General features: G+C 49.3%; 2 protein-coding genes, 2 non-coding genes and 1 pseudogene across 29 annotated transcripts; 4 read left to right on the forward strand and 1 right to left on the reverse strand.

Moving 5' to 3' along the window:
• The first annotated feature begins 745 nt into the window (after positions 1 to 745).
• On the forward strand, positions 746 to 25,504 carry GINS4 (GINS complex subunit 4). 6 transcript variants are annotated; one of them, XM_017963801.4, is made up of 9 exons: positions 746 to 935; positions 1,147 to 1,198; positions 1,680 to 1,794; positions 14,452 to 14,538; positions 20,383 to 20,496; positions 22,570 to 22,667; positions 22,776 to 22,864; positions 24,674 to 24,764; positions 24,855 to 25,504. In XM_017963801.4, the coding sequence occupies exons 3-9, from the start codon at positions 1,699 to 1,701 to the stop codon at positions 24,949 to 24,951; spliced, it is 672 nt and encodes a 223-aa protein (XP_017819290.1). In that variant the 5' UTR covers positions 746 to 935; positions 1,147 to 1,198; positions 1,680 to 1,698; the 3' UTR covers positions 24,952 to 25,504. The 6 variants fall into 6 exon arrangements, with proteins under 6 accessions (XP_017819290.1, XP_017819291.1, XP_054099867.1 ...); XM_017963802.4 differs by having other exon boundaries at positions 746 to 926; XM_054243892.2 differs by lacking the exon at positions 1,147 to 1,198 and having other exon boundaries at positions 746 to 948.
• On the forward strand, positions 2,495 to 2,635 carry LOC118146958 (U4 spliceosomal RNA). Its single transcript, XR_004733144.3, has one exon. It is a non-coding gene; the product is annotated as a U4 spliceosomal RNA (small nuclear RNA).
• A 3,545-nt stretch (positions 25,505 to 29,049) lies between the features above and the next one.
• LOC100385633 (transcription factor 7-like 1) lies at positions 29,050 to 32,931 on the reverse strand (annotated as a pseudogene).
• A 1,852-nt stretch (positions 32,932 to 34,783) lies between these two features.
• On the forward strand, positions 34,784 to 34,924 carry LOC118147122 (U4 spliceosomal RNA). The gene has a single exon (XR_004733274.1). It is a non-coding gene; the product is annotated as a U4 spliceosomal RNA (small nuclear RNA).
• Positions 34,925 to 47,747: 12,823 nt separating this feature from the next.
• On the forward strand, positions 47,748 to 55,829 carry LOC100385992 (glycerol-3-phosphate acyltransferase 4). 21 transcript variants are annotated; one of them, XR_013525633.1, is made up of 10 exons: positions 47,748 to 47,811; positions 50,508 to 50,807; positions 52,141 to 52,255; positions 52,336 to 52,505; positions 52,707 to 52,796; positions 52,937 to 53,030; positions 53,721 to 53,939; positions 54,247 to 54,456; positions 54,853 to 54,944; positions 55,428 to 55,829. XR_013525633.1 is itself a non-coding variant. In XM_078347549.1 (6 exons), the coding sequence occupies exons 2-5, from the start codon at positions 50,638 to 50,640 to the stop codon at positions 54,409 to 54,411; spliced, it is 519 nt and encodes a 172-aa protein (XP_078203675.1). In that variant the 5' UTR covers positions 47,748 to 47,811; positions 50,508 to 50,637; the 3' UTR covers positions 54,412 to 54,456; positions 55,428 to 55,829. The 21 variants fall into 21 exon arrangements, 1 of the variants encoding a protein (XP_078203675.1); XR_013525634.1 differs by having other exon boundaries at positions 53,721 to 53,899; XR_013525636.1 differs by having other exon boundaries at positions 53,746 to 53,939.
• The last annotated feature ends 14,216 nt before the right edge of the window (positions 55,830 to 70,045 follow it).

A 70,045-nucleotide genomic window follows, 5' to 3' on the forward strand; every position in this document is an offset into this window, starting at 1 on the left:
GAGGACCGATTGAGTCCTGGAGTTCGCAACAAGCCTGGCCAACCTAGGGAAAACCCTTCCCCCTCTCCCCGCCCACGGCTCTATTTAAAAAAAAAAAAAAAAAAAAATTAAAACAGCTGGGCGTGGTGGTGCTGGCCTGTGGTCCCAGGTACTCCAGAGGCGGAGGTGGGAGGGTTGCTTAGAGCCCGAAACGCGGACGTTGCAGTGAGCTTTGATCATACCACTGCACTCCAGCCTGGGCACCAGAGAGAGACCCTATCTCGAGAAAGAAAAAAAGAGATTCCTAAGGCAATGACCATAGTGACCTCAGCTGAAACCCTGCAAAGACGAAGAACCCAAAGAGCCACGGGAATTGTGGGTGGAGACGACCCAGGAGGTTGCAGCGGCCTGCTTCCAACAGCGCACTTCTGGGTGGGACCCGCCAGCGCCCCAGGAATTCAGTACCCGGGCGCTGGCACCCTGCTGGCCCTGGGATGGACACCGCTGCTCCTCTCAGCCGCAGTGGCGGGGCGCCCCCTCCTGACGGTCGTGGGTAGTGCAGCCAGAACCACACACCCGAGCGGCCGGCCCAGTTGGGCGGGACCAGCCTCCCACCGCCTCCTTTCCGGGGGTTTCTGGGACCGCGGGCCGCCGCGAAGACAGTCCCCGCCCGTCGAGTGGGCGGGGTCAATGAGACAGCCGGTTCTTTTCGCCGCGCCGTGATTGGTCAGCGTCGCCCTTGCGCGGTGACGTATGCCTGGGCGGAGAGTTTCCGAGGGCAGCGCGGGAGCTGAGAAGTCCAGTTGGTCCCGGGAAGGCCTCGAGCAGTTTGCTCCGCTGTCTTCCAGCTTCCAAGTGCCCCGACTGCGTCCCCACGAACTCCACGTCCTTACCGCCTGCTGCTCTGGAGTGCCTCGCTGTCTCCCAGGTCCCCGCGTGAGCGTCGAGTGAGACCTGTGTGTGGCGAGGGTGGGCCTGTGTGGGTGGCACGGAGAGGGAGGAGGGGAGGGGCATGCTCGCAGTTTCCCTGCGACCCCGGGGAGTTTCCTCGTCCCTACCACCCACCTCCTTAGGCCTTTGGGGTCACCGACTGGTCTGTGTTGCCGGGCCCTGTGGCTCTGGGAAATTAGCATTGATTAATCCACCTAACAATTTTTATTTTTATAGAGACAGGAACTCCCTATGTTGCCCAAGCTGGTCTCGAACTCCTGGGCTCAAGGTAACTTCCCGCCTCGGCCTCCCAAAGTGTTGGGATTACAGGCGTGAGCCGGCCAGCCCCCAACGATGTTAAGTGCTTGATAGGGGTCAAAACACTGTGCTGAGAGCTGGGGCTCCCCCCCAGGTCATTGCGTCCCCAGTGCTCAGTGCCAGGCACTAAAACGAACCCCGACCCTAAGAAACAAGACCTTTACCAGGAAGTCAAAGAAATGAATAGTGATTGTATAGTGTGATAGGTGCTCAGTTCCTGGTGGGTAGTCTTAAAGGGGAGGCCCGTTTGAGAAACCGATACCTGACCTAAGCCTTGGAGGAAGAGGCAGACACCGGAACACTAGAGTCCCTGCGTTCTCTTGTCACTTGCTAATGGGGCCTCCACAACCCCAGGAAACCACAATAAACCTTTCCCTTCTCCAGGTAGATGTCTATTCTTGCAAATAAATGGAAAACGCATTGCAGAGTATTGGTTCTTTCCTTCCCGTTAGGTTCCTGGTCTCAGAGAAGATGACAGAAGAACCAGATTTCCTGGGACAGGACTCTGATGGGGGTAGTGAAGAGGTGGTGCTAACTCCTGCAGAGCTCATTGAAAGGCTGGAGCAGGTAAGCATCCCAGATCGAATCCCTTTGCTCCAGTCAGCCTTTTATTTAGTCCACCTGTGAGTATCAGGGATCATAAAATGAGGAAATGGAATTCGGGGCTTATTTCAGGAGAACAGGGACTGGATCTTACCGTCTACACGGAAACAGGAGGCCGGAAGGACATTCGCTGTTAGAAACTTCATCGTATCAAACACAGCATCCCCAAGTGGGGTCAGTAAGGGACAGCTTTGGGCACATTCAGTGAACCGTTCGCAGAGCGAGGGTCTGCTTGTTATTTTCAGGGACTGTAGAGAGGTATGATGGGACTTCTAACTCTGTACCTTAGTCCCTTCAACATCTGCTGTTTCCCTGGAGAATGCCTGTTTAGAATAAAATGCTGAAATGCCATTAAGGGAAACTGGTCATATTCTTCCTTTTTCTCCCATGTTTTTTCTTCAATCATCTGTTTGCCATATGTCCACTGCTTATCTAAAATCCTTTCTGAATTATTTCTCCTTTTAGTTACAATAGCTGTGACTTATTACGTATTTCGCATGTTCCAGTAATTGTGTTCTTTACATGCATATCTCAGGAAGCTCTGGTAACAGGAGTTCACACTATCTGGATTTAAATCTGTCTGTGTCACTCCTCTGTGACGTGATCTTAAGCAAGTTAGGGAGTTTGTCTCAAGCGGTTGCTTGACTTTAAAATGGAGACAATAAGCTTTGCGCAGTGGCAGTATTGTAGCCAGTGAAGTTTATCGAAGGTGCGATTATCGCTAACTGAAAACTTTTCCCAATACCCCGCCATGACAACTTGAAATATAGTCGGCATTGGCAATTTTTGACAGTGTCTATGGAGACTGAATAAAATAAAAATAAATTAATTAATTAGTATGAAGACAATAGGGCCACGAGCAGTGGCTCACGCCTGTAATCCCAGCACTTTGGGAGGCCAAGGCGGGCGGACCACCTGAGGTCTAGGAGTTCAACACCAGCCTAACCAACGTGGCAAAATCCCGTCTCTACTAAAAATACAAAAATTAGCCAGGTGTGGTGGTGGGCCTCTGTAATCCCAGCTAATCGGGAAGCTGAGGCAGGAGAATTGCTTGAATCCAGGAGCCGGAGGTCGCAGTGAGCCAAGATCCTGCCATTGCACTCCTGCCTGGGTGACAAGAGTGAAACTCCGTCTCAAAAAAAATAATATGGTGGAGGCAGTACAAGTGTTTACTTCCTGGAGTTTTTGGTTGATTAAATGAGGTAGTGTGTGTAAAGTGCTCAACATGCTGTCTGATGTGATAAGTACTCACTAAATAGGAGCTGTTCGTGGTAATTATCCTTACCCTCTTGCTCTAACTGCCCCTTTCCAGAACTCTCTCATGTTTGCCTCTTTACTATTCTTCATTCTTTCCTGCCGTGCGTGGTATCATGAGTGAAAAAACCAAACTAAAATCATTTTTAAATTATATGATAATCCCAACTATTTCTTTTATTGCATTTTAGGTTTTAGGGTACATGTGAAGAACATGCAAGATAGTTGCATAGGTACACACATGGCAGAGTGATGTGCTGCCTTCTTCCCCATCACCTGTATCTAGCATTTCTCCCCAAATCCCCACCCCCTGCTGTCCCTCCCGTTTCCCCCCACTACAGACCCCAGTGTGTGATGCTCCCCTCCCTGTGTCTGCGTGGTCTCATTGTTCAACACCCACCTGTGAGTGAGAACATACAGTGTTTGATTTTCTGTTCTTGTGTCAGTTTGCTGAGAATGATGGTTTCCAGGTTCATCCATGTCCCTACAAAGGACACGAACTCATCGTTGTTGATGGCTGCATAGTGTTCCATGGTGTATATGTGCCACATGTTCCCTGTCCAGTCTATCATCGATGGGCATTTTGGTTGGTTCCAGGTCTTTGCTATTGTAAACAGTGCTGCAATGAACGTTTGTGTACATGTGTCCTTATAGTAGAACGATTTATAATCCTTTGGATATATACCTAGTAATGGGATTGGTGGGTCAAATGGAATTTCTATTTCTAGGTCCTTGAGGAATCGCCACACTGTCTTCCACAATGGTTTAACTAATTTACACTCCCACCAACAGTGTAAAAGTGTTCCTATTTCTCCACATCCTCTCTGGCATCTGTTGTCTTGAGATTTTTTAATGATCACCATTCTAACTGGCGTGAGGTGGTATCTCAATGTAGTTTTGATTTGCATTTCTCTAATGACCAGTGATGATGAGCATTTCTTCATAGGTTTGTTGGCCTCATATATGTCTTGTTTTGTAAAGTGTTCATGTCCTTTGCCCATTTTTGAATGGGCTTTTTTTTCTTATAAATCTGTTATAGTTCTTTGTAGATTCTGGATATCAGCCCTTTGTCAGATGGGTAGATTGCAAAAATTTTTTACCATTCTGTTGGTTGCCAATTCACTCTAATGACTGTTTCTTTTGCTGTGCAGAAGCAACAGTCTGTGGAGTTTGATTAGGTCCCATTTGTCTATTTTGGCTTTTGTTGCCAATGCTTTTGGTGTTTTGGTCATGAAGTCCTTGCCTACGCCTATGTCCTGAATGGTTTTGCCTATGTTTTCTTCTAGGGTTTTTATGATGTTAGGTCTTATGTTTAAGTCTTTAATCCATCTAGAGCTAATTTTAGTGTAAGGTGTCAGGAAGGGGTCCAGTTTCTGCTTTCTGCACATGTCTAGCCAGTTTTCCCAACACCACTTATTAAACAGGGACTCCTTTCCCCATTGCTTGTTTTTGTCAGGTTTGTCAAAGATTGGATGGTTGTAGATGTGTGGTGTTGCCTCTGAGGCCTCCGTTCTGTTCCATTGGTCTATATCTCTGTTTTGGTACCAGTACCATGCTGTTTTGATTACTGTAGCCTTGTAGTATAGTTTGAAGTCTGGTAGTGTGATGCCTCCTGCTTTGTTTTTTTTTTTTTTTGCTTAGAATTGACTTGGCTATTCAGGCTCTCTTTTGGTTCCATAAGAAGTTTAAGGTGTTTTTTTCCAGTTCTGTGAAGAAGGTCATTGGTAGCTTGATGGGGATAGTGTTGAATCTGTAAATTACTTTGGGCAGTATGGCCGTTTTCACGATATTGATTCTTCCTAACCATGAACATGGAATGTTTCTCCATCTGTTTGTGTCCTCTTATTTCATTGAATAGTGGTTTGTAGTTCTCCTGGAAGAGGTCCTTTACATCCTTTGTTAGTTGTATTCCCAGGTATTTTATTCTCTTTGTAGCAGTTGTGAATGACAGTTCATTCTTGATTTGGCTCTCTTTAAGTCTGTTATTGGCGTATAGGAATGCTTGTGATTTTTGCACATTGATTTTGTATCCTGAGACTTTGCTGACATTGCTTATCAGCTTCAGGAGATTTTGGGCTGAGACGATGGGGTCTTCTAGATGATATACAATCATGTCATCCGCAAATAGAGACAATTTGACTTCCTCCTTTCCTATTTGAATACCCTTTATTTCTTTTTCTTGCCTGATTGCTCTGGCTAGAACTTCCAATACTATATTGAATAGGAGTGGTGAGAGAGGGCATCCTTGTCTAGTCCCAGATTTCAAAGGGAATGCTTCCAGTTCTTGCCCATTCAGTATGATATTGGCTGTTGGTTTGTCATAAATAGCTTTTATTATTTGAGATACGTTCTGTCAATACCTAGTTTATTGAGGGGTTTTAGCATAAAGGGCTGTTGAATTTTGTTACAGGCCTTCTCTGCATCAATTGAGATAATCATGTGGTTTTTGTCTTTGGTTCTGTTTACGTGGTGAATTAGGTTTATAGACTTGCGTATGTTGAACGAGCCTTGCATCCCTGGGATGAATCCTACTTGATCATGGTGGATAAGCTTTTTGATGTGCTGTTGCAATCAGTTTGCCAGTATTTTATTGAAGATTTTTGTATCTATGTTCATCATGGATATTGGCCTAAAGTTTTTTTTTTTCTTGTTGAGTCTCTTCTGGGTATTGGTATCAGGATGATGTTGGTCTCATAAAATGATTTGGGAAGGATTCCCTCTTTTTGGATTGTTTGGAATAGTTTCAGAAGGAATGGTACCACCTTCTCTTTGTATGTCTGATAGAATTCGGCTGTGAATGTGTCTGGACCTGGGTTTTTTTGGGGGGGTAGGCTCTTAATTGCTGCCTCAACTTCAGACCTTGTTATTGGCCTATTCAGGGTTTCGGCTTCTTCCTGGTTTAGGCTTGGGAGGATGCAAGTGTCCAGGACTTTATCCATTTTTTCTAGGTTTACTAGTTTATGTGCATAGAGATGTTTGTAATAATCTCTGCTGATGGTTTGTATTTCTGTGAAATCTGTGGTGATATCCCTTTTATCGTTTTTTATTGCATCTATTTGGTTATTCTCTCTTTTCTTTTTAATTAATCTGGCTAGTCGTCTGTCTATTTTGTTGATCTTTTCGAAAAACCAGCTCCTGGATTTATTGATTTTTTTTGAAGGGTTTTTTTGTGTGTCTATCTCCTTCAATTCTGCTCTGATCTTAGTTATTTCTTGTCTTCTGCTAGGTTTTGAGTTTTTTTTTTTATCTTGCTCCTCTAGCTCTTTCAATTTTGATGATAGGGTGTTATTTTAGATCTTTCCTTGCTTCTCATGTGGGCATTTATTGCTATATATTTTCCTCTAGACACTGCTTTAAATGTGTCCCAGAGATTCTGGTATGTTGTGTCTTCGTTCTCATTGGTTTCGAAGAATATCTTTATTTCTGCCTTCATTTCATTGTTTATCCAGTCAACATTCAAGAGCCAGTCGTTCAGTTACCATGAAGCTGTGTGGTTCTGAGTTAGTTTCTCAATTCTGAGTTTTAACTTGATTGTACTGTGGTATGAGAGACTGTTTGTTATGATTTCCATTCTTTTGCATTTGCTAAAGAGTGATTTACTTCCAATTATGTGGTCAATTTTAGAGTAGGTGTGATGTGGTGCTGAGAAGAATGTATATTCTGTGGATTTGGGGTGGAGAGTTCTATAAATGTCTATTAGGTTTGCTTGCTCCAGGTCTGAGTTCAAGTCCTGGATATTCCTGTTAATTTTCTGTCTTATTGCTCTGTTATTGATAATGGGGTGTTAAAGTCTCCCACTATTATTGTGTGGGAGTCTAAGTCTCTTTGTAAGTCATTGAGAACTTGCTTTATTTATTTGGGTGCTCCTGTATTGGGTGCGTATATATTTAGGATCATTAGCTCTTCTTGTTGCATTGATCCTTTTACCGTTATGTAATGTTCTTCTTTGTCTCTTTTGGTCTTTGTTGGTTTAAAGTCTATTTTATCTGAGATGAGAATTGCAACTCCTGCTTTTTTTTTTGCTCTCAATTTTCTCAGTAAATCTTCCTCCATCCCTTTATTTTGAGCCTTTGTGTATCCTCGAATGTGAGATGTGTTTCGTGGATACAGCACACTGATGGCTTTTGGCTTTTTATCCAATTTGCCAGTCTGTGTCTTTTGATTATGGCATTTAGCCCATTTACATTTAGGGTTGATATTGTTGCATGTGAATTTGATCCTGCCATTTTGATGCTAGCTGGCTGTTTTGCCCGTTAGTTGATGCAGTTTCTTCATTGTGTTGATGCTCTTTACCGTTTGGTATGTTTTTGGAATGGCTGGTACTGGTTGTTCCTTTCTATGTTTAGTGCCTCTTTCAGGAGCTCTTGTAAAGCAGGCCTGGTGGTGATGAAATCTCTGAGTACTTGCTCATTCGTAAAGGATTTTATTTTTCCTTCACATATGAAGCTTAATTTGGCTGGATATGAAAATCCGGGTTGAAAGTTCTTTTCTTTAAGGATGTTGACGATTGGCCCCCACTCTCTTCTGGCTTGTAGGGTTTCTGCTGAGAGATCTGCTGTGAGTCTGATGGGCTTCCCTTTGCAGGTAACCCGACCTTTCTCTCTGGCTGCCCTTAGCATTTTCTCCTTCACTTCAACCCTGGTGAATCTGACGATTATGTGCCTTGGAGTTGCTCTTCTTGAGGAATATCTTTGTGGTGGTCTCTGTATTTCCTGGACTTGAATATTGGCCTGCTTTGCTAGGTTGGGGAAGTTTTTCTGGATAATATCCTGAAGAGTATTTTTCAGGTTGGATTTATTCTCTTCGTCATATTCAGGTACACCTATCAAACGTAGATTAGCTCTTTTCACATAGTCCCATATTTCTTGGGAGACTTTGTTCATTCCTTTTTACCCTTTTTTTCTCTAATCTTGCCTTCTCATTTTATTTCATTGAGTTAATCTTCGACCTCTGATATCCTTTCTTCTGCTTGATCAGTTCAGCTGTTGAAACTTGTGTATGCTTCGCGAAGTTCCCGTGTTGTATTCTTCAGCTCCATCAATTCACTTATATTCCTCTCTGAGTTGTTTATTCTTGTTAGAATATTTTTCATTTTCGTCAAATGAATAATATTTTCATTCATTTCATCAAATCTTTTTTCAAGGTTCTTAGTTTCTTTGCATTGGGTTAGAACATGTTCTTTTGGCTTACAGAAGTTTCTTATTACCCACCTTCTGAAGCCTGATTCTGTCAATTCATCACACTCATTCTCCATCCAGCCTTTTTCCCTTGCTGGTGAGGAGTTGTGATCCCTTGTAGGAGGAGAAGTGTTCTGATTTCAGGTGTTTTCATCCTTTTTGTGCTGGTTTCTTCCCATCTTTGTGTATTTATCCACCTGTCATCTTTGTAGTTGTTGACTTTCAGATTGGATCTCTGAGTGGACCTCCAGTTTGTTGATGATGAAGTTATTTCTTTCTGTTTCTTAGTTTTCCTTCTACCAGTCAGGCCCCTTTGCTATAGGACTACTGAGGTCCACTCCAGGCCCTGCTTGCCTGGGGATCGCCTGCAGCAGCTGCAGAACAGTAAGGGTTCCTGCCAGTTTCTATTGCTATCTTTGTTTCTGAAGGATACCCACCTGATGTCAGTCTGAGCTCTCCTTTATGAGGTGACTCTTTGGATATACAGGGGTCAGGGAGCTGATTGAGGAGACAGTCTATCCTTTATAGGAGCTCAAGTGCTGAGCTGTGAGCTCCGTTGTTCATTCAGAGTTGCTGGGCAGGTACGTTTAAGTGTGCTGCAGCAGAACTCATAAACCCCCTTTTTTTTCCCATGTGCTCTGTCCTGGGGAGTTAGGGCTTTATTTATGAGTTTCTGTTGTGCTGCTGCCTTTTTTCAGGGCTGCCCTGCCCAGCAAGGAGGCAGCCTAGTCACTGTCTGCCTGCAGAGGCTTTGCTGAGCTGCTGTGGGCTCTGCCCAGCTGCCATGTGAACTTCCCTGCAGTCCTGTTTATACGGGTGTAGTTAGAACTGCCTCGGCAACAGCGGGCTGCCTTAGCAATGGCAAACTACCTCCGTAGTGGTGGAGTGCCTTGGTAATCGCAGATGCCCCTCCCCCACAGAGCTGGACCATCCCGGGTTCAGCTGTGTTTGCTGTGAAACTCTCAATCCAGAGCGTTTCAAGATTGCTGTTTTTTTGTGGGGGTGGGACCAGCCGAGCCTGATCACCTGGCTCCCTGCCTCAGAGCCTTTTTTTTTTTGTCTCCCAAGTGTTCCAGTCACCTGTTGAAAAGGCCCCAGGATCTGTGTGATTTCCTGTGCAGCAACCCACTGCACCAACTGAAACAGCCGCACTGAGATTCATGGTGCTTTTTTGCCTAGGAATTACCTGGCTTGGCTCCCTGTTTCAGTCCCCTTTCTATCAGTTGAATGGGCGACTCTGTCTTCCCCAAGCTCCAATCACCAGCTAAAATGGTTCCCAGACCTGTGTATTTTGTATGGAGAACTGCCATGCCAGGGCACCGGCCGAAACAGCCGTGCTGGTGACCCATGGGGCTCCTCCACCTGGGAATCTCCTGATCTGTGGGCAATAAAAATCTGTCTGAAAATGCGGTCACCCTCCACGCTTTTGCTGGGAGCTGCAATCCTGAGCTGCTCCTAATTGGCCATCTTGGATCGATCTCCCCAATCCTTACTATTTAATAGTGATTCTTAATCTGTTTTTGTATCACAGATCTTTATGAGAAACTGTTGAAAACTGGTGTTTCTTCCCAGAGGGTTCATGAAACAAAAATCAAAAGGCACAAAGCATAAATGAAAATTTTAATGGAATGGATACATTCCATTCCATTAAAATTAAGAACTTATGTTTGTACTTTTTCTTTCTTTTTTTGAGATAGCATCGTGCTCTGTCACCTAGGTTGGAGTGCATTGGCATGATCTTGGCTCACTGCAACCCCGCCTCCCAGGTTCAAGTGATTCTCCTGAGTAGCTGGGACTACAGGTGTGTGCCACTATACCCAGCTAATTTTTGTATTTTTAATAGAGCTGGGGTTTTGCTGTGTAGGCCAGGCTGGTCTCAAACTAAACTGCTGACCTTGTGATCTGCCTGCTTTGGCCTCCCAAAGTGCTGAGATTACAGGTGCAAGCCACCATGCCCCACCTGTTTGTACTTCTGTATGCGAGTAAGACAGGCCACCAGGCTGGGAGAAGATATTTGCAAAATATTAGTATGTAGCTGACATAAGATGGTTATCCACAGTACATAAACAGCTCTTTCAGACTGCCCAATACAGACTGATACCTCGAAGAAGAAAACAAGATGGCCAATAAGCTTACCTTTTGAGTAATCAGGAAAATGAAAATTAAACTCACGAGATATCATTTCGTATCTATTTCATATCTATCAGATTGAGAGAACTGAAAAACATGAGCAATATAAAGTACGGCAAGAATGTAGAGCAGCTGAGCTCAGTGGCTCATGCCTGTACTTCTAGCTGCTTGGGAGGTCCGTTTGAGCCCAGGAGTTGAGACAAACCTAAGGAACATAGCAAGATCTTATCTCAAAAAAATAAAATAAAATTTATGAATGTAGAGCAGGCTGGGCATGGTGACTCATACCTGTAATCTCAGCACTTTGGCAGATCACCTGAGGTCAGGAGTTCGAGACCAGCCTGGCCAACATGGTGAAACCCCATCTGTATTAAAAGAAACAAAAATTAGCTGGGCATGGTGGTATGCCTGTCATCCCAGCTACTTAGGAGGTTGAGGCAGGAGAATGGCTTGAGGTAGAGGTTGCAGTGAGCTGAGATCATGCCACTGCACTCCAGCCGGGGCAACAGAGCAAGGCTCCATCTTAAAAAAAAAAAAAAGTAGGGCAATTCACACATTTATATACTGCCATGGGATGTAAATAGGTATAATCACTTTGGAAAATAATTTGTTACTGTCTAGTAAAGATAAAGGTGCACATAACTGCGGCCCTGTAGTTCCGCCCCCAGGTACATACCTAGTGAAAACTTGCACATGTACTCTAGGAGACATGTACAATATGTTCACAGCATTGCTGGCAATAATTAACAATGAGAGCCACCAGATATCCATCAACAAATAGCATGGATTTGAGAAAATATGCCAGATACAGTGGGAATAAAACCACATTGAAAATGAGTAAAATGACTCCTGAAACAGCATGAGTAACAGGAACGTAATGTAGAACAATAACAACCATAAAATATGAGCTACCAAGGAAACACTTTATGTAAAGTTCAAACTTGCAAAATTATTGTGCAAGGCAGAGCATTGCCACCTTGGGTGATGTGGCACACTGCTATGCCACAGATGCCTCAGTGTGGACCCCTGCACCTTCCAGGACAGCCGGAGCCCCAGGCTGGTTGCTTTCTCAAGTGAGCATCATCAGGGGTCCTGGAAAGGCAGCTAGATGATGGGGCGGGGGGAGTCTGACAGCACAGCTCCAGCTTGACAGTGGGTAAGCTGGAGTAACATCTCATGCTTGATGCTCCAGTGCATTGCCCTGAGTACAGCCAAGGAAGTGACCCACCACCCACATGGCTGCCATAGCCAGATCCAGCCTCTTATGCTGTGTGGCACAGCCAAAGGTACACCCTGACAAGGCCACTGATGAGCGCAGCTCCAGGAGAATATATACGATACCCTTCAATGCCTGTAAAACGTGATTTAAAAGTTATTACCTGTAGTGCAGAGTTGCTCGTTTTTGTGATTGTTTAGTTTGCTAGAGCTGCGGAGCAAAATCCCGAAAACTGTGTGGCATAAATCGAACATTATTTTCTTAATTCTAGAAGCTGAGGTCAAAGTGCCAGCATAGTTAGCTTCCTCTGAGGCCTCTGCCTTGGGCTTGTAGGTGACCATATTCTCCCTGTGTCCTCACATGGTCTTCCCTCTCGTGTGTCTGTGTTGAAATTACCTCCTATTAGGACACCAGTCTTACTGGATTAGGGGCCATCCTAATGACCTCATTTTAACTTAATCACCTCTTTAAAGACCCCCATCTCCAAATATAGTCACAGTCTGAGGTCCTGGAAATTGGGGGACACAATCTAGCCCATAACAATAATGAACAGATTGGCATTTAGAATTTTGATCAGGAGCCAGGCACAGTGGATCGAGCCTGTAATCCCAACACTTTTGGAGGCTGAGGCAGGAGGATGTCTTGAGGCCAGGAGTTTGAGACCAGCCTGGGCAATGTGGAAAAACCCCATTTTTATAAAACAAATCTGAAAATTAGCCAGGCTTTATGGTATGCACCTGTCCCAGCTACTTTGGAGGTTGAGGCAGGAGAATCACAAGCCTTGGAGGTGATTCTGATGCAGTGAGCCATTATCATGCCACTGTGTGATCAGGGAACCAGATGTAGCCATATCAAGCATAAAACCTGATTTAAAAAAAAAAGATTGGATTTAGATACAAGTTTCTCTGTACAAATTTTGGAAAGATTTATGTGAAAATTTTATATTAATATAAACTTCCACCTAATGTTTTATGCTTTATTATCATAATTTCATAATGTAGCTGTTCCCAATGCTACTCCAGTGTACAGACAAGCATTATCATTTTCTTTTTTTTTTTTGAGACTGAGTTTCGCTCTTGTTACCCAGGCTGGAGTGCAATGGCGCAATCTCGGCTCACCGCAACCTCCGCCTCCTGGGTTCAGGCAATTCTCCTGCCTCAGCCTCCTGAGTAGCTGGGATTACAGGCACGCGCCACCATGCCCGGCTAATTTTTTGTATTTTTAGTAGAGACGGGGTTTCACCATGTTGACCAGGATGGTCTCAATCTCTTGACCTCGTGATCTACCCGACTCAGCCTCCCGAAGTGCTGGGATTACAGGCTTGAGCCACCGCGTCCGGCCTATCATTTTCTTTTAACATCCTGTCATGAACAAGTTGGGAGGTATTCTATAGAGAACAAATGTAGTGAGACCATAAAGGAAATTAAAAAGGAAATTCAAGCTAATGATTACCTCTCAGGAAAGAAGGACACACAGAGACTTTTAAAATAATGATAATATTCTCTAATGAAGTACGTACACAAGTGTTTATATCGTGAGCCAGGCGCAGTGGCTCACGCCTGTAACTCCAGCACTTTGGGTGGCTGATGCAGGTGGATCACGAGATCAGGAGTTCGAGACTAGCCTGGCCAACATGGTGAAACCCTGTCTCTAATAAAAATATGAAAATTAGCCTATAATTCCAGCTGCTCAGAAGGCTGAGGCAGGAGAATCATTTGAACCTGAGAGGTGCAGTTTGCAGTGAGCTGGTATTGTGCCTCTGCCTTCCCACCTGGGCAGAAGAGCTAGATTGTATCTCAAAAATAAATAAATAAAAATTCAATATTTAATAAAAGTCAATTAAAAAGAAATACTGCTCTTAATAAGCCCTCCAGAAAATAGGATGCTTTCTTATGCATTATGCAGGGGTTTTTTTTGTTTGTTTCTGTGTTTCAGTCTGCAGGACTGTTACAGATGCTCAGGCTCTTCACAAACGCCTATGACAGTAGCGATACCCGGCATTTAGTAATATGTCTTGATGGTGATCACGGGGAGAAGCAGACACTCAAGCACATCAGAAAAAAATAAGTTGAGCCTGGTCAGCATGTAATTCTGAGCTTTGCTAAAACTACATTTCCTGTAATTGAAAGATAAGTATAGCTTTCCTCAGTCACTTAGAGATATTTCAGTTCTCTAAGCCTTGGGAATCTCTAAAATGAACCAAACAGCTGGGCCTGAGTCATAAATTAGAGTTTTAACCTCTGGCTCCAAAACTCCATAATAGATGAGCATCTATTTCTATTGCAATCCTGTGTACTTTGGGGCCATTAGCACATTACTCGATCTGCATTTTTTCAATAAGATGAGGATAACTATATCCACTTTCCCTGAGACATGATGATGATGAATGAAAAATATTTGTGAGGTGCTCTGAGCTTTAGGAATGAAGAACTGTGTGGATTGCAGGGTGTTGCTTCCTCTCTGAATAGACATGGTGCGGCGCTCCCTGCGAAGAAGGAGCTGGTGGAGTAGCAGTGTGCCTGGGCTGCCTGGCAAAGGCATTGTTTGAACAGCAGGTGGTACCATTTTCAGCACCAGGCATCATACTAACTGAAGTAGGCAAGGGTTTATATGAGTGTCAGTTGAATAGACGATTGTGAACACAGCCTCCCTAGTAAAACAAGACACAAGAAAGCAATTACCAAACGTAGTTTGTCTTCAGAACACCTCTAGTGTTTCCAGCTGGTGGGCAGACAGTTTTCTCTGCCTGTGCCATCCCTGGTTTTGGTGGGTTATGTGCTGACTCACAGGGTTGTTTAGCTCAGTGGTGGGTGATGCTTACTTTTTCTGGCATTTGTCTTTTAGGCCTGGATGAATGAGAAGTTTGCCCCTGAACTGCTGGAGAGCAAGCCTGAGATTGTAGAATGTGTCATGGAACAGCTGGAGCACATGGTAAGAGCCGCTTGTCTTGCGCCGACCAAGGAGGAGGAAGGTAAAAGCATTTGGTCAACACACAGAGATTGCGGTCTGATAGCAAATCTCTTTTGTTTGGCTCAACCTGCAGTCCAGTTCTTTAAAAAAAATCGTTGAATTACTTGTCTACATTCATCAAGCTTCACAGTTCTTGTAAATATCTGGCTTCTCATGAAAAATCTAAAATCCTGCATTGCTGCATGAGAACAGGTGACAAGAGCAGAATGAGAGCTGCCCATCCATGTACTCCCTGCTCCCACAGCGCCTGACAACCCACCCTCAGAGCAGCATGAGAGCTGCCCATTCATGTACTCCCTACTCCCACAGCTCCTGACTACCCACCCTTTCATCCATGCACTCCCTGCTCCTATAGCCCCTGAGTCCCCACCCTCCCATCCATGCACTCCCTGCTCCCACAGCCCATGACTACCCACCTTCCCATCCCTGCACTCCCTGCTCCCACAGCCCCTGAACACCCACCCTCACATCCATCCACTCCCTGCTCCCACAGCCACTGACTACCCACCCTCCCATCCATGCACTCCCTGTTTCTACAGCCCCTGACTACCCACCCTCAGAGCAATATGAGAGCTTCCCATCTATGCACTCCCTGCTCCGACAGCCCCTGACTACCCACCCTCCCATCCATGCACTCCCTGCTCCCACAGCCCCTGACCACCCACCCTCACATCCATCCACTCCCTGCTCCCGCAGCCGCTGACTACCCACCCTCCCATCCATGCACTCCCTGTTTCCGCAGCCCCTGACTACCCACTCTCAGAGCAATATGAGAGCTTCCCATCTATGCACTCCCTGCTCCGACAGCCCCTGACTACCTACCCACCCTCACATCCATCCACTCCCTACTCCCACAGCCCCTGACTACCCACCTTCCCATCCATTCATTCCCTGTGCCTCACAGATCCTGACTACCACCCTCAGAGCAGCACGAGAGCCCTCTATCCATGCGCTCCCTGCTCCCACAGCCCCTCACTACCCACCCTGTCAATCATGCACTCCCTGCTCCCACAGCCCCTGACTACCCATTCTCGCATCCATACACACCCTGCGCCCACAGGCCCTAACTACCCACCCTTCGATCCATACACTCCCTTCTCCCACAGCCCCTGACTACCCATGCTCACATCCATGTACTCCCTGCTTCCATAGCCCCTGACTACCCACCCTCACATCCATACATTCCCTGGTCCCTCTGCCCCTGACTACCCACCCTCCCATCCATGCATTCCCTGCATTTATAGCCCCTGACTACCCACCCTCACACCCATGCACTCCCTGCTTCCATAGCCCCTGACTACCCATTCTCCCATTATGCACTTCCTGCTTTCACAACCCCTGACTACCCACCTTTCGATCCATACACTCCCTGCTCCCACAGCTTCTGACTATCCACTCTCACATCCATGCACTTTCTTCTCTGACAGCCCCTGACTACCCACTCTCACATCCCTGCAATCCCTGCTTCCACAGCCCCTGACTACACACCCTCCCATCCCTGGACTTTCTGCTCCCACAGCCCGTGACTACCAATTCTTCCATCCATGCATTCCCTGCTCTTACAGCCCCTGACTACCCATTCCTTCATCCATGCACTTTCTGCTTTCACAGCCCCTGAATACCCACCCTTAGAGCAGCATGCGAGCTGCCCATCCATGCACTCCCTGCTCCCATAGCCCGACTACCCACCCTCCTATCCATGCACTCCGTGCTCCCACAGCCCAACTACCCACCCTCACGTCCATGCACTCCCTGCTCCCACAGCCCCTAACCACCCACCCTTAGAGCAGCAGGAGAGCTGTCCATCCATGCACTCCCTACTCCTACAGCCCCTGAGTACCCATCCTTTAATCCATGCACTCCCTGCTCCCACAGCCCGTTAATACCCACCCTTTCATCCATGCACTCTTTGCTCCCACAATCCTTGACTACCCACACTCCCATCCATGCACTTTGTGCTCCCACAGCTTTTGAGGACCCACCCTCACATCCATGCACTCCCTCTCCCATAGCCCCTCACTACCCATTCTCCTATCTATGCACTCCCTGCTCCCACAGCACCTGACTACCCACCTTTTGATCCATGCACTCCCTGCTCCCACAGCCCCTGACTACCCACCCTCAGAGCAGCATGAGAACTGCCCATTTATGCAGTCCCTCCTCCCATTTTTCCTGACTACATACCTTATCCATGCATTCCCTGTCTCACAGCCCCTGGCTACCACCCTCAGAGCAGCATGAGAACCCTCCATCCACAGGCTCCCTGTGCCCCACAACCCCTGACTACCCATTCTTTCATTCATGCACTTGCTGCTCCCATATCCTGACTACCCACCCTTCCATCTATGCACTCCCTGCCCCCACATGCCTGACTACCCACCCTCATATCCATGCACTCCCTGCTCCCAACAAGCCCTGACTACCCACCCGCCCGTCAATGCATTCCCTGATCCCACAGCCTGTGACTGCCCACAGTTTCTTTTTTATTTATTTTTTATCATTCACAAACTATTCATACTCTGTGGTTTATTTCAGGACTTTCTATACTGTAGTCTCTTAAAGCAAATAGTGTATATAGTTTCAGAACCTAACAGTTGTTCCTTCAGAAGGGTTAGAAGTGGGTAGAACATATCTGTGGCCTTCAAGTAATTTAGCCAGTCATAAAAATTCCTTATGTACAGGCACTATACCTTTTTATATATAGGTCACTAGCATGTAAATGAAACTGGCACAACAAGGTAAATGTGTATAAAATAAATTACAGAAGAGATAGATTTCTGATGCGCTACTCGGTGATGCAATAGATAGCAAATGATGATTTGGGAGTATTTTAGAGCCCTAATGTAGAATTTTCAATTTCCCCAGTTTATCCTCCAGAAATGATCACTGTGGTATACCTGTGATTGTTGAATGCCTATCATACAGCTGTAAATGGGCATGCCATTCCTGGTACCTTCTTTTTTTTTTAATACTTGTTGCAAGGTTCTGTATAGCTTTTTTTTAGAAAAAAAGGAGAGAAAGAGAGGAAGAAAGAGGAAGAAAAAGAGGGAGAGAGAACAGGAATATTGCTTCATTCTAAAAATGGGTATTAATAATGGCTGATCAATATTTTGTGTATTTAAAATGGACAATGTATATTTTGTGTATTTAAAATGCCCACAGTTTAATCTGTGCGCTTCCTGCTTCCACAGCCCCTGACTACCCACCCTCCCATCCATGCACTTTCTGCTTCTACTGCCCCTGAATACCCACCCTCCCATACACTCCCTGCTCCCACAGCCCCTTATTATCCACCCTCCGAGCAGCATTAGAGCTGTCCAATCATGCACTCCCTGCTGCCACAGCCCCTAACTAACCACCTTCCCATTTATGCATTCCCTGTGCCTCATAGCCCCTGACTACCAACCCTCAGAGCAGCATGAGAGCCCTCCATCCATGAGCTTTCTGTGCCCCACAGCCCCTGACTACCCATCCTCCCATCCATGCACTTCCTGCTCTCACATTCCCTGACTACCCACCCTCCCATCCATGCACTCACTGCTCCCATAGCCCCTGACTACCCACCCTCAAACCCATGCACTCCTGCTCCCACAGTCCCTGAGTATTTACCCGCGCATTTATGCACACCCTGCTCTCACAGCCCCTGACTACCCAATATCACATCTATGCACTTCCTGCTCCCACAGCCTCTGACTACCCACCCTTCCATCCATGTACTTTCTTTTACCACAGCCGCTAACTACCCACCCTGCCATCCATGCACTCCCTGCTCCCACACCCCCTGACTGCCCACCCTCACATCTATGCACTCCCTGCTCCCACAGCCCAACTACCTACCCTCCCATCCATGCACTCCCTGTTCCCACAGCCCCTGACTACCCACCCACAGATCCATACACTCCCTGGTCCCTCAGCCCCTGTCTACCCACCCTCACATCCATGCACTCTCTGCTCCCACAGCCCCTGACTACCCACCCTCAGAGCAGCATGAGAGCTGCCCATCCATGCATTCCCTGTGCCTCACAGCTTCTGACCACCGCCCTCAGAGTACCACAAGAGCCATCCATCCATGCGCTCCCTGTGCCCCACAGTCCCTGACTACCCATCCTCCCATCCATGCACTTCCTGTTCTTATAGCCCCTGACTTCCCACCTCACACTCATGGACTTAGTGCTTCCCCAGCCCCTGATTACCCACCCTCCCATGCATGCATTCCCTGCTTCTGCAACCCCTTACTACCCACCCTCTTATCCTTGCAATCCCTGCTTCTACAGCCCCTGACTACCCACCCTCACATCCATGCACTCCCTGCTCCCACAGCCCCTGAATACCCACCCTCCCATTCATGCATTCTGTGCCTCCACAGCCCCTGACTACCCACCCTCCCATTTATGCTTCTGTGCTCCCACAGCCCCTGACTACCCACCCTCCCATTTATGCTTCTGTGCTCCCACAGCCCCTGACTAGCCACCCTCCCATCCAGGCACTTTGTGCTCCCACAGCTTCTGAGGACCCACCTTCACATCCATGCACTCCCTGCTCCCACAGCCCCTGACTACCCACCCTCACATCCATGCACTCTCTCCTTCCACAGCCCCTGACTACCCACCCTCCCATCCATGCACTTTCTGCTCCTCCAGCCCCTGAATATCCACCCTCACATCCATGCACTCTCTCCTTCCACAGCCCCTGACTACCCACCCTCCTGTCCATGCACTTTCTGCTCCTCCAGCCCCTGAATACCCACCCTCACATCCATGCACTCTCTCCTTCCACAACCCCTGACTACCCACCCTCCTGTCCATGCACTTTCTGCTCCTACAGCCCCTGACTACCCACCCTCACATCTATGCACTCCCTGTTTTCACAGCCCCTGACTACCCAACCTCCCATCCATGCACTCGGTGTTCCCACAGCCCCTGACTACCCACCTTCCCATCCATGCACTTTCTGCTCCCTTCCAGCCCCTGACTACCCACCCTCACATCCATGCACTCCCTGCTTTCACAGCCCCTGACTACCCACCTTCCCATCCGTGCACTTTCTGCTCCCCTGCAGCCCCTGACTACCCACCCTCACTTCCATGCACTCCCTTCTTTCACAGCCCCTGACTACCCACCCTCCCATTTATGCACTCCTTGCTTTCACAGCCCCTCACTAGCAACCCTCACATCCATGTACTTTCTGTTCCCAGAGCCCCTGACTACCCACCCTCAGAGCAGCATCGGAGCTGCCCATCCATGCCCTCCCTGCTCCCACACCTCCTGATTACCCACCCTCCCATCCATGCACTCCCTGCTCCCACAGCCCCTGACTACCCACCCTCACATCCATGCACTCCCTGTTCCCACAGCCCCTGCCTATCCACCCTCCCATTCATGTGTTTCCTGCTCCTACAACCCCTGACTACCCACCCTGCTCTTGTAGTCTCCTTACCTGGCCCTTGCAGACATTTCAATTTGTCGTCCCTAGCCTAGATGATCTGAGTGTAAATCATTGTGACCTTCAGAGAAGCTCTAAAATGTGGGTATTTCACAGTTCTAACACTGCTTTTCTTCGTGTGCTGAATTATCTCCTTTACAATGGGATTGGAGTTCTTCTGGAACTCTCTGGCTGAATAGATTCTATTCAAATGGTCATTTTCTAAAAGTAAATGACTATTACTGACACTTTATATAATGATAAAGAAAATGAAAACTCACATGATGATTTTTTTTTTCCTTGGACCAAAACATAGTGGGTCCTCAATGTTGCCAGTGATGATGGTCGAACATGTTTTTTTAACTTTAGTTTCTCGTTTAATAGGAAGAAAATGTCAGGAGAGCCAAAAGGGAGGACCTGAAGGTCAGCATCCACCAAATGGAGATGGAGAGGATCCGCTACGTCCTCAGCAGCTACCTGCGGTGTCGCCTCATGAAGGTTTGGCGTGGAGATGCCTGGAGGGATGGAGGCAGTGCAGTCTGGAATGCAGACTGAATGTCCTGGGGAGGAGTTGGGCTGGCCCAGAAGGGTCCAGGAGCTGAAGACGGTGCTCGGAGCCCAGTGTCAGTGTAGTTAAAGTGTAAGGAGGGCAAGAGATTGCTCCAGGGAAGCACAGAGGAGCATGTCTTGCCCACCGCGGGGACACCGCACACATTGTTAGTTTGTTCACCTGCCGTGTGAATGCGGCCCCTGGCGTTACAGCGTGGTGTTGCTGAAGTGAGAGTTCCTGGCATTTGTGAATAGGGAATGCTGACTAGAGGAGAACTCGTTCCAAAACTGTTTTGTCTGTCAAATGGCCAATGTCAACTTCTAAAGAACCAGGATGACTTGCATTCACCTACAGCTTTGGCCCTCTAACTTGCAAAACTGAAATGTGAAACATCCTATTTTATAACCCTGGGAAAGTCTTACTTCCTTGACATTTTTCATTTGGCTCTATGTGTCTCGTTAGTTATTACAAATAAAATGCATTCTCTCTTCTACATGAGAATGTTCAGCTACCTGAAAATTGCCCACAGTCTCTCTGAAGTCTTCTCCTAGGCACACACATCCAACCATTTCCTCTCCTGTACTCTTCTCTAAGAAAAAGTTCTGGTTTGTCTCTATCCTTCTTAAATTACACTACCTAAAACTAAACACAGTATCCCAGTTGTAGTTTGACCAAGTTTCTGGAGAACAGAATGATCATTTCTCTTACTCTGGATATGAAGCTGGTAAATGTCAGCCACATCACACGAGCGTATTTATCACATTAGCATATTGACCAGTACGATGCCCAAGCTCATTCTTCACTCACATGGACACTAACCCCTTTTCAGATGATAATTTCCCCATCCAGTCACTGTCCTCTATTTGTATGGCTTAGGTTTTGGCTCCTTAAGTGTGGGGCTTGATACTTACCCTCTTAAACTTTATCTTATCAAACTGGGCCATTTCCCTTGTCTCTGGATCCTGATCTCGTCCCCTCATATATTAGCTGTCTCTTAATACTTTATGTCATCAACCCCTTTGTTTTGTTTTTATTTGGTCGTTGTTTTTGTTGTTGTTGGAGATGGAGTCTCACTCTGTCACCCAGACTGGAGTGCAGTGGCAGGATCTCAGCTCACTGCAACCTCTGCCTCCCGAATTCAAGCAATTCTATATTGTCTCAGCCTTTGGAGTAACTGGGATTACATGCCTCTGCCACCATGCCCAACTAATTTTTGTATTTTTAGAAGAGACAGCGTTTCACTATGTTGGCCAGGCTGATCTCAAACTCCTGACCTCAGGTGATCCACACCCACCTTGGCCTTCCAAAGTGCTGGTATTACAGGCGTAAGCCACTCTACCCGGCCCACATAAGGTTTTTGATGACATGCTTACCAAAGCTGGTGATGACCAGCCAGTGTAGTGACTCAAGCCTGTAATTCCAGCACTTTGGGAGGCTAAGGCAAGTGGATCACCTGAGGTCAGAAATTCAAGATCAGCCTGGCCAACATGGCAAAACCCCGTCTTTTCTAAAAATACAAAAATCAGCTGGATGTGGTGGTGAATGCCTGTAATCCTAGCTATTTGGGAGGCTGAGGCAGGAAAATTGCTTGAACCTGAGAGTTGGAGGTTGCAGGGAGGCGAGATCGTGCCACTGCACTCCACCCTGGGTGACACAGTGAGACTCCTTCTCCAAAAAAAAAAAAAAAAAACTTTATGTGATTCATTAACTGGACTGTGGCAAGGGTCTTAAACCAAAGACTTCCCTACAGTTTGACATCTACCCGGTGAGTCAGCTTTGCTCAGCCACTTAGGAGTCTCCCAATTCCAGCCGTCCCCTAGCCCGAGGTCCACAGCTTGCCTGCAAGGGTGTCGCAGAGACGTTGTCACATGTTTTATGGTATGCCTGTCCACCTACCCCACCCCACCTCCAGGCCACATGTCCTTCCTCGGGAGGGTTGTGTAAACCCTCTTCATGTTAACCACATTCTTCTCTTTGACTTTGGCTGATGTTTCCATGAAGGTTTTGCTTTGTCCTCACAGATAGAGAAGTTTTTCCCTCATGTCCTTGAGAAGGAGAAAACCCGCCGGGACGGGGAGCCTTCCAGCCTTTCCCCGGAAGAGTTGGCCTTTACCAGAGAGTGAGTGAGTTGTCGGCATGTGGCATCTGGCTGTTTCAGCATGATGCCTGTCCTGGAGGCCTGTGCACTGCTGCCATTGCCACAGCAATTTGAATTTGTGTCTTTCAGGTTCATGGCAAACACAGAGACTTATCTGAAAAATGTTGCCTTGAAGCACATGCCCCCTAACTTACAGAAGGTGGACCTTTTCCGGGCAGGTAAACAGGACATCCCCCTGCAGGTGGCCCAGCCATCCCCAGGTGCCCCAGGGTGGGATCCTGTCTTCACTGTTTTTACCCAAATATGGAAAGATCATTATGTAGATAAAAAAGAGGAAGGATTCTGGCTAAAAACCAGAAAACTCATGGAAAGCAGATGGAATGGTAGGCGTTTGAGCATTGCTTCTATGTTCCCTGAGGTGGACTGAGCCCCATGGCTGCACTGGTGGTGGTAGATGCAGGTGTGGAGCCACATTCACCTTCAGCAGCCATCCGCTGAGCCTCTGTCAGGTGCCAACCATCCCAAACGCCAGTACTGCAGAGGCCACGCCAGCATTGCCCCTGCTCTAAGGGGCTGGCCATCTCTTCCTCACAGGTCCCAGAACATGCAGGGCCTGTCCAGCTGGAGGGGAGGGCTGAAACAGGAGGCTAGGGAGACCTCCAGTGATTCCCTGTGGCCTCAGAAGTGGAGCAGGGTGGAGGGTGAGGGGAGAGGAGGAAGGCGAGCCAGGGAAGGGGAGCTTGGGCAGAGCCCCTCCTCCTGCCTCTTGGTGCCAGCCTCTGAGGGCTACTGAGTGAGGAAAGGGAAGTATGGACAGAGCCCTTAACCTCGGATCAACCCACTGGGGTGGCTTACAAGATAAAGCACATATTCCTCAATGTTTCACAATGCCCCAGATCCAAGCATGACCTCCTTAGGCAAAATTGCCACACCAGAACAAACGCCCACCAGGGGACTGGAGCCTGCCTTGTCTACAAGCTGAGCTTAGTGTGCCGAGGCCACGAGCTCCAGTACACCTGAGCCCTGGAAGTTCATCTCTGCCCAGCCTGGGCTGGGGCTGAGGGCCACACACCCACCTCTGTGGCGATGGACCAAGGTCTTAGTCCCTTCGGCTGCTCCGAGTTCTGGAGGCCAGGAAAGCCAGGATCCAGGCCCCCACAGATCCAGTGCCTGCCAAGGGCCCGTTCCTCATAGATGGCACCTTCCATATATCCTCACAGAGAAGGAAAGGGGCAAGGGGCAAGCAGATTCTCAGGCTACTTTTGTAAGGTCACTAATCGCAGTCTCTGTGTGTCCTAGTCTCCTCCATCCCGCTGCCTTTTTCTTCTGAGATAAGGTCTTGCTGCATTGCCCAGGCTGGAGTGCATTGGCACTGTCACAGCACACTGCAGCCTCGAGCTCCTGGCTCCAGAGATCCTCCCACCTCAGCCTCCCAAGTAGCTGGAACTATAGGCGTTTGTCACCATGCCTGGCTATTATTTTTAGATTCTTTTTATTAGAGACAGAGTCCTGCTATGTTGCCTAGGCTGGTCTCAAACTCCTGGCCTCAACTGATCCTCTAGCCTCAGCCTCTCAAAATGCTGGGATCACATGCCTGGCCTACTCTCATAAGACATCAGTCAGATTGGATTAGGACCCACCCTGCTGGCCTCATTTTTACTTAATTGCCTCTTTAAAAGCCATGTCTCCAAATACAGCCCCACTCTGAAGTACTGGGAGTTAGGGCTTCAACTTACGAATTTTGGGGAACACAGTTTAGCCCATAGCACCAGGAGCAAGTCAGACCCATGGCAGACTTGTGGAACCCTGAGTTGGTCATTTTACTGAGCCTGCGTGAGAAAAACAAAAGGCCCCATCCATGTCCAGTTCCCTCCCTGGTCAGCCACTCTGTCTGCATGTTAGAAGAACTGGAATGGGCTGGGCTCCTATCTGAATCCTGATTGTGCCATAGCATTCATCCCAGCAAGTTTTCCTCTATTGACTTTGTCAGCCAAGCATTTCCTGATCGCATTATGTTTTCCTGGCAGTTCCCAAACCAGATCTAGATTCTTACGTGTTTTTGAGAGTGAGAGAACGACAAGAAAACATACTGGTAGAACCAGACACAGATGAGCAGGGGTGAGTGACGTGCGTCTTTCGCGGTGGGCACATTCCTCCCGACGGAAGACAGCGGAGCTCTGCAGGCAGATGTGTTTCCTTCTTTTTCAGGGACTACGTGATTGACCTGGAGAAGGGCTCGCAGCACTTGATCCGATACAAAACCATTGCACCTCTGGTTGCATCTGGAGCCGTCCAGCTGATTTAAAACTAGACATAAACAAGGATGAAGACCTGGAACCCTAGAGAAAATACTAGAAAGCCCTCATTTCACCTCGTGCCTGAGGACAATAATAAAGTTCACTAGGCATCAGACATTCCTCAGTAGTGCTGCAGGTGGCGGGCGTGAGGAGGAACTCCACGTGTCCTGTCTGCTGTTTCAGCCCGTGTCAGCAAGTAGGGCCATTGCTCTGTTTATTCTGCACACTTGGCAGAGCCGCAGAGGCTCTTGGTGCCTTTTCCCTTTGTAGTAGTTTCTGAGCTAAGGAAAGTCAGGCAGAGGTAGTTCCTAAGAGGGCATCCCTGCCTGTGATTGGGGCTGCATTTAGCCCTGACCTGACAGTGGTAGGAGAGTTCATTTAGCCTTTCTGCTGGGAAGATTGTAAATAGATTAAAGAAAATAGCTGCAGCCTTCTCCCATCATACATCATTAGACTGTGTGAACTAACATTGTAGAGCCTCTGATATTGGACTTAAAACCAATTTCCGTCATGCTTAACTGAAAATCACAACTAAACCAATAAATCATTATTAAATTTCCATTCTGCGGCAGAAGGCACCTCTGGACTGCTCCGGCTTGTAGTCTAATGAAGTCTGTGCTCCCTGCTGTTAACCCACAGCCCTCCCCGACTCTTCAGCGGCTTTGCCAAGCCAGCCTCCAGGCCATCCAGCTGTCCTTGGCCAAGGCATTGTTAACAGAGCAATGTTAACCATCCTGTATTGTGACCTCTGGCTTCTTTTCTGGTTGAAGTAATTCATTTTTCAAGAGGAATGGATGAAATGAACCTAATGTGCATGCAGTCTCAGAGTGATACTGAAAGGAAGGATGTACAGGCAGTGAATGAACGGTCATTCCGTGAAACACGGTAAAAAGCAACCTGCGCTCCATTCTTCTTCCTTGATGCAGTTGGCAGATTTTCATTTGCAGGATATGGGCTACAGGAGCAATTAGGGTAACATAGCTGTCATTTCTAGGATGAATCAGTAGGGGAAAGTAAGGGAGGGTTTTTTGTTTGTTTGTTTTTTGAGATGGGGTTTTGCTCATTTCCCAGGCTAGAGTGCAGTGGGATCTCAGCTCACTTCAACCTCTGCCTCCCGAGTAGCCGGGATTATAGGCCCCCGCCACCATGCCTGGCTAATTTTTTGTGTTTTTAGTGTAGACAGGTTTTCCATGTTGGCCAGGCTGGTCTGGAGCTCCTAACTGCAGGTGATGCACCTGCTTCCTGGGCCTCCCAAAGTGCTGGGATTAAAGGCACGAGCCATCTTGCATGGCCTAGGGAGGTTTTATTTCTTGACTGAAGTATTTGATACTCATGCATTGTCTTTACTGCCTTCAGCTACTTGTTAAACAGATGTGCACAGAGCACACAGTGTGCCAGGCATAGTTCAAGGCACCAGCGCTACAATCAAGAGTAAGACATTCAGTCCCTGCTTGGATAGAGTGAGAATTAGAACTGGGTGACTTTGCAGGGCCACTGGACTGGGTGGTCTGGGAGGGTCTCACTGGAGAGAGAACATTTAGGCTGAGATCTGATGAACAGGAAGGAGCTGCAGTGCAGAAGTCAAAAGGAAGGGCATTCCAGGCAGAGAAGGCAGCCCACGCAAAGGTCCTGAGGCAGAGACAAGCCTGCCGGAGGCAGGCGTGGGCCTGGCTAGAAAGCCCAACTCAAAATAGAAAGTGGTGCTGGATAAAGAGGCAGGGTGGGCTCAGATCTTATAGGACCTTGTTAATAAAGAGATCCCACAGTCCTGAGACGTGGACAGGTCTGTGGGAATCAGGAATTTAGTGTTAAGCTTGAGATTAGAACCCAAGTCTCCATTTCCTCGTCACGTTCTCCCTGTGGTGCTAAGCCCAGAGACCCGAGCTGTTACCTAGACCAGTGCTTCCTCAGCCTTAATGTGTGTCTCATCACCTGGGGCTCGCCTTGAGATGTAGGTTCTGAAACAGTGGGGTCCAGGATCCTGCCTTTCTAAGGAGCTCCCACATCGTGCAGTTGCTGGCCTGGGGACCACATTGAGTGATGGCTCTGTGTCCTTGTGCCTCCAGCTGTTGCCCTGTACATGCCCAGCTGCACAGAGTAGTTTACACCCTCTAAAGCCACAGTAAATTACTCCATTTCCTAAGTTACCTCTTTAAGGGAAGACTGGTTTTGATATGTCATTTTTAAATAAAGAAGTTGAATTTCAAAACCAAGTGGAACAGGAAATGGTGTGGCTTGGTTGACATTGATTTTAACTTTGTTTCATGGTGAGTGTTTCACTTTATTAACTGGAGGTTGCACTTCCAGTTAGCAACTCACCACAGGAAGCGTGACAGAACATTTTATCAAGTGATGGCATCATTCTTTACCATACGCTTGCCCCTAGCAAGTCCACTCTCCCTGAGATGTGCTTACTGGCCCCTGTGTGGGTTTCCCCACCGCAGTCATCGTCCGTCAGCTGTGACCTTGCTGTGTGTAAACACTCCATGCTGATGCCCCAGTAGGCCGCCTGGCTTTGCATCACCCTCAGAGACATCAAACCTCCCCCTGTGATGTACAAGTGTTAGCCAGGAAGCTTACAGAGTGCTTCATTTTTGTTTCTGTGTTTTTGAGATGTCGCCCAGGCTGGAGTGCCATGGTGCAATCTCCACTCACCGCAACCTCCCGCTCCTGGGTTCAAGTGATTCTCCTGCTTCAGCCTCCCTAGTAGTTGGGATTACAGATGCATGCCACAACACCCAGCTAATTTTTGTATTTTTAGTAGAGACAGGGTTTCACCATGTCAGCCAGGCTGGTTTTGATCCGACCTCAAGTGATCCGCCTGCTTCAGCCTCCCAAAGTGCTGGGATTACAAGGCATGAGCCACCACACCTGGCCGCGGAGTGCATTTTTAAGCAAACACATCATATGTTAATTCTTCATATAGTGTTCTTTAGGTTATTTGTCTTGGGAAGCCAAATATCCCATTTAGAATTCTTTAAGAACTGAATTTTCAAATGCATCTAGTCAACTAGGTATGAAAGCCCTCTCATTATATTGTCAAAAAAACCTTTGTTTTTTTAAAAATGCAAAATCAGTATTCTGTACTTAACAGATTTGGTTTCAAATACCATAGCTATTTCCAAAAAATTGGGTATTTATTCAGTGGCTGAAAAACAACTATTGGGGGTATTCAAAGAGATGTACTGGCCCATGCTTGGGACTCACACCTGCAATCCCAGCAGCTTTGGGAGTCCACGGCAGGAGGATCGCTTGAGCACAGGAGTTCCAGACCAGCCTGGGCAACATAGTGAGACTCTGTCTCTACAAAGAATAAAGCAGTTAACCTGGCATGCTTGTGTATGTCTGTAGTCCCAGCTATTTGAGAGGCTGAGGTAGGAGGATTGCTTGAGCCCAAGAGGTTAGGTTGCAGTGAGCTGTGATTTCACCACTGCAATCCAGTCTGAGTGACAGAGCAAGACCTTGTCTCAAATGTATATTGGAGAGTCTGCAGGCAATTAGAATATTTAATTTACCAAGTTTATGCATTAAGCTGTTTTTAAAGTAGATTAACTTGTAAATCTCCACAACAAACCTATGCAAGGCAAACTCTGAGGTTTTGGAATAAGCAAAAGATTGCTGGCTGTCCTTTCCATGTAATGCTTGATCCCTGTGGGCTGTGTGCTGTGTCTTTAAATAGATTATTTTACAACTCTAGAGGGATACAAGTTGATTCATAGAAAACTGATAATGATATATTTCTGGCCAGGCGCGGTGGCTCACGCCTGTAATCCCAACACTTTGGGAGGCCGAGGCGGGTGGATCACAAGGTCAAGAGATCGAGACCGTCCTGGTCAACATGGTGAAACCCCATCTCTACTAAAAATACAAAAATTAGCTGGGCATGGTAGTGCGTGCCTGTAGTCCCAGCTACTCGGGAGGCTGAGGCAGGAGAATTGCTTGAACCCAGGAGGCAGAGGTTGTGGTAAGCCGAGATCGCGCCATTGCACTCCAGCCTGGGTAACAAGAGCGAAACTCCGTCTCAAAAAAAAAAAAAAGATGTATTTCTTGTCTTGCTATGCAAATGATTCCTGCCCGTGGCAATACAAATGAATTTTGTCCTGTTGAGAATAAAGTCAATCCCTCATTTGATTTAATTGGGGGGGGGGCAGGGGCGGGACATAGTCTTGCTCTGTTGCCCAGGCTGGAATGCAGTGGCACAATCTTGGCTCACTGCAACCTCTGCTTCCCAGGTTCAAATGATCCTCCTGCCTCAACCTCCCGAATAGCTGGGACTACAGGCATGTGCCACCACACCTGCTAATTTTGGTATTTTTAGTGGCGACGGGGTTTTGCCATGTTAGCCAGGCTGGTCTTGAACTCCTGGCCTCAAGTGATCCACTTTCCTCCGCTTCCCAAAGTGCTGGGATTACGGGCGTGAGCCATGGCATCCAGGGAGATCCTCCTTTTAGAGTCGAGATAGCAGACTCCTTTGCTGAAGGCCACATTGCTTCTAAGTAGAGGAGATGTGATCAAACCCCAGTGAGGCCAGGGCACCTGAGTCCATCCTTTTCATCTTACCGTAATCTTTCTTTCCCCTCAGCGTAATCTTTATTTCCACAAAAGAAAAGATCCAAAAATGTTTTAAGCAGCGATAGCTTCACTGGAACAACTTCTCATATTCCAAAAAGACTCATTTGAGGGAATAATCACCACTACCATTCATATTGCTTTAGAGGAGGTGGCATTTTTCTCAACGTAGTTTTCTGATTTAAGCAGGTCCTAGTCTACCTAACACACAATGCTGACATTCTGCCTAGCTTTTTAAGACAAGGAAAACCACTGGGAATGAAGTCAGCCACAGTTAGTTACCTAAGTCTTGCTTCTTGTCCAGTTCTGTTAGGTTCTATGGAAATAAGAATAAAAGTAAATGACTATTTTTGCATCTAAGGAATTTACAATTAATCCTAAGACGATGTCTTTTTTTTTTTTTTGAAGGTTTTGCAACGCAATTTTATTTTCTTTTGTGAAAATAAACAACTGGGAGTTTAAATTGCTCCAAAAACCATATAAACAAAAAGAAATACAGAAGAAGCATGTGAGGTGATGGGGAAGGGAACAGGGTCTCTTGAACTTTGGCAGATTGTGCTGGCATGGACCCAGGTGACAGGAGCCAGACCATGGGGCCAGTCCTGCCTGCCACTGTGGGGCCGTGAGGGGATGATCGCCACTGGCAAGGAGGGGGAGAACACAGACTTCTTCGCTGAGGAAATGGCAGGCACCTTGAGTCCCTTTAAATGTAGGGGTGGGGGAAAACCATTTCAAAGGACCACTTTCTCCACTGCAAGCTGGGGCTAGCGGGTTTGGGCCCACTGAGGGAGGGGACGGTGGTGGCAGCAAATCAGGGCAAGATGTCTCACACTGGGCAGAGGACAGAGGACGAAAAAGAACCCATGGTATTGGGCAGAAGATGAAAATTTGGGTTGGGTCACAGGAAATACCGCAATGGCGGAGATGCAGATGGAGTCTGGGAAGCTGGGGCACCCTCTGCCCAGGTCTATCTACCACAGCACCTAAGGGATGAACAACATGCTACTTTTCAGTTCTCTTTCTTATAAAGATTTTTTTTGTTGTTTTGTTTTTTAAGGAAAGCCTTAAGATCAGCTACTGGTTACATCTACAAACTATAAAGTGCTGTTGTTACCAGCCACTTTACAGAACAGTCCAGAGTGGTCAGATACTGACCAATAAAGTCTCCTTTTTCTTTTTCTTCTGAATTATTACTACTCGATGAGTCACGTGACAGCCTGCAGGGGCTAGGGGGCAGCTTAGTGGGCAGACTTGGTGACCAGGGAAAGAGGCTGGGCCTGTAGCACTAGGAGGGCCTGGTGGGCATGGAGCGTGGCGGGGAAGGATGGGGGAAGAGGCCAGTAGAGTTGTGGGCATGGACCCAAGGGGGAGGGGCCAGGACAGGAGGGGAGGCTGGCTGCCCATCTGCCCAGAGGAGGAGGCTGCAGCCTTAGCGGACATGAAGGCAGCAGAATGGAGAGCCAGATGGGCCTGGGTTTCTGGCTTGGTGGTGAGGGAGAGGGGCTGGGCTTGCTCCGAATGGGTGGCGGCAGGGGCGGCAGGTGAGGCCAAAGCTGCGGAGGGGGTGGCGGGAGAGTCCAGCATGCTGCCGTGGGAGGAGGCAAGGCTGTCACAGGGCTTCTGGGCGGGGGGCGGGTACTGAACACATGGCTGCTTGCTCTTGGAGGCCAGAGCCCCCTCTGCCTCTTGGACTTGCTGCTGTGACTGTGTGTGGGACAGCTGCTTTTCTCTCTTCCTCTTCTTTCTCTTACCGTAGTTGTCCCGGTCTGACCAGGTCGGGTAGAGCTGCGAGTAAAGCTGCCGCTCCTTCCGAGCCAGCTCATAGTACTTGGCCTGTTCTTCTCGAGACAGGTTGTGCCGCTTACTTCCCAGGATCTGGTTAATGGTTGCACTTTCCTTCAGGGTGCACACAGCCACCACCTTAGCCCTCATCTCATTCATATACAACATGAAGGCATTTGGAGGCTACTTTACATGGGACTTCTTTTCCTCCTTTTTCTTCTTTTTTCTTTTCTTTTCTTTTTTTTTTTTTTTTTTGAGACAGAGTTTCGCTCTTGTTACCCAGGCTGGAGTGCAATGGCGCGATCTCGGCTCACCGCAACCTCCGCCTCCTGGGTTCAGGCAATTCTGCCTCAGCCTCCTGAGTAGCTGGGATTACAGGCACGCGCGATCATGCCCAGCTCATTTTTTGTATTTTTAGTAGAGACGAGGTTTCACCATGTTGACCAGGATGGTCTCGATCTCTCGACCTCGTGATCCACCCACCTCGGCCTCCCAAAGTGCTGAGATTACAGGCGTGAGCCACCGCGCCCAGCCTTTCTCCTCCTTTTTCACGGTGACTGGTGATTTCGCGCTCACGGAAGGGCTCAGGCTGGGGAATGCTGGTTCCTGCTTGACGATGGGGGAGACGATGGCAGGATGGGGGAGACGATGGCAGGGTGGGGGATCCCTGAGGTGGGCAGGCCAGGGTGGGCAGGAGCCACCATGTGAGGTGAGAACCGGCTGGAGACCAGGCTGGACATCGACGCATTCATGGCGAGGACAGGTAAGAGTACCGGAAGCCACCAGGCGGAAGAGAGTACATGGGCTGGCCTTGCTGTGGGACGAGCCAGCCAAGGGGATGGGGGATTTGTCCGACAGCTCCAGGACACAGCGGGTAATACGGTGACAGCTCAGATGGGTGAGGAGGCCGGGGGATTCCTGTCTTTGGATTGATCTCTGGGGAGAGGTGAGTGGGCGGGGAGCCAGAGGAGACGTGGTCATTGCTGTAGGTAATGAGGGGATTCAGCGGATGCATGTGATGTGGGTGCTGAACGACAGGAACTTTATTAGACAAGTGTGCTGGAGATGGTGACCTCGTGTCCTTGACTGTGGCACTGGAGGGGACATCGAGGAGGGGCCATTTCATCTGCAGGTAGGTGCGCGTTCCACCGGGAGACAGGGGTCCATTAGAGAGATACGGGCTACTCAGGTCCGGGATCATCAGGAAGGGGTACCCAGGGCAGAGGGGTCCTTTAAGGAACGCGCCGTCCTGGGGCCCTCTCACTTCGGCGAAATAGTCCCGTGGCTTCTGGAAAGTGTCCCGGGCGGGCCGCGGACGCCTCTCCGCCTCCGACTCCGAGCTGCTGCTCTGGTTCTCCGACTCGTTGTCCAGGGACAACTTGACTTCGTCTAGGTCCTGCTGCGCCGAGGCGCTGTCGCTGCTCGGCTCCTGCTCCTCGCCCCCCTCGTCCTGGAAAGGGATCGGCTCGTCGTTCCCCCCGAGGTCGTCCCCTCCGCCGGCCGCCCCAGCGCTGGAGCCACCGCCTACCCCGCCGCAGCCGAACTGGGGCATGGCGGGGCCGCGGGCCACGGCTGCGGATCTTGGAGCCCCTAGCCGTCCGCGCCCTGCCCGGCCCGGCCCCGCGCCCCTCCCGCCCGCTCGTCGGCCGGCTAGCCGCCGCAACAAAGTTTGACAGGGCGTGGCCCCGCGGAAAGCGGGCCCGGCGCGGCAGGGCCGGGGCGCAGGCGGCTCAGCTCGGGCCCCCCTGGCAGCGCCGAGCCTCGGGCTCCCCAACTCGCCGCCACCGCCGGAAGATGTCTTAAGTGTAAACCTAAAAGTATGAGATTCTTTGGCTCAGAAGAAAATTTTCCTAACGTCCAGGACTAAGGTTAAGAGGAAGTTATTTTCTTGGGTTCAGAGATTTGCATATGAATGTTTTCAGCCTCTTAAGTGGCTTAAAGCAACTTGGGACCCAAAGTTGCTGCCAGCTCAAACGCAATTTTTTTTTGAGACGGAGTTTCTCTCTTGTTACCCAGGCTGGAGTGCAATGGCGCGATCTCGGCTCACCGCAACCTCCGCCTCCTGGGTTCAGGCAATTCTCCTGCCTCAGCCTCCTGAGTAGCCGGGATTACAGGCACGCGCCACCATGCCCAGCTAATTTTTGTATTTTTAGTAGAGACGGGGTTTCACCATGTTGACCAGGATGGTCTCGATCTCTTGACCTCATGATCCACCCGCCTTGGCCTCCCAAAGTGCTGGGATTACAGGCATGAGCCACCGGGCCTGGCCCACGCGAATGTTTTTAAACTTCAAATTGCTGCTTCTGTTATTGCTGAACCTATAATTTTCCTTAAACAGAATTCTGACCATTTCATTGCCTCTCTTAAAAAGCTTCAGTGGGCCGGGCACAGTGGCTCACGCCTGTAATTAAGCACTTTGGGAAGCCCAGGCAGGTGGATCATCTGAGGTCAGGAGTTCAAAACCAGCCTGGCCAACATGGTGAAATCCCATCTCTACTAAAAATACAAAAATTAGCAAGGCGTAGTGGCCAGCGACTGTAGTCCCAGCTACTCAGGAGGCTGAGGCAGGAGAATCACTTGAACCCGGGAGTCGGAGGTTTCAGTGAGCTGAGATCTGCCATCGTACTCCAGCCTGGGCAAAAGGAGTGAAACTCCGTCTGAAAAAAAAAAAAAAAAAAAAAGCTTCCGTGGTTACCCATTGCCTACAGAAAAGGAAACAATAAAAGAGATTAACATTTATCTGTGTCCTGGACAATAGGCAGATTGCTTTCCACAATACTCACAACGACCCTATGAGATAAGCACCAGCTCACACCGTACCGCAGCTTCCTGGTCAAATTGTCCTTTCTCTTTCCCTGAATAGTTTCTAATCCCTTTTTTAATACCTACAGTTTTACTATTTTATCTTTATTAAAATCCCACCAACATTCTTTGGGGAATTAAGTGAGGTATACAAGTTTTTATATTAGAAACGCCGGGCGCCGTGGCTCACGCCTGTAATCCCAGCATTTTGGGAGGTCAAGATGGGTGGATCACCTGAGGTCAGGAGTTCAAGACCAGCCTGGCTGTCATGGTGAAACCTCATCTTTAAAAAATAAATAAATAAAATAAAATAAATAGAAACCCTGAGTTATTTGGGCACACACCTTTCTGGTCTGCCTGCAAGCTTGCTTCCAGAATGGGTCATGAAAATAACGGTGAAAAATGGCCTCTCCCACACCCAGCTTCATGTGTTAAAGCATGTGCCGTCCACTCCCAGTTCTGTTTGCAGGCTTGCCTGCCCTCAGCCTTCGGACAAGTGGTTTGGCCCTCAATCCGGGTGAGACTGTGGCAGGCCTCCCTTTGTGCCATCTTCTGGCATCTGAAGCTTTCTGATGTCCCATCAACAACATAACATGTCTACGCTTTGACTCCTCTTTAATGAGCTCATGAGGAGGCTGCTGCCCACACTCTTGTCAACAGGTTAACAAATGACACAAGAGAGAGCCTAGCTTTGAGCAGTGGCAGTATCGTAGCCAATGAGGTTTATCTAAGGCACGATTATTGCTAATTGAAAACTTTTCCCAATACCCCGCCATGACGACATGAAATATAATCGGCGTTGGCAATTTTTGGCTGTCTCTACAGGGGCTGAATCATTAAAAAGAGAGAGAGAGAGAGAGAGAGCTTAAGGGCTATTTTGTCAGTCCATTTTTCTTGGTTCTTTTTTTTTTTTTTGAGACAGAGTCTCGCTCTGTTGCCCAGGCTAGAGTGCAGTGGCGTTATCTTGGCTCACGGCAACCTCCACCTCTCAGAGTTCAAGTGATTCTCCTGCCTCAGCCTCTCAAGTTGGGAGGGTTGGGACTCACAAGGCTGGGACTACAGGCGCATGCCATGATGCTCAGCTAATTTTTGTGTTTTTTGTAGAGATGGATGGAGTCTCACCATGATGCCCAGGCTGATTTCAAACTCCTGAGCTCAGGCAATATGCCTGCCTCAGCCTCCAAAGTGCTAAGATTATAGGTGTGAGCCACCGCACCAGGCCATCCAACTTTTACTTCTATATCAAACTGGATCCCATAAGTCAGTATTTCTGGATTGATGTATTACTTCTTTGCTTTTAGCAAAGAGAAAGCTACATAAAAACATTTCCATGTTTTCTGAAAATTACAACTGAAGGCATTATCAATTAGATATCCATTGTTTCTATATAAAGATCCCTGTAATAAATTATTCTCAGAATTTAGTGCAAGTAAAAGTTGATATCTTCAAACTTTATGGTTCATTTTATCAGACAAATGTGTCCAGTGTGTTCCCCTTCCCGGTCTCCTCACCAGGAACTCGGAGCCCCCTGCCTGCCTCCCAGCTTCCTTGTGTCTGTCCTTGAATAGTTTCTGATCACCTTATGATACCTACAGTTTCACCCTTTTATTTGGTCTTAATTTTAAAAGGTACCCCAAATTTGGGGAATAATTACATAAAAGATATATAAGTACATTCGAGTAACTTGGGCATATATTAGTAGCCTTAAGTACCCACTTTTTAAAACATGTATGGAAAAGGCCGGGCGCGGTGGCTCATGCCTGTAATCCCAGCACTTTGGGAGGCCGAGCCGGGTGGATCACAAGGTCAAGAGATTGAGACCATCCTGGTCAACAAGGTGAAACCCTGTCTTTACTAAAAATACAAAAACTTAGCTGGGCATGGTGGTGAGTGCCTGTAGTCCCAGCTACTCGGGAAGCTGAGGCAGGAGAACTGCTTGAACCCAGGAGGCAGAGGTTGTGGTGAGCCGAGATCGTGCCATTGCACTCCAGTCTGGGTAACAAGAGCAAAACTCCGTCTCAAAAAAACAAAAAAACAAAAAAAACCATGTATGGAAATGAGTGATTTATAAGCCATTTCACAGCATACGAATTCCTAAGTGGGAAAATTCATAAGCAAAAGTAGTAATGAAGACAAGAGGTATAGTGTTCTCTCACTCCAGCACTTGTTTAAAAAAAGTGGCCAGGTCAGGTTAGTGACCCAGTAATAATAGCAGGGTGCCAGGTAGAACTCCATGCACTTTAGTAAACAGGTGGGCTGGCTGGGCATGGTGGCTTACATCTGTAATCCCAGCACTCTGGGAGGCCAAGGCAGGTAGATCACTTGAGGTCAGGAGTTCAAGACCAGCCTGGCCAACTTGGTGAAACCCTGTCTCTACTAAAAATAAGAAAATTAGCCAGGCGGCCAGGCGCGGTGGCTCAAGCCTGTAATCCCAGCACTTTGGGAGGCCGAGGTGGGTGGATCACGAGGTCATGAGATCGAGACCATCCTGGTCAAAATGGTGAAACCCCGTCCCTACTAAAGATACAAAAAATTAGCTGGGCATGGTGGCGCGTGCCTGTAATCCCAGCTACCTGAGGCTGAGGCAGGGGAATTGCCTGAACCCAGGAGGCGGAGGCTGCAGTGAGCCGAGATCGTGCCATTGCACTCCAGCCTGGGTAACAAGAGCGAAACTCCGTCTCTAAAAAAAAAAAAAAAAAGAAAGAAAGAAAATTAGCCAGGCATGGTGGCGGGTGCCTGTAATTCCACCTACTCATGAGGCTGTGGCAGGATAATTGCTTGAACCCCGGAGGTGGAGTCTGCAGGTGAGCCGAGATGGTGCTACTGAATTCCAGCCTGGATGACAGAGTAAGACTGCATCTCAAAAAGAGGGAGAGAGAGAAAAAAAAAAGACAGGTGGGATCAGACACTGTGGTATGTGCAGCAGATTCAGAGAAGAAAGCCCCTGTCTTAAAGCAGCTTACAGTCTAGTGAGGGAGACCAAAAAAAACCAAATCACAGGATACTGTGCTTGTATAAAGGTAGTAATGGGCCGGGCACGGTGGTGCACACCTGTAATCCCAGCACTTCGGGGGAAAGATCGCTGTAGCCCAGGAGTTCTAGACCAGCCTAGGCAACACAGCAAAACCCTGTCTCTACCCAAAATACAAAAGGCAGGTTTGGTGGCATGTGCCTGTCAGCTACTCAGGAGGCTGAGGTGGGAGGATGGTTTGAGCCCAAGAGGTGGACATTGCAGTGAGCCAAGATGGCGCCATCGCACTTCAGCCTGGGTGACAGAGCCAGACCACACCTAAAAAATAAAAAAAAGAATGAACACCGGGCTTTATGAAAAAACAAAGGAAGAACTGGAAAGGCTGAAAGAATCCTGAAATCTTCCCAGAAGGGGTGATACCCAAGCCGAGACTTGAAACACTGGAGGGCCGAGCCAGGCTGCAGAGGGAAGAGAGGATGGCTACTGGAGGCAGAAATGTTGCGTGCAAAGGCACAGAAGCCACAGGGCACATCCAGTACTTGAAACTCCCAGGAGTTGGGAATGGCTGGTGCATCAGACAAGAGTTGGAGGTGGGAGGAGAGGGAGTTTCCTGTCTTGGAGGAGTCTTGCAGGAGTCTCATGGGAGACAGATTTTCAGACAAAAGTTCAGGAGTCTGATTTGTCGTGCTAAAATGTATGGATTTTGCACAAAAACATTTGGGAGTCTCTGAAAGACTTTAAGATGTGATAGGATCAGTTTTTTTGTTTTGTGTTTTTGTTTTTGAGATGGAGTTTTGCTCTTGTTGCCCAAGCTGGGGTGCAGTGGCGCGATCTTGGCTCACTGCAACCTCCGCCTCCTGGGTTCAAGCAGTTCTCTTGCCTCAGCTGCCTGAGCAGCTGGGATTACAGGTGTGTGCCATCATATCCAGCTAATTTTTGTATTTTTAGTAGAGATTGGGGTTTTACCATGTTGGTCAGGTTTGTCTTAAAGTCCTGACCTCAGGTGATCTGCCTGCCTTGACCTCCCAAAGTGATGGGATTGCAGGAATGAGCCAGTGTACCTGGCTGATAGAGTCAATTTTACATTTTTGTTTTATTAATTTACTTATTTATTTTTATGTTTTTTTGAGACAATGTTGCTCTGTAGCCCAGGCTGGAGTGCAGTAGCATGATCTTGGCTCACTGCAACCTCCACCTCCCGGGTTCAAGTGTCTCCTGCCTCATCCTCTGGAGTAGCTGGGACTATAGGCATGCACCACCATGCCCAGCTAATTTTTGTATTTTTAGTGGAGACGGGGTTTTGCTATGTTGACTGGGCTAGTCTCGAACTCCCGACATCAACTGATCTGCCTGCCTCGGCCTCCCAAAGTGCTGGGATTACAGGCCTGAGCCACCACGCCCAGCCCAGTTTTATATTTTTAGAAATCCAGTTCACACAGAAATTCTTCTGGTGACTGTGGAGAGTGGAGGTCAGACTGGAGGGTCAGGAGCCAGGGCTCTATGGGCAAATCCAAGCAAGGAGGAATGTGGACCTTGTAGTACATGCAGGCAGAGGTTACCTGGCAGTGGGCAGGGCCTTCTGCTGCTGTAGTGGTGGACTGGGCCGTATGGATCTATTCTCAGTGAATACTGGGTGAAACAGAAAAAGCGCTTTTCTAAAGACATCAAAGAGCTAACAAACTAGTGGGGAATTGTTGCACCAAGATCTGAAAGACCACAGTGAAGAGAGGTGAATACAGCATCTGCCCAGGCCAAGTGGCAGCTGAGAGATAGCAGTGCTTCCAACAGCCTCAAGCAGTAATTTTAAATCTGGATTTCATGGACCCTGCAATTCAGGAGATCCTTGGCTAAGAAAAAAATATATATATTTTTGCACTAACCTCTAAATGAAGCTTAGACTTCCCTTCTATTATGAACCTAGGCAAGAAGCCACAGTAATATATATAAATATTGTATTTAATTATATATATATAATATATATATATATATAGAGAGAGAGTCTCGCTCTGTCACCCAGGCTGGAGTGCAGTGGTGTGATCTTGGCTCACTGCAACCATTGGCCAGGCTGGTCTCGAACTCCTGACCTTCAATGATTCACCTGTCTCAGCCTCTCAAAATGCTGCAATTACAGGCATGAGCCGCCTAGCCAAGCCACAGTGATACTATCAGTTGAGGTGACAAAGTTGCAAGAACTGATAAGCCACAGCAATATTATGAGTCCTTGTGACTTTTTCACCAACAGAAATCAGATATTTTCCTACCACATTTACAGTTGTTGCAGATGTCTCAAAACGCCATTTACATTCCTCACTATTTTAAAATTTCAGTCATTAGACCTGCTGCCAGAACATTATACAACACATTAATAAAGAAGCACATATACTACTGTTATTGCAAATATGTTTTTTCTTTTCTTTTTTGAGACAGGGTTTCGCTCTTGTTACCCAGGCTGGAGTGCAATGGCGAGATCTCAGCTCACTGCAACCTCTGCCTCCTGGGTTCAGGCAATTCTCCTGCCTCAGCCTCCTGAGTAGCTGGGATTACAGGCACGCGCCACCATGCCCAGCTAATTTTTTGTATTTTTAGTAGAGACAAGGTTTCACCATGTTGACCAAGATGGTCTCGATCTCTTGACCTCGTGATCCAACCGGCTCGGCCTCTCAAAGTGCTGGGATTACAGGCTTGAGCCACCGCGCCCGGTCCTCAAATATGTTTTTTCATGTTTTGATCACTGTATTTCAACATAATAGGTTTCCTTTGACATTACGTATTTTATGTATGCTTTAGAAAATATTTTTCTCACTTTGGGAGGTGAAGGTGGGAGAATCACTTGAGCCCAGGAGTTCAAGAGTAGCCTGGGCAACATACACCCCATCTCTACAAAAAATAGAAAACTTACAGGTGGCATGCACCTGTAGTCCCAGTTACTCAGGAGGCTAAGGTGAAAGGATCACTTGAGGCCAGGAGGTCGAGGCTGCAGTGAGCGTTGATCATGCCTAGGTGATAGAATGAAACCCTGTCTCCAGACACAGACATATATATGTACATATAAAATGTATATAATATACATATATAAAATGTATAGGTGTAGGTACATAGTTCTGAGAAGGAGTCATAGCTTCATCAGACTACTAAAGGGGTCTGTGGAACAAAAAACAGGAAGCACTTCCAACCCAGTGGAATTAGAGGAGCAATGCTAGAGTTTAGTGCCTGTGAAGGCTGGGAGTTCTGTTAAACCACCCTGCAGAATTACTGTGTATTGCAATACATAGTATTACATTGTATAATACAGACTAGGAGTAAAGTGAATTAGAAGTTAACCAGCTCTCACACACATAGATGTTAGCCCAGGTTTGAAGCATGTAGATGGCCCTGAAAATCTCAAAATTACAAATTGGATTAAAGCTATGCAGATTGCTGGTGCCTCCAAGAAGTAAATTAAAATCATCTCTGAGGACAGATGACATCTCACTTTGTTGCCCAGGCTGCAGTGCAGTGATATGATCTTGTCTCACAACAACCTCCGCCTCCCAGGTTCAAGTGATTCTCCTGCATCAGCCACCTGAGTAGCTAGGACTACAGGCACGCGCCACCATGCCTGGCCAGTTTTTGTATTTTTAGTAGAGACAAGGTTCTTACTAAACCAGGCTGCTCTCGAACTCCTAACCTCAGGTGATCCACCCACCTCAGCCTCCCAAAGTGCTGAGATTACAGGCGTGAGCCACCATGCCTAGCCTTAAATGACCTCTGTTAGTAATTTTTCAAATACAATGTCTAGCATAAAGATAACTGGGCACATATGGAGAAAAGATAATATGAATGAGAACCAGTAAAAGCAACAGATAATACAAACAGGTACTCCAGATAGTGGAATTACTAGACACAGTCTGGAAAACAACCATGCTGGTGGAGATAAAAGATGAACTCAAGAATTTCAGCAAGAAACTAGTAGCAATAAAAAGTAGCATTGCAGATTTGAAAAAAGATGTTAGCAATGGGCATGTCTGAGAGGAGAGGACGGCCGGGCTCGGTGGCTCACGCCTGTAATCCCAGCACTTTGGGAGGCCGAGACGGGCAGATCATGAGGTCAAGAGGTTGAGACCATCCTGGCCAACATGGCGAAACCCCGTGTCTACTGAAAATAGAAATATTAGCTGGGCATGGTGGCACGTGCCTGTAGTCCCAGCTACTTGGGAGGCTGAGGCAGGAGAATTGCTTGAACCCGGGAGGCGGAGGTTGCAGTGAGCTGAGATTGCACCACTGCACTCCAGCCTGGTGCCTGGTAACGGATCAAGACTCTGTCTCAAAAAAAAAAAAAAAAAGAGGAAGGGCAACCATTTAGTTTGGAGGTGGGTGAAAAATCAAAGGCAGAAGAGCCTAGAATGATATCGGAGTGAAAATAATAATTACATTAATCAGTGCAGTGATAATGTAGAAAAAGATATGAGTTGGAAGAGGCATAAAGTGATGTCCTAGATTTCTCTTTCAGCTACATGCAATCTTTTTCTTTTTCTTTTTTTCTTTGAGACGGAGTTTCGCTGTTGTTACCCAGGCTGGAGTGCAATGGCGCGATCTCGGCTCACCGCAACCTCCGCCTCCTGGGTTCAAGCAATTCTCCTGCCTCAGCTTCCCAAGTAGCTGGGACTACAGGCATGCACCACCATGCCCAGCTAATTTTTGTATTTTTAGTAGAGATGGGGTTTCACCTTGTTGACCAGGATGGTCTCGATCTCTTGACCTTGTGATCCACCCACCTCGGCCTCCCAAAGTGCTGGGATTATAGGCGTGAGCCACCGTGCCCGGCCCTTTATTTTTCTTTTTTATGAGACAGAGTCTTACTCTGTCGCCCAGGCTAGAGTACAGTGGTGCCATCTCGACTCATTGCAACCTTCACCTCCCAGGTTTGAGCAATTCTCTTGCCTCAGCCTCTAGAATAGCTGGGACTACAGTTGTGCACCACCACACCCAGCTATTTGTTTATTTTTTTGTATTTTTAGTAAAGACAGGTTTTCACTATGTTGGCCAGGCTGGTCTTGAACTCCTGACCTCAGGTGATCCACCCACCTCAGCCTCCCAAAGTACCAGGATTATAGGTGTGAGCCACCATGCCCAGCCAAGCTACATGCAATCTCGTTGTCTAAATATACTATAGTTTACTTAAACAATTATTTAAAAATAATTATTTAGAGTGCTTCCAAACTTTTGCTACTACAACCACTGCTACATGGAATACTCTTGTATATGTGTCATTTCATTCATGCCTAGGGATAAAGTAGGATTACTGTAATATACTAATCCTTTGTTGCTGGTCACATGCATTGCAGATATTTTCTGCGATGTGCCTTTCAGCTTTTTTTGGAGACAGGGTCTCAGTTGCCCAGGGTGACTGCAGGGGCACGTGATTCTCCCACCTCAGCCTCCCGAGTAGCTACAGATGTGCACCACCTACACACGCACACCACCACACCCAGCTAATTTTTTGTATTTTTGCAGAGACAGAGTTTTGCCATGTTGCCCAGGCTGGTCTTGAACTTCTGGGCACAAGTAATCTGCCTGCCTTGGATTCCTAAATTGCTGGGATTACAGCCATGAGTCACCACGTCCGGCCTAGCTTTTCTTATTATGCCTTTTATCCCATAGAAATAGTCAACTGAATATAGTCAATTTTCATGGTCTTTGATTCTTATATATTACTTAAGGAGTCTTCTCCCAAGGACATATAGTTTCCACTATTTTCTTCCAAAACTTTAGTTTTGCTTTTTCCATTTAGATATTTAATCTACCTAAAATTAATTCGGGGATGTGGCGTGATGTAGGAATTGAACTTTTCTCCATATGATAGCTAATCATCCCATTTTATTCCCATCATATATATATATATGTGCTAACCTACCCTGTGGTAGCTAGACAGATTCCATCTTAACCTCCGCCTCACCCCTCCTGCCATTTCTCCTTTGAGTGCATATCTGGGTGATGTTCCTCTGCTGGGTCATGTTGTGCTTAGAGTTATAGAGACATAACCATTGTAACCATACACTGCTTGACAAGCCCACTTGCTATTGTGAATACCCCCTTGATTGATTGTTTGACAAGTACCAAATGCCCCCCCGCCACGTGGTAACCAGGAATTGTGGGAACTGCTTGTGTATACCCTCCTTAGTTAATCAACAATCTTGGGAGCCTCCTGCCTCCTAGTTACCTACGTTCCTTGTTCTGCTTCAGCTAAGCACCCCTCCCCTTTCTTAAGCAAGGTATAAAAATCAATCAAGCCCCTTCCCCTGGGCCAAGAGATTTTGAGCGTGAGCTGACTCTCAGTCGCTGGCTAATAAAGGACTCATAGTCAGACTTCAGAGAGTGGCATTTTCCATACAACTTGCTTGGATATAACACACACACACACACACACGTATATGTGAGGCAAGGGGTCTCACTCTGTTGCCCAGGCAGAAATGCAACCGTTTCCTCATGGCTCAAGTAATCTACTCATCTCCACCTCCTGAATAGCTAGGACTACAGGCTGCACCAGCATATCCAGCTAATTTTTAAGGTTTTTGTAGAGACACTATGTTGCCCAGTCTGGTTTCAAACTCAGCCACCATGCCAGGCCCATTCAGGTGTCTTTTATTGAATAGTCCATTCTTTCTTTCTGACTTTTAATGCTATCAAATGTGTGTGTGTGTGTGTGTGTGTGTAGTGTCTGTGTGTGTCTGTGGTATCTGTGTGTGTGTATGCATGTGTCTGTATGTGTGTGTGTGTCTGTGTGTGTCTGTGTGTGTGTGTCTTTGGCTGTTCGTTTCCATTAGTCTTTTAATTTGTTCTAGATCTAAAACCACATATTTGTTAGAGCTTTTAGCTTTAACTATTTAAATTACTAAAATTTATATGTCATTGTCAATAGTGTAGAAAGAAAAAATGAGAGAAGAAAACAAAAATCACCTAATGTTTCATCATCCTAAAATAAGTACCAATAAAATGTTAGTGTCTGTGCTTCCTTCTTGATGGTGGAGTAAAATGACTGAGCAAAACAATGACATGCCTAGAAAACAGGCCTAATGCAGAAACGGCTTCATTGGCGTAAGTAGGGAAAGCACAGGAAAAAAAAGGTAAATATGTTTTTCATTTTTTGTTTTTTATTTTTTGGAGGTAGAGTCTCACTGTTGCCAAGGCTGGAGTGCAGCGGCACCCATCTTGGCTCACTGCAACCTCTACCCCGTGGGTTCAAGCAATTCTCCTGCCTCAGCCTCCTGAGTAGCTGGGGTCTACAGGCACACGCCACCACACCTGGCTAATTTTTTTCGTATTTTTTGTAGAGACGGGGGTTTCACTATCGTGTTAGTTAATACTGTCAACTTGAATGGATTGAAGGATACAAAGTATTGATCCTGGGTGTGTCTGTGAGGGTGTTGCCAAAGGAGATTCACATTTGAGTCAGTGGCCTGGGGAAGGCCGACCAACCCTTAATCTGGTTGGCACAATTGAATCAGCTGCCAACAAATATAAGCAGGCAGAAAAATGTGAAAAGGAGAAACTGGCCTAGCCTCCCAGCCTACATCTTTCTCCCAAGCTGGATGCTTCCTGCTCTCCAACATTGGACTCCAAGTTCTTCAGTTTTGAGATTCAGACTGGCTCTCCTTGCTCCTCAAGCTTACAGTCTATTGTGGGACCTTGTGATCGTGTTAATACTTACTAAACTCCCCTTTATGTATATACATATCTTATTAGTTGTGTCCCTCTAGACAACCCTAATACAACCGTCTTGGCCTGGCTGGTCTTGAGCTCCTGACCTCAGGTGATCCACCCATCTTGGCAGCCTCCCAAAGTGCTACAGGTTTGAGCCACTGTGCCTGGCCTTTCTTTAAATTAGACAAATTTTTAGAACAATGCTAAACAATTGTTCATTTTTTAAAAGATCCAAAGAGGAGTAAAACTACTTATTGAACGTGAAGCAGGCCCCTTTCTTTCCTCCTTCCTTTTTTCTTTCCTTCCTTCCTTCCCTCCTTCCTTCCTTCCTTTTTGAGACAGGGTCTCTGTTGCCTAGGTTGGAGTGCATTGGCACAATCATGGCTCACTGCAGCCTCAATCTCCCAGGCTCAGTCAATCCTCCCACTTCAGCCTTTCAAGTAGCTGGGACTATAGGGGTGCACCTTCATGCCCAGCTAATGTTTTTGTATTTTTTGTAGAGTTGGGGTTTCCCCATGTTGCCCAGCCTGGTCTTGAACTCCTGGACCCAAGCAATCCTTCTACCCCAGCTTCCCAAAGTGCTGGGTTACAGGCATGAGCCACTGCACCCGGCTGAGGCAAGCCTCTTGACTTTGGAGAAGATAAAACAGTGGATGGCCCAGTCAACAGATTCCTGGACATCCTACCCAAGACACTGTTAGATAGATGTCGCTCCATCCTCTGTCAGATAGGAACCTGGGCCTTCCTTACTACTTGTCATTCACAGCCACCCAAGACACCTTAGGCTACACTCCAGTGACCTTTAAAATTAAACTGCTTAATTTTAGTGGATTAACCAGTACAGCCAGGAGTGGGTCACAATTGCCTGGGAGGAGACCAGCAGTTTGCCTATGGTTATTATAAATGAGAGCTGATGATCCAATCTAGTTCTGGCTTTTAGAAACAAATTTGTTTTGTGGGATAAAAAATTCAGGAGAAAAAGTAAGAAAGGAAGAGGGAAAGAATTAATCAAGTTGGGTTTTTAGAATCAATGTTGAAAAACCAAAATTCAGACTCACGACTGTAATCCCAGCACTTTGGGATGCTGAGGCAGGCAGATCACTTGAGGTCAGGGGGTCAAGACCAGACTGGCCAATATGATGAAACCCCATCTCTACTAAAAATACAAAAAAGCCAGGAGTAGTGGTGCATGCTGGTAGTCCCAGCTACTTGGGAGACTGAGTCAGGAGAATTGCTTGAACCTGGGAGGCAGAGGTTGCAGTGAGCCAAGATGGAGCCACTGCACTCCAGCCTCGGTGACTAATAGGAAGAAACCAATGGAAAAGAAACTGGGATTCTTATAAAAAGCAAGCTGCTTTTCTAACCTAAGTCAGCATACCCAGAACATGATACATGGACAGAAGAGTCAGTAAAATGACAAAGCCAGTCCTAGAGCTATTTATGAAGAATATAAAGACCTATGTTACCTCATGAAGAAAAGGTAAACCCAATGCTGGAATGGTCTGTCAAAGAAGGTTGTAAACGCTTTAGTCTTAGACACGACAGGAAAATGAACAGATATTCTTCTGTCCTGAAAGGTTTAAGCAGTTGCTCACTCAACATTTGCAAAGGACAGGATCAGAGAATCTCTGGAGTTTCCTTCGGGTTTCCGATCTGCCTGCATGCAGCTGTCTTCTGAAGATTTATGCTTAGTTCCACACATTTCTTCCGGAATATTAATCCTAATTCCTTACATTGTGAGGTACTTTGTGTTTTTTTCAATATGTTTTCACAAGGAGCAGGGTACAATGAAATGATCCCGAGATTTGGAGTCAGAAAATGAAGCTCAAGTCCAGAATCTGCATTTTTATTAACTCAGCAGCCTTGCAGAAATTACTTCCTTATCTGTAAACTGGAGCTAATCACAATACCAACTTAAAAAGTTTGCCACTCACGCCTGTAATCCCAGCACTCTGGGAGGCCGAGCGAGGTCAAGAGATCGAGACCATCCTGGTCAACATGGTGAAACCCCGTCTCTACTAAAAATACAAAAAATTAGCTGGACATGGTGATGCACGCCTGTAGTCCCAGCTACTCGGGAGGCTGAGGCAGGAGAATTGCTCGAACCCAAAAGGCGCAGGTTGCGGTGAGCAGAGATCCTGCCATTGCACTCCAGCCTGGGTAACAAGAGCGAAACTCCGTCTCAAAAAAAAAAAAAAAAAAAAAACAGGAAAAAGAAAGGTAATATATATTTTAAGGAGGTCCAATTTTAGGGGAGATAATAAGCTTGGGTTAGGCGTCTGAAGTCAAAAGAAATGCGGTAAAAGAAACACACGTGCAAACTCCAGCAGGCACCAGCTAGACCTGAGTAGAGAGAGCAGGTCCACGTGGAGGTACAAGTTGGAAAGTTGCAGCTGCGAGGGAGGGCGAAGGCGGACTACACTCACGCCGTAAGCCCTCTGCTTGACAAGCAAAGTAGGCGAGACTCTCGGATGCTGCTGGTGTGACGGCGGTCGTGGTAATGGTGGTGATGGTACCGGCAGCTAACAGATCTTGAGCGTGCCAGGCCGAGCCGAGTCCTCTACGGGCAGAATGTCGCCGCTCACCAACAGCAGCCCCAAGAGGACCAGGTGATTTAGTGATCTAGCCTCCTCCCGCGGTGCCGGGCTGACTTCACCTTCTCCGGAACACACGTGCGAACCTCTGGCCCGGGAGGGAGCCGGTCTCCGGCCCTGAGGCGGGGAAGGGCTCCCCTTACCGGAGAGGGACGCGGCAGCCGAGGGGCGGCCAGGGCTCGGTCTCTCCCGCCCCGCCCCGCCCCTCCCCAGGCAGCCGCCACTCGCCCGCCAGGGGGCGACTCCGCGCGTCCCGGGCGAGCCCACAGCGCGGACTGGGCCACCCTGTACACGCCTCTCCCTAGGTCACCGCCCTGCCGGCCGGTGCGCCCGGCGGGAGCGTGCGCGACCGTGGGCGCCGGGTCACGTTGGGCGGTGTAGACAACGGCGGGCGCGCGCACGTCCTGACTCAGCCTGGGCCCGCGGAGGCGACGAGAGCTGGAGGAAGCGGTGGCCGAGCCTTGTGGTCGGTGAGTAGGAGGGAGCTGGCCTTTTCCCTCAAGGTCCCCGGCCGCCGGGGGGCCGAGATCGGGGCGCGGGTGCCGGGCTGGCGGCGGTGCGGGGCCTGCGGTCCGGGACGCCGCGCCGGCGTCAGGAGGACCATCGCCGCGCCCCGGGAATCCCCGGCGGGTGGAGCGAGTGCTCCCAGCTAGCGGTGGAACGGTCTGCGCCCGCCCGGAGCCCCGGCCACCCGCCTCTCGGCTCCACTGCCCACCGAGCCCGGCTCTTCGCGACCCCGCGCCTCCCCCGAGTCCCAGGTGTCCCCGGCCTTCCCGCCCTGGGAGTCCGGGAATGTGAGTGGCGAGGCTGCAGGGCGTTAGAGCTCCAGGAAGGGCCTTTCCTTGTCATTCCCCTTCCTGTGTTCTCTGGCTGCCCTGGGATGCATGCCTTTTCCTTCTCTTTTTGCAAATGCATGCTCCCATTTTTCTTTCTTTAGGATTTCTTAACTCCCGAAATCCCTTGCCATTCCTTTTTTATTTCAGCGCCCTCCGAGGCATCCTCCTCCTACTGGATCTTGTTTGTTTCCTCGCTTTCCATGTTAGGGAGGGCCAAAGTTTAGGTGTTCAAAAGTTGCAGAAAATAGCCTATTAGGAGACATACAGTGTAGCTTGATGGAAATCAGTTCCATCCCATGCCAAGTATCACCATGGATCATCTCTGATAACCTTGAGGTCATTTGAGGAATTTCGTTTCTGGTCCATTTTCCTTAATGCTGGCTGAACTTTGAGGAGCTCTGCTTAGTTTCATATCTTGTAGATTATATCTCAATCCAAGGGAAATGGTGTGAAGAGCAGTCATACCATGCCAAAGTCTGTGTAGAAAAAAATCCTTTAATAATGCCAATCGGGGATATTTTTCAGTCTTTGAAAGAGAGTGCTTGTTTTTTTTTAACTTTATATTTTGGAGAATTTCAGACAGAGGGACGTAGATGGAATAGGGAACCAGCATGTGCTAGGTCTGGCCTCCTCAGCCACTTACCTGTGACTATTCCTGATCCATCCACACCCCATGCATTTTCCCTCCCGTCTGTCTCAGGGAGAGCTTGATGCAAGATGAGTTCTTATTCGTCAAAAGTAGCTTCAGTTCCATAATGAAAACTGCCCTAGAAATCATACTGTACTTTTTGTTTCGGAACACAGCCTACTCTTATAAGGTCTTCAACTAAGAAACACCTGATAGAGTTGAAGAAAAAGCAGCAAAGCGTATCTTAACGTGATCAAACAGGTTAAAAGAAAAAGTATGGCTGGTTTCAGCACTTTGGGAGGCCAGGGCAGGCAGATCGCCTGAGGTCAGGAGTTTGAGACCTGTCTGGCCAACATGGTGAAATCCTGTCTCTACTAAAAATACAAAAATTAGCCAGGCGGTGCGCCTGTAGTCCCAGCTACTCTGGAGGCGAGGCAGGAGAATCGCTTGAACCCCAGAGGCAGAGGTTGCAGTGAGCCAAGATTGCCCCACTGCACTCCAGCCTGGGAGACAGAGCAAGATTCCATCTCAAAAAAAAAAAAAAAGAGAGAGAGAGTGAAAGAGTGTAAAAGTATTTCAGATCTGGATAAGAACATCTGGAACAATCTGAGAACATCCAGAATGCTCTGTCCAATGTTTTCATTTTTTCTGAGCCCTTGCAGGTCAGAGAAGTTCAGTGACTTGTCCAGAGCCCCGGGTTGAAGGTGGAAATCCCACGTCTGCCTCCAGACTGCCTTCCACTGACCCGTGACTGCTCGCCTTCGTGTTCCTCTTCAGGAAAGAGAAATGTGTAGGAGGGCTGTGGATGAAGACACTTATATTCATGAAGGGTTCGGGTGGGCGAATGTGACCTTTTCCACCAAATTCCAGAATTTAAGAAAACTAGGGAATATGCCTTAAATCATTTCTTAAAAAGAGATTTGGGACAGACGAGAAGTTCTGATCGTAGATTTTAGGGAACATGGTAACGTTTTGACCTCAGAAGTGGTATACCAGTTGGTGAATAAGAACAAGCTATAAAAGATCTAGATAACATTCACAGCTGTTTAAGAAAGACATACTAAGGGAAACCAGAATGACTTCAGTTTACTCTTCTTCTGAGAGAGCAGCATCCTCAGAAAGCCTTTCATACCGTTAACAGATGCGAATCTGGGCTGCTCGGACTATGGGTTAGACTTTCTTACAAAACTATAATATGCATTTCCTAACAAAATTTATGCTATGAAATTTCCTTATCTCAACAAAGACTGGTAGATTGTTCCTCAATTTTCCTGCCCTTAAAATGGGGATATTTTCCCTCTCCAAGGAACGCTGGGAACAAGCAAGTCCTCATGTTAGGGTTCCTTGAGTTTTCATGGAAGTTTAGGTTATTTATATGATGACATGGTTGTCAGTTACTTTCAGGATGGACTTTTCTTTTGTGAATTGGACCTAAACGCAGTAGTTGCCATGCATGTCCAGTTTATGGAAGTACCACCGGAGTAACAGCATTTGTGTGTCTTGGTAAATCATTACCCCTAAAAATGGAGGAAGGAGGAGGAAGAGGAGGAGACTGTGCTTTGTGCGTGTTTATTTTGTGTTTAGTGTGAGGAGTGCTGTGACTATTCTATCTGGAGGCTAGCCTAACTTGCTAAGTGGATTCTGCTAAAGAAAAGCCCACTTTTCTTAAGTGTGCTTGTCACAAATACACATTCTTTTGCAGGAATCATTGCAAAGGATCCCACTTCACTAGAAGAAGAGATCAAGAAGATTCGTCGAGTGGCAGTAGTAAGGCTCTGGACAACACTCCAGAGTTGGCGCTCTCTGACATTTTCTACTTCTGCCGGAAAGGAATGGAGACCATTATGGATGATGAGGTGACAGAAAGATTCTCAGCAGAGGAACGGGAATCCTGGAACCTGCTGAGCAGAACCAATTATAACTTGCATTCCATCAGCCTTCGGCTCACGGTCCTGTGGGGGTTAGGAGTGCTGATTCGCTACTGCTTCCTGCTGCCGCTCAGGTGAGACAGGGCCTGTGGGAAGCGGGGCTTGCTGCTGCCCCCCATCCTGGTGCACGGCCACCTGCCTGCTCTGCTTGTGTTCCTGTTTTAGAAAGGAGGAGGGGATGACTGTCACTGGCCAGGCCACATGACTCCTTGGAGGGGTACACCAGTCATTCTCTTTCAGAGGCCCTTGGATGCTCTGCAAATCAGATAGAAATAGTTGCATTTCTTAAAGACAGCTTGCTTGTCTAGATGATAGCAAACACACAGACAGGAACATCGTGTGCTTTCTGGCCACTCCTCCCTGGGCATGGCTCATTCTTTCCTGAAGCTTGCCTCTCGAGTACAGAGGCAAGCTTCAGTATTGGTCTCTCAGCTTCTCTGTACCGTGTGCTGTTCTGAGTGTGTCTCACCAGGTGCTGGTACCTTCAGCCTTCACCTCCTCTTGCTTCAGAGGGAAGCTGTGCTTCCACTGGGGTTTCTAGCCAAAGGGAAGGGGAGGGCAGCAGGGAGCAGCCCTGCAGCAGAACGGCCAGCTTAGGGATTTTCCAGCCTTCCAGTTGCCTGAGGCCTCAGGAGATGCTGGCAGCCGAGAGCCAGACCCACAGCGCACTGTCAGCTGGAATTGAAAGGATCTCTGGTTCTGATAGGCCTGCTCGCATTTCTAGGTGAACTCTGGTCCAGGTCCCGAGTGATCAGGTCTTGGGGGTGGTTTTTGTGATGCCCACTTTGATGTTCACACCTTCGGCTTGTACTTACAGGATAGCGCTGGCTTTCACAGGGATTAGCCTTCTGGTGGTGGGCACAACTGTGGTGGGATACTTGCTGAATGGGAGGTGAGTAGAGAATGGGAGTCCACGCCTAAAGGGCAGTTCATTCTGGGAATGGTGCTCACATATCAAAGGCCAGGCCACTTCTTTGTACGCAGCCAAATTCGTGGAATCTCAGATGGATTAAATAACCCACTGGTGGCCGGGCATGGTGGCTCACGCCTGTTATCCTAGCACTTTGGGAGGCCAAGGTGGGCCGATCACCTGAGGTCAGACATTCGAGACCAGCTTGGCCAACATGGAGAAACCCCATCTCTACTAAAAATACGAAAATTAGCTGGGCGTGGTGGCAGGTACCTGTAATCTCAGCTACTTGGGAGGTGGAGGCAGGACAGTCCTTCAACCTGGGAGTCAGAGGTTGCAGTGAGCTGAGATTGCACCACTGCACTCCAGCCTGGGTGACAGAGCGAGAATGTGTCTCAAAATAAGAACAATAATCACACAATGATAACAGTGGCATCAGCAGTTAAGTCTTTACTTTTTTGATTTTGATCTATGACTGTGTTCTTTTTGCTTTTCAGCCCTCACATTTTTCCCATTTTAAAGACAAAAGAGAGCAGCCACAAACATTTGGAGTCTGAAACTGAGATTTTATAGCTTGTTTAGTTTTGAGCATTCGACTGTGTGGATAAAGTGGTGAGACGATACTGTTTGTAAAATGGTCTGAAATGTCGGGAGGCTTTGTCTGTTTATGAAGAATATTTTCCTCCCTTCAGGAAGTTCTGGGACTTGGAAACCTTTCCTCTGCCCGGGCTGGTGCGGTGGTTGGCCTCTGGCCTTGGGCCTGCCCCTGGGTGTTGACGTGGGGAACGGAGTTCCGCCCACCTGTGGTCTCCAGATGCCAGATTCTAGGCTGTGAATTCTCCACCAGCTGACTTGGGTGCATGTAAGTGAGTGTCCCTGTTTCCTCTTTCGTGGCTCATGTGTGAACATAAAGGTGCTCTTGCATCACAGGCTTTCCTGTATGTGCTTATGTCTGTAAAAGCACTTTGCCATCCTAAAGGACTGCTGAGCTGTTCACGTCAGCAACTCTTTCTGTCTTACTGTATGTAAAATAACAGCCAGAATCCTTGTCCTGTTGTTGCAGGTTTAAGGAGTTCGTGAGTAAACATGTTCACTCAATGTGTCACCGGATCTGTGTGCGAGCGCTGACAGCCATCATCACCTACCACGACAGGTGAGCGTGCCTTGTACCCATACGAAGGGAGGTGGCGCTGGCGGGACACCACCCACCTATGCTTGGCCAACAGGAGGTTGCTTCTGAGCTTTGAAGTGTTCACACTAATTTTGGTTGTTTTGCATACCTTTTAAACCCAGGGAAGACAGACCGAGAAACGGTGGCATCTGTGTGGCTAATCACACCTCGCCGATCGATGTGATCATCTTGGCCAGTGATGGCTATTATACCATGGTAAGAGCTTTTTCTGGCAGGTTCTTGAGGCAAGACTTCCTACTTTAGACCGGTCAGGGCTAGGAGGCTCCTGGACCCTTCACATAAAGACTTTTAAGTATGGACCCCACCTACACTCTCACTGGGGGGCTCTGTGGGACTGTGATAGGAGATGCCCTGGGCAGAGTGAGTGGTGAGTGTGGCTGGAGAGGATGCTGAGGGCATTCAGGTAGACCCACAACGGGAGAGGGAGGGGCTTGCAAGGAGTGTTTCCAGGGCATCTGAGACTCTGCCCAGGGAGGGGCAGTTTTACAGATAATCGCTCTGCTTTAGTGTTTTAGTATTTTGTCTGAGGGGTTTCAGTTATATTTTTAATGACCTATTTCTAGTATGACTAATTAAAAGAAGTTTAAGATTTGGGGAGTCCTGGTAGTGGTTTCTTGGCAGTGAGCAACCTCTTGCCAGCAGGCGTTTGAGGTGAGAAGTAGGACCAGCAAGCGTTAGTTAAATCTTAATTTCTTTTTTTAAAAATTTTGGGTAGAGACGAGGTTTCACCATCTTGGCCAGGGTGGCCTTGAACTCCTGACCTTGTGATCCACCCGCATCAGCCTCCCAAAGTGTTGGGATTACAGGTGTGAGCCACCGCACCTGGCCTAAATTTCATATATATATATTATAATTTCCTTTTTCTTTTTTTTTTTTTTTTTTGAGATGGGGTTTCGTTCTTGTTACCCAGGCTGGGGTGCAATGGCGCGATCTCGGCTCACCGCAACCTCCGCCTCCTGGGTTCAGGCAATTCTCCTGCCTCAGCCTCCTGAGTAGCTGGGACTACAGGGTTGATACTGATTTTCATATGACAACGTTCGGCAAAGAAATGAAATGAAGACCAGGTTTTCATTTATATTTTTGGGAGAAAAAGTAATAAATGTTGTAAGTATGAACACACACACATGCACACACTATGAAATGTACCTCAAGGCCTCTCCTGAGGCAGACAGCCATTGACTGTGATAAGGCTGTGCAGCTGAGGTGCATGAATTTCATGTGTATGCAACACGAGAGATATTCCCAGGAACTTAAGCTTCATACTAGGAAATGTCTGTGTAGGTGTATTTGTTCGTTTTAAATGCTTAAGGAGTGATCAGAGACTATGGTGGGGAGGGGAAGCTGTTCTTCCAAAGAGAAATTCGCTCACATTTTCTACTCAATTCTTCCTCCTTCCTTCACTTCCCTGTAGTGGAAATGTGGGGGAGACCAAAGCTGCGATTCCAGTCCACACCAGAGCCCAGAAAGATTCCCAGGACCCGGGAGATGCTTCCTGAGCATCAGGAGCCTGCGGAACGCAGGAAGGATGGTCCTACATGAACCAGGAGGAACGGCAATTGTCTGTAGTAAAAGATGAATGACAAAGGCAGGAAGGCACAAGAAGGCTCCCAGGTCGGCCCAGGTGAGATGAGAGGCTCAGTTCTTCCGAAGTATGTGTGGTGTCCCACAGAAGCCCCCAGGGGTCTGTTGTGGGCGCCACTGTGTCTGAAGTGTGTGTGGTGGTGGGGGTGTCAATGTAGGGCCTTGAAGCTCATTTTTCTCGAACGAGCAGGAGCACGAGGCTGGCTCTGGGAAGCCTCGTCCTCCTTGCAGCAGGCAGGTGGAAGGGCGATTGGATGAACAAGAGCTGAGAGCTGTGCCCACAGAGTGGAGGAGGAAAGAGAGGCGCATGGATAGAGACAGAGACACAGTCCACCAGAGCCTGGGACTCCCACACCTATGCGCTCCTCTTGTTTATCCGGAAAGGAGAGCATCAGGTTTGAGGAGGAATGGAACCTGAAACAAACCTCTTCCCTAGATGTGGAATTAATGAGACCCGTTGCCTCTGCTCTCCGGTCCCTGTTCGTCACACAGAGTGCACCTACTGAGCTGGCAGTGGCCTGATGGCAGGTGATTCCTTGTGTGCCCAAGCCCAATCACGTAGTCAAGGCGAGACCCACTTCTCAGGCTTAGGGTCCCTGCAAATGAAGCATGAGGACCCCCATGCTTCTCAATGATCCTAGCAGGCATCCCTGGGGTCTCCACTCTTGCCAGTTAACCCAGTTGACCACATTAGGGAGTGTCAGGGACTGTCACACCTCCCTAGTGACAATATCATAAAGGAAGAGACTGTAGACAGAAGATGTGCTTTTGAAATGCACATTCATGAGAACAGACCCAAATAAATTCAGATGGTCTCACTCCCATTGAGGCTATATAGAACGCATGACAAAGATACACATGATTTTCAAGGCCACTTTTCAAGTATTACGTACATTTATCACATAGTGATTAAACAGTGCAGTCTCTAATCCTGAGTTTCTGCTGCCCAAAAGATGTCTAATAGTATAATGAGAACACCTCCTCCAGGGCTCAAAGCATCTCTCCTACCAGGTACAGGCCAGACATCAGTCTCCAGGGGTCTGGAGCGGGCAGGAGGTGAAGGACAGGACATGGTGTGAAGCAAACAGACATGAGTGAGATCAGAAGAGGCTGCTGAACGCTGGACTGGAGCCAAGCATGGGGTGCCCAGACCCGCTCTCCACTCACAGGAGCTGGACCTCGGATCGTCTCAAGCCACTCCTGGCTTATGGTGGGTGCACACATGTTCCAAAACCCAGGACAGTGAGGACTGTATTTGGGGCAGAGTAAGAAGAACTGGATCAGGGCAACATACAAAAGATCTAAAGACAATAAGTAAAGGCTTCATTCTTGTATTGAACATAATTTGTCAAAGTGTTTGTGTTTCTGTGGTTAAAATTATGGTCCTAATTAAAAAAACATAGTCATTTGTCATTTGTATTTTCATTATACTTTTTAGTTTTGTGAATTTCAAAGCTCTATCCCGGGTTGATGAAAGTAGAAAACGTGTAGGGTGTGGGGAAATGACGAGAACAGAGGAGATTCTGAAATAATCCTTAGGAAACCACCTGAATTCCTGGGAGAATTTCAGACTTTCCAAGGCTATGAAACGGGTGGGCTCAGGCCTAGATCTCTAAGGGGACAAGGAGCACAAGGTGACACCGGTGTCCCAGGGGACAGAAGAGAAAATGGAGCCAGGCCTGTCTCTGACAGGGTGAGCTTCTGGAGTAGGATCTGGTAGACCCAGTGGGGTGGAGGGACCCGGGGCTGGAGCTGAGGGAGGGACTGTGCTTCAGCCTCCTCCTCCCACTGCCCCTCCCCTGCACCCAGGAGCCCTTAGTGAGGAGGAGGCCCCAGCTATGTGATGCAGGCCTGGGCCCCAGTCCCTAGTCCCAAAGGGGATGCCCAAGGCTCAGTTGCTTGACATTGCACTTCAGATGGAAAAAATGCTCTTTCGTCTGAAGAGCCCTAGTGCCACGTGGCTGAGCCCCAGCTCCACTCCCCGGGTGATGGATCTTATCCTCACTGGGGTGTGGGCCTATTACTCCCCCCACCTCCCCAGCGACCCACCTTCACCCCTACCCTACAGAGAAAGATTCTCTGGTTTTCCTTCCCTGGTTTCCACTTTTCCTAAGCAATGAGAGACGCTCCTGTGATGGGAAATGTCATGGTCCCTCAGGGCAGGGCATAGCAGGGCAGGGCAGGGCAGGTGGGGTGAGAGCGCACAGAGGATTCCATGCCCAGCTCGCAAACCACCTGTTGGGTGGGCAGGAGGCTTCAAGGCACAAAGCAACATCAGGCTTAGTGGCGAGGACAGGCTCAGGAGAGGGCCAGGGCTCTGTGGGAGATAGGCCCCGGCCCTGGCTCATCAGCCCTTCCTGGGGCAGGTGCTGGCGCTCAGTTTCCTCTGTGTGGGGTGATCTGGAGCTGTGGGGAGACTCTGCCTGCCAGGAAGGGAAGTGGTAAGGGGCGGCAGCCAGTCAAGCCGGGGCACGAAATCTGCCTGGAGAGGCCAGGACCACAACGGAGAAGGCGGGCCTGGCTCCAGGCTGCAGAGAGGTGCTGAGGTCCTAGGGAAGCCTGGCAGGATCTGGCTAGTCCTGAGCTTTGCTTCCAGCAGAGCTGTAACCCAGGGGACAAGGCCAGCCAAGACATGGCCACTGGGTGCCAGCCAGCGCCTGGGCCACGCACCAGGTGGGAAGGGCTCTGGCAGATCAGCCATGCATGCCCCACAGCCCCACGGTGGGGCCCATCCAGGGCCACACACCTGCCCCCAGGAGCAGGACATCCGTGAGGCTAGAGTCCAGCTAGACGGGTGGGGAGTCAAAGACCCTGTGCCCTTTGACTCAACTTGTAGGTGCTCTTGCTGGGCTCCTGTGCACTGCCCCACACCCTGCTCGGTCACCAGCCCCACTGTGATGTCATAAGAGCCCAGCCGCCCAGCTGACCACAGACTAGTGGGTGTACACACTCAGGTGTAGTAGACTCACGCGTATACTGTCTGTTACTGATGTTTTACCTTTCTTCTGTGGGAATTTCCCACAATATGGGAAAATGCAGGAGCTTTTTTTACCGGCTCCACCGCAGGCCCCGGCAGCAGTGGCAACCCCAATGGTCTCCTCTCGTTCCTTCGAACTTTTTGGCTGGCCGGGTTCACCCTGCAGCTCCCGCGTGTGTGCCTCAACTGGGAACTCGATACCCTGCTCGATTTTTGAGTCATCACGGAGGTCTTCAGCCCCCGTTTTGCATCCGGAAGGAATTTCACCCCAACCTTGAGCACCCTACAGCGGGCCCTACCTCCTCCGGTGTGGAGGCCCCCCTCAAGGAAGAAAGTCGTGCTGTCTGCAAGGCACTTGGCCCACAGAAGCCCCGTGAGGCTGCCTTCGCTACAAGTGCCGGCCCCGATGGAGGTGACAGCAGAAGAGCCGGAAGAACCAATGGAGGCGACAGCAGAAGAGCTGGAAGAACCAATGGACGATGAGGTAGAGACCCAGGGGCAGGAGGAGGAGAAAGGGGGCCCCCGTAGCAATGAACTAACAGCATCTACCTCGAGGCCCCTGGAGACTCAGGGAAACCTCGCTTCCCTCGACTGCAGTCCCAGGGCCTTAAAGGGAAGTGTCCAATCCAAGGACCATGGAGTGCCCAGCGCACACAGCCCTGCAGGAGGCGTCCTTCCCTTTGGGAAGCCTGACCCAGCTCCAGCAGTGCTCCCTGGCCCAGTTCCCGGCTGCTCCCATTGGCCAGAGAAGGCGGCCTCTCAGGTGCTGGAGAAAGAGCAGCTACCCAGCTCCTCAGGCTTGCAGATCCCGGGGAAGGAGACCCAGCGCAAGGATCCTGCGGCTCCAGTAGTAGGCAGCTCCCCTCCACTGAGAGCTGCCAGCCAAGCAAAATGGTCAGGGCAATTCCAGCTGCTGCCACTGGTCCCTGCCGAGCAATGGAGGTGGGGCAGAGACGAGGGGCCCTCACCCGCTAAACGTCCCTGCCTGTCCTTGGAAGGATTCCCAAACAACATGGGGGCGATAGGTAGCAATGCATGGCTGAGGAGACTGAAAAAGCGACGTGGGAGGAAAAACAATGCACAGTAAACAGCAGTGCCAGCCGGCCCATCTCCCCACCTCACCCACCTCCTTGCCCCAGGCCACCTACATGTCACAGGTTCCAGCTCCTCCTCCTACCTCTGACTTGGCCCACGTGGCTGCTGGGCCCCTCATCCTGCCTGTCCCCACCAGCTTCCCCGGCTCCTCTGGCCTCCATGCTGTCACCAGGCCCAACGACCTCCTCAGGGCCTTTTGGATCACACTCAACCCTGAGTGCTGCCAGGACACCGGAGCCCTTGCCTCCCTCCCCTAAAACACCGTGCACCCCGGACACATGCGCTTGTTCTTCCTTCACCACAGCCCCATGGGCTCACGGCCTCCTCTCCACCCCCACGTGCCTCCAGCCTGGTTGGAATTCCGTGTGGCTCCACAACACGCCCCGGCCCCCACAGCTCCCCTCCACACCAGCAGCGGCCACCGGCTCCAACCACGGTGATCTCTGGCCTTGGGTGCTCCGGCGAGCCCACCGGGGACCTCTCCTGGTGGAAGGAGGCTGCCACCACGTGGGGCCTCTCCACCTGCTCACATGGTAAATTCCAGCAACAGCATCTTCCCGACCACCCCCCAGAGCCTTCCTTCTGGGGAGACCCCACACCCCAGCAGACAGAGGCAGGTGAGTGCACATTCATCCACCCTGACGTGCAGAAGCTGCTGGAGACTCTCATCGCCAAGAAGGCAGTGATGAAGCTGCGACAGAATAAAGAAGGGACAGGGGTGGACTGCCCGCAGATGACACCACTGCGGAAGGAGTGGGACGCCATGACTCCGCATCCCTTCTGGAACCAGAGAGCCCAAGAACAGCAGCCACCCTGTCCGCAGAGGGTCTCTGACGCCACAGCAAATGCAGCCAGCTCTTCTGGCCGCCCTTGCTTAGCTAGTGAAAGGAAAATGAAATTGACTCTTCATCACCCCATTTGGGGTGCCTTTTTTCAAACAGTCACTGGGAGTTTGCCACCAGAACCTAGTATTCCCAATGGCCAACCCAAAGCTATCATCTCTTCATAGATGGAAATAAGCCAAGACTTCAGGTGGCATGTCTGTGGCAGGGAGCATGTCCACGTGACTGACGGCCAAAGGCACAGGCCCGTGGCGCCGTCCCGGAGGAGGATGCCGGAGGCACGGCTTGGCAGCTGCTCCTATGGATCCACCTGCACTATGAGCTCGAGCTCACTGACCACCTGTGCTCTCAGGCACAGCTGCCCTGGATTGTCAGCAACACAGACTGTGGACACCGAGGGGTTACTAGTGGTCCCCAGAGTCCCTGATCTCCTCAGATCCACCTCAATGCTTCCCGAATTTGGGAGGGCAGGCAGGACCGCCTCGTGTCTTCTGCCTGATGCTTCGGACTCCCTGGGAATTCCCTCTGGGGCAGCAGCGGGTCTCCAGGTGGCCAGAATCTGCCAGGCGAGCCATGGGGCTGCTCCTGGTGGGTGGTAATCCTTCCTCACTACCGGTGCTCTGGGAGCTCAGGCCTGGTGGCAGCCCCAGAAACAATGGAAGCTGACTTGGGACTGCGGGGGACCGGCCTCTCTTGGGGAAGGTGGGCAGTGGGTTCACTCAGGACAGCCTGAGACTTTTGGAGGAGAGAAGGCAAAACCCTCTTCCACTTTGGTCGCTTCTGCAAGGGCCATTCAAGATACTCCTTTACAGTAGGGGTGGAAGAATGTGCCCCCTGCTGGGGTGTAAGGCAAGATGCCCCATAGCCCCTAATCTAGGGTAAAGAAGAGCACAGTAGGCTTGGGACACAGGGTGAGAAGTGGGCCTGGGTCTGGATCCCAGCCAGAGGTGGGGGCTGGGGCCGGGGCCTGGCTGGAGTGAGGCTGTGCCACATGGTGGGGCTGGGGTGGTGCCTGGGAAAGCTGTGAGGATGCCTCAACGTCACCTTCACGTGGAAGAGAAGTGGCAGCTTCAGGTTATGATACCCTGTGCCTGCTTCCAGAGGAAGCCTCCTTCGAAACCCAGGCCGCAACCACCAGGGACTTACTGTTCAAAGAGGGGAGAGCTCAAATGTAATACACTCAGAGTATACCCTTTTGAGCCAAGGCCTCTATTAAAATGTTCTTATGTATACAACCTAGTGAGTGGAGAGGACTTTTTTTTTTTTTTTTCTGAGACAGGGTCTCACACTGTCCTCCAGGATAGGGTGCAGTGGTGTGATCTAGGCTCATTGCAGTCTTCACCTCCCAGACTCAATCAATCCTCCTCCCTCACTCTGCCAAATAACTGGGATCAAAGGCACATGCCCCCTCCAGGGATTTATCATGTTGGCCAGGCTGGTCTAGAAATCCTGGACGCAAGCGATCAGGAGTACATGGATGAAAGGGTGGGTAGTCAGGGGCTGTGGGAGCAGGGAGTGCATGGAAGGGAGGTCGGGTAGTCGGGGTGTGGGAGCAGGAAGTGTATGGATGTGAGGGTGGGTAATCAAGGGCTGTGGGAGCAGAGAATATATGGTGTGAGGGTGGGTAGTCAGGGGCTGTGGGAGCAGAAAGTGCATGGATGTGAGGGTGGGTAATTGGGGGGTGTGGGAGCAGGGAGTGCATGGATGGGAGGGTGGGTAGTCAGGGGCTGTGGGAGCACGGAGTACATGGATAAACAGCTCTTATGCTTGACTGAGGGTGGGTAGTCAGGGGCTGTAAGAGCAGGGAATGCATGGATGGGAGGGTGCATAGTCAGGGGCTGTAGGGGCAGAGACTGCATGGATGGGAGGGTGGGTAGGCAGGGGCTGTGGAAGCAGGGAGTGCATGGATGGACAGCTCTCATGTTGCTCTGAGGGTGGGTAATCAGGGGCTGTGGGAGCAGGAAGTGCATGGACCAGAGGATGGGTAGTCAGGGGCAATGGGGCACAGGGAGCACATGGATGAAGGCCTCTCATGCTCCTCTGAGGGTGGTAATCAGGGGCTGAGAGGCACAGGGAATGCATAAATGGGAAGGTGCGTAGTCAGGGGCTGTGGGAGTAGGCAGTGCATGCATGGGTAGCTCTCATACTGCTCTGAGGTTGGGTAGTAAGGGGCTGAAAGAGCAAAAAGTGCATGGATGGGAGAAAGGGAGTGCATGGATGTGAGGGTGGATAGTCAGGAACTATGGGAGCAGGGAGTGCATGGATGTGAGGGTGGGTAGTCATGGGCTGTGCGAGCAGGGAGTGGATGGATGGGTAGCTCTCATGCTGCTCTGAGGGTGGGTAGTCAGAAGATGTGAAAGCACGGAGTGCATAGATATGAGGCCGGGTAGTCAGGGGATGTGAGAAAAGAGAGTGCAATAAGAAGGTGGGTAGTCAGAGGCTGTGGGAGCAGAGAGTATATGGATGTGACGGTGGGTAGTCAGGGGCTGTGACTACTATTAATAAATACTGTAAGAGTAGAAAAATGCTAAAGAAAAATTATGAGTTTTAATAAAGTAATAATCTAACTAAAATGTGAAGAGAAAAAAGAAAGTGAAATAAGTTCATTGATTTCTAGATGCTAACAGGTAGATGTGAAATAACATCTTTTGAAGCTGACAAACCAAATAGCAGAAAAACAAATAAGGAAAAAGAGAAATAAATTTTTAGAATAATATTAGTACAGGAGAACCTAGTAGAACAAAAACACAAACCTTCAAAACTCCACTCTTCCCTAACAAAACATTAAAAAAAAAAGAAACACATAGAAACCTTAAACACATAACACTAAAAAGACATAAAAAGGAAACACAGTAAAAAAAAAAAAGAGTAAATAGAACAAAATACACCAATAAATAAATGACTAAAAAGATGGCAAAGTTGAGATGAAACATGTTGACTATATTAATAAATACAATGAATTTGTGTTTCCCCACTAAAAGAAAAAGAATTTCCAGGCCAGGTGCAGTGGCTCATACCTGTAATCCCAGAGCTCTGGGAGGCTGAGGCAGAAGGCTTGCTTGAGTTTAGGAGTTGGAAACCAGCCTGGGCAACACAGGGAGACTTTGTCTCTGCTAAAAATAAAAAACATTAGCTGGGTGCGGCGGTGTGCACGTGTAGTCCCAGCTACTTTGGAAGCTTAGGCAGGAGGATCCCTTGAGCTGGGGAGGTCAAGGCTGCAGTGAGCCAAGACTGGGCCACTGTACTCCAGCCTGGGTGACAGAAATAGACCTTGTGTCAAAAAAAAAAAAAAAAAAAAAAAAAATTGCACTGGCTCACAACACAAAAATCAATTTGGTGCCATGTAGAAGAAGCATACCTGAAACAATGTGATTCAGAAAGGCTGAAAATAGAGATGAGTAAACGTATTTCCAGAGAACAGAAACAAGAGATTCTGATATAATACAAAGTAGAATTTAGTTTCAAAAAACTTGCAGAACAGCAACACGATAACAGACAAACAAAAATTGTCTACTTTAAAATGTTAAAGGCTACAACTTACAATGAAGATATGCCAGGCATGAGTACCTACCCAAATAACACAGCAACTAACCTCTTTTTTTTTTTCAGTAAAACAAATCGTTTATTGCTGCATATGTGTTATATTAAATTTACACGCTGATATAGAAAAGCACATACTGTTTATATTATACAGTAATTTAACATCAACAGGAATAGCAACACAAGTACTACTCATGCACAAAACATGCATAGATCGGTATACAAAAAGCAATTTCACACACTACTGCTTACCAGATTTTTTTTTTTTTTTTTTTTAAAAACACAGCCCTTCCACGTAGGATCAGTGGTCCAATCTGGACTGGAGTGCACTAATATGTTCAGGTCAATGCTTAGGTGGCATAGCGCTCAGTGAGCAATTCTGGGATTGGAGTCATGCCCAAGGGTTTTTTCATTAAAAGTGAATGTCTCTGTGCCTGAGGACCAAAATTTTATCCCCAAAGCAAATCCTCCAAGGAATAAAAGGTCGGATCGTCTACAAATTAGGGAGGGGAAAGAAGGCACCAAAATGTTAGATAAACGGCCCTAGAAGGGGTTATTGGGAACAGGGCCTAGGCACAAAGTGTGTCACAAGTTTCTGTGGATCCTTCTAAGTCCCTAACCAGGTTGCCATCTCTGGATTTAAGGTCTGGCCTCCAAGTCATGAGTCCAGTAAAAACACTTCTGAGAAGAAAACCGAATGAGGATACAGCTGAGAAATGGAGACTACAAAATACTATAGAATACAATGACTGCCCCTTGTACCTACTTCACACTATTGCATGTGATGCCCCTCAACAGGAAACCCCGCGTGGAGACACTGCCCCGAGACTCAAGGAGCAAATACAAATCCAAAAATCCCATCCACCTGACCTTGGGATCAAAAGGTCTCATCCCAACAAAACCTGATCATGAAAACCTATACCTTGCCGGATGCTCAGAAAGGTTACAATACAAAACAGCTGGTACCACAAAACTCACTATCACCACCATTAAAACGTCAACATTTACTTCTAACTAACAAAACATTCTTTACCTTCCCTTAAAGACACTAGCGTCCATATGTGATGAAGATGAGACAATAATTTATCTTGGCTTTAATCTTAAAAGAAAAGCATCCCATGAGAGTATTAGACAAAAATCAAAACACCACCTTTTTTATTTTGGCAACTAGGAAAAAAAAAAAGGACACTTTCTACACCAATGACATCACTCAAACCGTCATCATCAGTTTCAAAGAGCCAGACTGAAAGCGGAAGATCTTCTTGAGGTTATGTGAAGCCTTAATTTTTTTTTTTTTTTTCAGACGGAGTTTCGCTCTTGTTACCCAGGCTGGAGTGCAATGGTGCGATCTCGCTCACCGCAACCTCCGCCTCCTGGGTTCAGGCAATTCTCCTGCCTCAGCCTCCTGAGTAGCTGGGATTACAGGCACGCGCCACCATGCCCAGCTAATTTTTTGTATTTTTAGTAGAGACAGAGTTTCACCTTGTTGACCAGGATGGTCTCGATCTCTTGACCTCGTGATCCACCCGCCTCGGCCTCCCAAAGTGCTGGGATCACAGCGTGGGCGCCAGAGCCACCGCGCCCGGCCCTTGGTTTTGTTTTAGACGGAATCTCATCCTGTTGTCCAGGCTGGAGTGCAGTGCTGCCATCTCGGCTCACTTCAACGTCTGCCTCCCGGGTTCAAGAGATTCTTCTGCCTCAGTCTCCCGAGTAGCTGGGACTACAGGCGCATGCCACCACGCCCGGCTAACTTGAGCATTTTTAGTAGAGGCGAGGTTTCACCATATTGGCCAGGCTGCTCTCCAACTCCTGGCCTCGTGATCCGTCCGCCTTAGCCTCCCAAAGTGTTGGGCTTAGAGGCGAGAGCCACCGCGCCCGGCCACAAACTGTCTTTTAAGAACAGGAAGTCGGGCCGGGCGCGGTGGCTCAAGCCTGTAATCCCAAACCGGCCAGGGCTCGGTCTCTCCAGCTCCCGCCCCGCCCCTCCCCAGGCAGCCGCCACTCGCCCGCCAGAGGGCGACTCCGCGCGTCCCGGGCTCGCCCACCCCGCGGACTGGGCCCCGCGGCACTCACCTCTCCATAGGTCCCCGCCCTGGCGGCTCGCGCGCCGGGCGGCAGCGTGCGGGACAGTGGGGGCGGGGTCACGTTGGGCGGCGTAGAAATCGGGGGACGCGCGCAGGTCCTGATGCAGACTGCCCACCCTTTTATCCCTGCACTCTCTGCTACCACAGCCCCTGACTACCCACCCTGAGGGCAGCATGAAAGCTGCCCATCCATGCACTCCCTGCATCTACACTTCCTGACTACCCACCCTCTCATCCATGCACTTAGTCCTCCCACAGCCCCTGACTACCCACCCTCTCATCCATGCACTCAGTCCTCCCACAGCCCCTGACTAACCACCCTCCCAGCCATACACTTTGTGTTTCCACAGCCCCTGATGACCCACCCTCACATCCATGCCCTCCCGTATTTCACAGCCCCTGACTACCCACTTCAGAGCACCATCAGGGCTGCGCATCCATACACTCTCTGTTCCCACAGCCCCTGACTACCCACCATCACATCCATGCACTTTCTGCTCCCACAGCCCCTGACTACCCACCCTCCCATCCAGGCACTTTCTGCTCCCACAGCCCCTGACTACCCACCCTCCCATCCAGGCACTTTCTGCTCCCACAGCCCCTGACTACCCACCCTCCCATCCAGGCACTTTGCTCCCACAGCCCCTGACTACCCACCCTCCCATCCAGGCACTTTCTGCTCCCACAGCCCCTGACTACCCACCCTCCCATCCAGGCACTTTGCTCCCACAGCCCCTGACTACCCACCCTCCCATCCAGGCACTTTGCTCCCACAGCCCCTGACTACCCACCCTCCCATCCAGGCACTTTCTGCTCCCACAGCCCCTGACTACCCACCATATTATCCATGCAGTCCCTGCTCCCAGAGCCCCTGACTACCCATTCTCAGAGCAGTATGAGAGCTGCCCATCCATGCACTGCGTGCTTCCACAGCCCCTGACTACCCACCTTCCCATTCATGGATTCCCTGTGTCTCTAGCCCCTGATTACCACCGTCAGAGCAGCATGAGAGCCCTGCATCCATGCGCTCCCTGTGCCCCACATTCCCTAACTAACCACCCTCCCATCCATGCACTCCCTGCTCCCACAGCCCCTGACTACCCACCTTCCCATCCATGCATTCCCTGTGCCTCACAGCCCCTGACTACCACCCTCAGAGCAGCATGAGGGCCCTCCTTCCATGAGCTTTCTGTGCCCACAGCCCCTGACTACCCATCCACTCATCCAAACACTTCCTGCTCCCACAGCCCCTGACTACGCACCCTCACATCCATGCACTCCCTGCTCCCACAGCCCCTGACTACCCACCCTCCCTTCCCTGCACTTGGTCCTCCCATAGCCCCTGACTACCCCTGCTCACATGTATGCACTCACTGCTCCCACAGTCCCTGACTACCCACCCTCCCATCCATGCACTCCCTGCTCCCACAGTCCCTGACTACCCACCCTCCCATCCATGCACTCCCTGCTCCCACAGTCCCTGACTACCCACCCTCTCATCCATGCACTCCTTGCTCCCACAGCCAGTGACTACCCACCCTCCCATGTATGCACTCCCTTCTCCCACTGCCCCTGACTACCCACAGTCACATCCAAGCATTCCCTGCTTCCACAGTCCCTGACTACCCACCCTCAGAGCAGCATGAGAGCTGCCCATCCATGCATTCCCTGTTCCCACAGCCCCTGACTTCCCACTCTCCCATCCATGCACTCCATGCTCCCACAGTCTCTGACTACCCACCCTCCTGTCCATGCACTCCCTAATCCCACAGCCCCTGACCACCCACCCTCCCATCCATGCACTCCCTGCTCCCACAGCCCCTGACCACCCACCTTCCCATCCATGCACTCCCTGCTCCCACAGCCCCTGACCACCCACCCTCCCATCCACGCACTCCCTGCTCCCACAGCCCCTGACCACCCACCCTCCCATTCATGCACTCCCTGCTCCCACAGCCCCTGACTACCCACCCTCCCATCCATGCACTCCCTGCTCCCAAAGCCCCTGACTACCCACCCTCCCATCCATGCACTCCCTGCTCCCACAACCCATGACTACCCAGCTTCACATACCTTCACTCCTTGCTCCCACAGCTTCTGACTACCCACCCTACCATCCATGCACTCCCTGCTCCCACAGCCCCTGAATAGCCACCCTGGCGTCCATGGACTCCCCGCTCTTTCAGCCCCTGACTACCCACCCTTAGAGCAGCATGAGAGCTGTCTATTCGTGCACTCCCTGATCCCACAGCCTCTGACTGACCACCCTCCCATCCATGCACTTTCTGCTCCCACAGCCCCTATCTACCCTCCCATCCATGCACTCCCTGTTCCCACAGCCCCTGACTACCCACCCTCCCATCCATGCACTTTCTGTTCTCACAGCCCCTGACTACCCACCCTCCCATCCATGCACTCCCTGTTCCCACAGCCCCTGACTACCCACCCTCCCATCCATGCACTCCCTGTTCCCACAGCCCCTGACTACCCACCCTCCCATCCATGCACTCCCTGTTCCCACAGCCCCTGACTACCCACCCTCCCATCCTTGCACTCCCTGCTCCCACAGCCCCTGACTACCCACCCTCCCATCCTTGCACTCCCTGCTCCCACAGCCCCTGACTACCCACCCTCCCATCCTTGCACTCCCTGTTCCCACAGCCCCTGACTACCCACCCTCCCATCCATGCACTCCTTGTTCCCACAGCCCCTGACTACCCACCCTCCCATCCTTGCACTCCCTGCTCTCACAGCTCCTTACTACCCACCGTCCCATCCATGCTCTCCCTTCTCTCACAGGCCCTGACTACCCCCTCTCCCATCCTTGTACTCCCTGCTCCCAAATCTCCTCACTTTCCACTCTCCCATCCCTGCAATCCCTACTCTTACAGCCCACGCCTACCCATTCTCCCATCCATGCATTTTCTACTCCCACATCTTCTGACTACCCACCCCCAGAGCAGTATGAGAGCTGCCCATTTATGCACTCTCTGCTCCGACAGCCCCGACTACCTACCTTCCCATCCATGCATTCCCTGTGCCTCTCAGCCCTTGACTACCACCCTCAGAGCAGCATGAGAGCCCTTCATCCATGCGCTTCTGTGCCCCACTGTTCCTGACTACCCACCCTCACATCCATGCACTTCCTGCTCCCACAGCCCCTGACTACCCACCCTCACATCCATGCACTCCCCGCTTTCATAGCTCCTGACTACCCACCCTCCCTTCCATGCACTCCCTGCTCCCACAGCCCCTTACTACCCACCCTCATATCCATGAACTCCCTGCTTGCACAGCCCCTGACTACCCACCCTCACATCCATGCCCTCCCTGCTCTCACAGTTCCTGACTACCCACCCTCATATCCATGCACTCCCTGCTACCACAGCCCCTGACTACCCACCCTCCAATCCATGCACAGCCTGCTCCCACAGCCCTTGACTACCCAACCTCCCATGCATGCACCTTCTGCTCCCACAGTCCCTGACTACGCACCGTCCCATTGATGCACTTTCTGCTCCCACAGCTTTCCACAGCCCCTTACTACCCACCTTCGCATCCATGCGCTCCCTGCTTTCACAGTCCCTGAGTACCCATCCTCCCATCTATGTGCTTTCTGCTCCAACAGCCTCAGACTACCCACCCTCACATCCATGTTCTCCCTGCTCCCACAACCCCTGACTACCCACCCTCACATCCATTCACTTTCTTCCATCCACAGCCCCTGACCCCCCACCCTCATATCCATGCACTCCCTACTCCCACAGCTTCTGACTACCCACAATCCCATCCATGCACTCTCTGCTCCCACAGCCCCTGACTACTGATTCTCCCATCCATGCATTTCCTTCTACCACAGCTCCTTACTACCCCCGCTCAGAGCAGAATGAGAGCTGCCCATCCATGCACTGCCTGCTCCCACAGCCCCTGACTACAAACCTTCCCATTCATGGATTCCCTGTGCTGCTCAGACCCTGACTATCACCCTCAGAGCAGCATGAGAGCCCTTCATCCATGTGCTCCCTGTGCCCCACTACCCCTGAACACCCATCCTCCCATCCATGTACTTCCTGCTCCCACAGTGACTGGCGACCCACCCTCCCATCCATGCACTCGCTGCTCCCACAGCCCCTTACTGCTTACCCTCCCATTCATGCACTCTCTGCTTTCACTCCCCTGACTACCCACCCTCCCATCCATGCATTCACTGATCCCACAGCCCCTGACTACCCACACTCCTATCCATGCACTTGCTGCTCCCACAACCCCTGACTACCCACACTCACATCCATTCGCTTTCTTATCCCACAGCCCCTGACTACCCACCCTCATAGCAGCATCAGGGCTGCTTATACATGCAATCCGTGCTGTTACAGCCCACGAATACCCACACTTTCATCTATGCACTTTCTGCTCCCATGTCTGCTGACTACCTGTCTTCCGATTTATGCACTCCCTGCTCCAACAGCGCGGACTCACCACCTTCCCATGCATACACTCCCTGCTCCCACAGCCCCTGACTACCCACCCTCACATCCATGCACTCCCTGCTCCCACAGCCCGTGAGTAGCCACCCTGGCATCCATGGACTTTCTGCTCTTTCAGCCCCTTGCTACCCACCCTCAGAACAGCATGAGAGCTGTCCATTCATGCACTCCCTGATCCCACAGCCGCTGACTACGCACCCTCCCATCCATGCACTTTCTGCTCCCACAGCCCCTGACTGTCTACCCTCCCATCCTTGCACTCCCTGCTCCCACAGCCCCTAAATAGGCACCCTCGCATCCATGCACTCTCTGCTCTTACAGCCCCTGACAACGCACCGTAAGAGCAGCATGAGAGCTGTCCATCCATGCGCTTCCTGCTCCCACAGCCCCTGACTACCCACCCTCCCATCCAGGCACTTTCTGCTCCCACAGCCCCTGACTACCCACCATATTATCCATGCAGTCCCTGCTCCCAGAGCCCCTGACTACCCATTCTCAGAGCAGTATGAGAGCTGCCCATCCATGCACTGCGTGCTTCCACAGCCCCTGACTACCCACCTTCCCATTCATGGATTCCCTGTGCCTCTAGCCCCTGACTACCACC

Source organism: Callithrix jacchus, chromosome 13 (assembly GCF_049354715.1).
Source record: "Callithrix jacchus isolate 240 chromosome 13, calJac240_pri, whole genome shotgun sequence".
Taxonomy (NCBI): Eukaryota; Metazoa; Chordata; class Mammalia; order Primates; family Cebidae; genus Callithrix; species Callithrix jacchus.

Excerpts from the sequence above, each read along its gene's own strand:
- GINS4 (XM_054243892.2), top strand. The coding sequence starts at position 1,699 with ATGACAGAAGAACCAGATTTCCTGGGACAGGACTCTGATGGGGGTAGT. Across the intron at positions 20,497-22,569 it reads TGCGGTGTCGCCTCATGAAG|ATAGAGAAGTTTTTCCCTCA; the intron begins GTTTGGCGTGGA and ends TTGTCCTCACAG. Across the intron at positions 22,865-24,673 it reads GGTGGACCTTTTCCGGGCAG|TTCCCAAACCAGATCTAGAT; the intron begins GTAAACAGGACA and ends TTTTCCTGGCAG.
- LOC100385992 (XM_078347549.1), top strand. The coding sequence starts at position 50,638 with ATGGAGACCATTATGGATGATGAGGTGACAGAAAGATTCTCAGCAGAG. Across the intron at positions 50,808-52,706 it reads TGCTTCCTGCTGCCGCTCAG|GTTTAAGGAGTTCGTGAGTA; the intron begins GTGAGACAGGGC and ends CTGTTGTTGCAG. Across the intron at positions 52,797-52,936 it reads ATCATCACCTACCACGACAG|GGAAGACAGACCGAGAAACG; the intron begins GTGAGCGTGCCT and ends TTTTAAACCCAG.